Below are 72,089 nucleotides of genomic sequence, written 5' to 3'. Positions count from 1 at the left end.
TTGACTAGCAGGGAAATATATGTAAGAGGGAGAAACCGCTGGACCACCGGAGAAATCTAAATAAAAATGGGGGGACCACGAGACTACTTGCTAATCTATATAAGGGAGGAAGGACCACAAGACCACCAGGGTAATGTATACAAGGAAAAAGGGACCACTAGGGTGATTTATACAAGAAAGAGGGGACTACCAGGGAAATCTGTAACAGATGGTGGACCAAGATCACCAGGGAAATCTATATAAGAAAGAGGGACCACTATATTGCCAGGAAAATCTGTACAAGGGAGGGGGGCACTAGAGAAATGTATAGGAAGATGGGGGGGACCACCAGGGAAAACTGTAATGGAGGGGCAGTAGACTTACCAGGGAATACAGGCAGAAGTGCCACAATAAGGGTTACAGACAGTGCCTGCTATGGGGGGCACAGAAATCACAGCGCAGGGTCCACTATAATGGATCACAGCACAGTGGACACACCACTTTAAGATGCAAAAAAAAAAAAATCGGAAAATATAAATGTCTTTTTTGGTGTCGACAGATATGTCGGGACCAATAAAGGCATTTATATTTTTTGATACAGTATACTATACCACTATAAGGTGGAAGTATTTATAAAGGCACACTAAGGGGGACGCTATAGGGGATCTTTTAAAGAGGCAGCCACTTTCATGGGGTCTACTACAAGAAAGATATGTGCAATGGAGACATGTAATAGTGAATTGCAATGGAACTATTACAATACAAAATACTGCATTACTGTAACTTCTAATTTACCAGTGTTTCAGTAAGAGTCAGATAAGTGGCAATATTTTACCACGTAGTAGCAGACACTTTTAAATGAATGTGGTCCAGCTTTGCTCGATCAGTTATGATATCCCCAATGATGGTGGTTGCAGATCTCTGGAGATATCTTAGTAAAGATGTGTACAATTACTACCAATTGCAGGGATCGGTACTTGATTCATCAGGCAAAAGTTTTACCATTATTATTATTATTATGTACGTTATGTATTATTACAAGTATATGTTCCCTAGCAGTGTGCATAATACAAAACAAATATTGGGGAACCTAGATACATATAAAGGTCAAGACACAGCGCTGCGTAATATGTTGGCGCTTTATAAATACAATAAAAAATAATAATAATAATTAAAAAGACACTGTATGATCATGTCATCCAGCAATCAAAATACAAATACATTCATAGTTGATGTGTGGTTTGAAATATCACTAAAATTGGTACACATTCATATCGTAATTTACAGCAAAATAAGAAACAATAGGAGGCGGTCCCTGGCCATGCAAGCTTACAATCTAGAGAGTAGCAGGGTGGAAACAATAGGTAGGGAGACACCGGAGTTAGTGGATTAAGCAGTGAGCCTCCATTGAGACCTACAGCAAATTATAGACTTGTCTGAAAAGTTGTGTTTTGAGAGTATGCTTGAAGGTTTTCCTGGCTCTGATCATGATGATAAGGCTTTGGGAGAGAGTTCCAAAGGAGAGGGGATGCCCGTGAGAAGTCCAGGATGTGGGAGTGCCTCAGGAGCGGGAGGTGAATGAGACTGATAGCAGAGTTTAGTGGGCACTGGAGAGGTGCCAGTCTGCTTTTGGTAAACCACAGAGTAGGGAATAGTCAAGACAGGATATGATGAGAGCATGTATAAGTATTTTGGTTGCCTCCTGTGATAGGAAGGGACAAATTCTGGAAATGTTTTTGAGATGGAAGTAACAGGAGGTGTTAATGTGTGATGTGAGAGCTCACAGCCCAGAATTACTCCCAGACAGCGAGATTTAGTAGTTGAGGCGATTGGAGTGCTTTCTACATTAAAGCCGACTATAGGAGGGGAAACAGAGCAAGAAGATGGAAATATCACAATCTCTATTTTGTTCATGTTAAAGTCAACCTTCAGACTAAAAATCTACTCAGCAGCACTGAAAAGACTTCTTTAACAGTTTCACAGCATCAGAACTTTGTTTTTCTTACCAAAGCTGCATTTTTAGCTGCACAGTAGAAAACTGCCCGGGCATTTTTCCTCTGATGCTGTGCAAAGCATGATGAGATTTCAGATGTTGTTGTTCTTGTTCTGCTGTTTTGGTGCATTTTTTTTTTTTATTTGAATTTAAGATTTGAAGCCTAGTGCCCGCAGCTGAAAGGGGTGATCAGCACACAGGACAGTTGGAACTGTGTCTCATGCTCTCTGTCACCTCCTTTCAACCAAAAAGATGGCAGCCCCCATGAAAAAGATGGCTACCCCCATGAAATCACAAACATTTGCCTGTTCTTTCAAAACAGGGTTGGTAGGAGATTATACTACCTATCTATTTTAATTAACATAACTAATGTAACTTAATGACAGTGTGTTTGTTTAGGCTGAAGTTCCCCTTTAAAGAGAACCCGAGGTGGGATTTACTTATGCTAGTGGGGCACAGAGGCTGGTTGTGCATACTAAAACCAGCCTCTGTTGCCCCATGGTGTGCCTCCAAGACCCCCCTGTGCGCCGCTATACCCCCCGCAGTGCACAATGTTTACCTCTCGCCTGTCTGTTAGCACCGCTCCCCCGTATCGGCGCTATCCTCCCGCGTCACTTCCCTCCAATCAGCGGGAGGGAAGGGACGCGGGCGGGTAGCGCCAATACAGAGGTGGCGGGGGAGCGGCGCTAACAGACAGGCGAGAGGTAAACATTGTGCTGGCGACACGCTGCGTGTCGCCAGCACTGCGGGGGGTATAGCGGCGCGCAGGGGGTCTTGGAGGCACACCATGGGGCAACAGAGGCTGGTGTTAGTGTGCACAACCAGCCTCTGTGCCCCACTAGCATAAGTAAATCCCACCTCGGGTTCTCTTTAAGTTTAAGGAAACAGGATGACATGAATGTTGATACAGCGGATAGTCAGTCAGTGACTTGAGATAATAGTGTGGAGAGGTCGGAAGCTGAAAAATAGATGTGGACATCATCAGCATAGAGGTGATATTGAAATCCAAAGGAGCTTGTTATTTTTTCCAGGCAAGAGGAGAGGTCCAAGGACGGATGTTAAATCATAATAATTTATTTGGCCCACGCCTTAGACTAAGTTTTAGATTTTGGAACCTTACGTGATTGAGTTTGTCACCCCTGATTTAGATGAAAGCAAACATCTGTCTGTTTTTGTGTCCTGTTTTTAGACACTTGTCTGTCACACAGCCTATTTAAAGGCATAAAAGGGCTAAACAAATCACCTGACTGAAGATGGAGGATGGAAATGGTGTGACTGAGAGGTTATTAAACCTCACCCTGGAGATTGTCTACCTGCTGACTGGTGAGGTAAGAAGGAATTCAAAATATAGTTCCAAACTACGCCAATGTAATTGTACATATTGTTTTCCTGTGATTACTAGAAGCAAAAGGTTACTGCAGCAGATAGTTCCCAGAAGGATAAATGTCTATTTGAAAGTTTTCCAGCTGCGCTCACCGTCATTCATTGTTCTTACAATAAAGCAAAAGACTATCCATAGCGTGACTCTGTTTCAATAATTACAAAACGTACAAGGGGAAAGGCCACCGTAAAGGGTATTCCAGATTCCCATACAAAACACCTTGCAAGTTCATTAGGACAGGGGGCCCCCCCATCAACAGTGAGGGGGCTCACCAAACTGGCGCATATGTCAACAGCACAATATAAACTTTGACATTTATAATATTAGTGAGATTAATGAGATGCTGATATAGTAAACATTTGGGTATAGTAAACTAATTGTCCAGATCCAGGCCAAGCAACATTATAAGAATATAGGAGTAACCAGGGCTGTGGAGTTGGAGTCAAAGCAATTTTGGGTACCTGGTGTCAGATTCGGTGGTTTCAATAAACTGAGGAGTTGGATGATTTTTGAACCAGATCCATAGCCTTTGTAAAAATTAGACCGAGGAGTCAGAGTCAGTGCAATTTTGGGTACCTGGAGTACGGTGTCCGATGATTTTTGTATCGACTCCACAGCCCTGGGAGTAACACCTGGTATAGAACACCCGGATACTGTATAAAGAATTCCTAGTAAATCTGTTATTTGGCCCCTGCAGTATTCTGTATCTGGCTATAGTGGAAAGTTGGCGGGCTCTTGCATCATATGTCAGTCAGAGACCTATGAGCTGTGGTCAGTGGTTGGACACCATCATGAAAGCGAATTCCTTTTCACCAGAGAGATCGACCATATCCAGTCCAGGCTGGACACCCCAAGTGGAGTTGGGTTAATTATTTCCACCTGCTTGTAGTGGTTGGTTTGCCCCAGTTGCAACCCACCTTTGTAAGTAGCCATTTTGTAACTTACAAATTTCCTTCTCTAACCCAAACATACTACCCTATCCGGGCTCCCGTTGTCTGTGTGTCTTTTATCCTAGGATGTTCAGGCACCCCATCTCCTTTTGCAATTCCAACCATTGTTTTGTTCCTTGCAGCTTCTTGCAGGTCTCTGTGAAGACTGATCAGTCAGCTGCACGTGCTGATGATGCAATGTGTCAGGGACCAATCAATATTCACCAGCAAGTCCAATCTCACAACATCTAGTAAAATGATTGTTTACTGGTCAGTTCATCACATTGATCAGATTGTTCACTGGGAGTGGGTTTTGGTTCATGAGCTCCAGCTTTGGTCTTTGTAGTGTGTATAATCCAGGCATGGGCAAACTTGGCCCTCCAGCTGTTAAAGAACTACAAGTCCCACAATGCATTGCAGGAGTCTGACTGCCACAGTCATGACTCATAAAGGCAAATGGATTGTGGGACTTGTAGTTCTGTAACAGCTGGAGGGCCGAGTTTGCCCATGCCTGGTATAATCCCTTCTGTGTCTGGAGCAGCTGTCAGGTGTTTTACGACGGGGAATCTGCTCTGCAAGCACAGTTGCAGTAATTCCAAAAGGCAAGATGACAGCCGCTCTGAAACATAGCACATTCTGCTGCTCCGCGACCACCATGGTTAGATGACATAATGATGTATACAAGATGGACTCAAGTGGGGGAAAGTTTATTGCGTGTTTGTTTTAATTCTGTTCCTGATACTGGGCTAGTGAGGTGAAATACATAGAAATTGCTTATACAAATTTACTGTTTTTGCCTTTATACAGAATTACATAGTTTTCAAGTTATCTGAGTGCTTGGTAGCATCCAACTTGAGGAAGGTCCTAAACCCCATGATAGAGCCTCCATCTCTCTCCCTGGGGAAAAACAAGACGATGGAAGAAGTCACCAGTCAGATTATTGAGCTGCTGACAAGAAAGGTGAGCAGTGAGCAGTGCTGGCAATTATCCAGTAACAGCAGTAAAGGGATGTGTCTGGATGGTGACTTTGTCATTGTGTGTTTAAGGTTCCTATAAGTTGTCAGGATGTCTCTGTCTGCGTTCCTGTTGAGGAGTGTTCAGAGCCATACAGGACTAGGTACAATAATGCGATGATGGAGAATCAGCCATCCTTTCCATCACCAGGTGAGAAGAGACTTAAATAGCTTGTAAAGAAGGTAACTGTCTTTACACAATACATTGAAAGTAGCCACTGATCGATAATACAGATATATTGCATTACTAATTCAGTCCTAGAATTAGATCTAACAAGATGCAGCATATTGTTTACATAGAGCTGGTGCAGAGATTCCAGTGCACTGCATGCCTGTAGGCCCAACCAGGGGTGTAACTAGGGGGGGGCAGCCCCTGTAACTGCAGGGGGCCCCAAGGTGTGGGGTCCCTAATTACTCACCTTCCCTTTCTCTAGAACTCCAGATCAGGTGTTTTTGTGGCTACACATGCTATGGATGGGAAGATCCTGATGGCCATGCTTGTTTTATGAGCCGTGTAAGATGAGCCCCAGGCTGTGAGGGTCACCAAGAAGAGGCAAAGAAAGAGAAGTGAACATTAAAGGGCCTCATGACTTGTGGTTATGCCCCAACCCCCGCCCTGCTCTACTACTCATTCTGTTAGGCCCAGGGCCCACTGGGGATCGCTACTGCACTTGCAATCATGCCAGTGCTTTGTGCAGCGTTAGGCCCGGTTCACATTAGCGTTCGCTATCCGGATTTTCCGGATCTGATCCGGATCGCATACTGTACAAACGGAACGTACGTTCCGCATAGCAATGCAAAGGCTATGCGGACGTTCACATACGTACGTTCCGTACAGTACGGAGCCGGACCGGATCTGGACAGTTTTCCAACATGCGCTATTTTTTGGGTCCGGATCTCCGGCCCACTCACCCGGACCGGAGCCGGACCTGAGCCTGACAGCACCATCCGGAACACAGAAACCAATGGGGAACGGAAGGCACAGAACACACTGCCTACAAAAACCTGACGTTCTACCCCACTTCCTATGCATATCCAAGCGGCCATTTCGGATGGGGACACATGGGCCAAGCATGTCTGGAGTGGAGCAGCAGTGACAGACGTGCTGGAGCTGTTTGGCAGAATGTCGGAGGTGGAGGTGAGGCCTACAGCGGAGGAACCTGATTCTACAGGTGCACCTTCTGCTGACCCCAACATTGTTTTCTTAAAATTTCGCTATTTTTTGCCCACGGATCCGGATGGCAGCCTGATGCATGCCTGATGCAAACGGGCCGGATCGGATCCGGATCGGAACCGTACGGTTCCGATCCGGATCAGGTCCTGATCCGATCAGGATCCGGTCCATTTGCATGGCAAAACGCAAGTGTGAACGGGGCCTAAGGAGTCGGAGCCGAGAAGTCAGAGTCTGAGCTATTCTGGGTACCTGGAGTCGAGTTGGAGGTTTCATAAACTGAGTCGGATGATTTTTGTACTGACTCCACAGCCCTGAAGAGGCAGACATCATTTTGAATCTCTTTTCAAAAGTGATTTTGCAGTGACTTTGTGAATGATTTTTATTTTAAATAAAGTTCAGACTACTTGCCGGATCTCCCGAGGTCTGGCTTCTGGTGTGTGGCCCCGCCCCCTAGCACAAGTTGTCATCTGCGCCTCTCTAATTGGAGCTATAGAAGCACTTATGACCGCTTGTGCTAGGGGGCTAGGCTATGCGCCGGAAAGCATTGGAAATGAACCTTGGGTCATTAAGTATTTTAAACTATACTTTTTACAGGTTAAAAAACAAAAAGCGCAATTTGGAAGTGCTGTACAAACGTCTGCAGTAGATTGTACTTCCCTTCCACACACTGCACAAATTACGCCGGAGATCGCGCCGGGGGCCCCGTTCACACTTGCGTTTTGCCGTGCAAACGGACCGGATCCTGATCGGATCCTGATCGGATCAGGACCTGATCCGGATCAGAACCGTACGGTTCCGATCCGGATCCGATCCGGATCCGGTCCGTTTGCATCAGGCATGCATCAGGCTGCCATCCGGATCCGTGGGCAAAAAATAGCGAAATTTTAAGAAAAAAATTTTGGGGTCAGCAGAAGGTGCACCTGGTGCACCTGTAGAATCAGGTTCCTCCGCTGTAGGCCTCACCTCCACCTCCGACATTCTGCCAAACAGCTCCAGCACGTCTGTCACTGCTGCTCCACTCCAGACATGCTTGGCCCATGTGTCCCCATCCGAAATGGCCGCTTGGATACGCATAGGAAGTGGGGTAGGACGTCAGGTTTTTGTAGGCAGTGTGTTCTGTGCCTTCCGTTCCCCATTGGTTTCTGTGTTCCGGATGGTGCTGTCAGGCTCAGGTCCGGCTCCGGTCCGGGTGAGTGGGCCGGAGATCCGGACCCAAAAAATAGCGCATGTTGGAAAACTGTCAGGAGTCCGGATCCGGTCCAGCTCCGTACTGTACGGAACGTACGTATGTGAACGTCCGCATAGCCTTTGCATTGCTATGCAGAACGTACGTTCTGTTTGAACAGTATGCAGTCCGGATCAGATCCGGAAAATCCGGATAGCGAACGCTAATGTGAACCGGGCCTAATACTTACCAGGGTTGTGAATTTGGTACAAAAATCATCCGACTCCCAACTCGGACTCCTCAGTTAATGAAACCACCGACTCCGACTCCAGGTGCCTAAAATTGCTCCAACTCCGACTCCACAGTCCTGTGCCTCTTTCTCCATTACTAAGCTGCTCCCATTAGTCGGTGGGTTCTATTCATTCTGTCACCCTTGTCACATGACTCGATATGTTTGTAGATGGCTAGCTGCAGCAGCTTTGTGAGGGAGGAAGGGTCATGCACAATTTATGACTCACATTTGAATCTCAAATTAGAACCCTTTTTCACTATCAGTGTTTTGCAATCCAATTCCGATCGCATGCTGATCGCAAAATGCTAGGTATAGTTAAACTAATGGAATCCACAATTAATGATTGCACTAGTGTGACGTGTTTTGCGTGTGCAATTTTTTTCCTGATCGCAACCCCCTCCTGCTGCATTTTTGCTGTGCAATTCAGATTATTTACTTGTCATTCTTTTCCCCCTCCCATTGGAAATCATGAAAGCCCCGCTTTGGCGCTGTACACCCAACAGATCGCAGCACTGAAAAATAGAAAGAAACGTGATAACGTTTCTTAGTGGGAAAGGGCCCTTAGAAACAGACGGACATGGGTTCACATTAAAGCTCAACTCCATAACAAAAACACTTTTTGTGGAGCTTGTCAAGGGAGTTAAAACTGCTTCTTGATTTCTACAGTTGTCTCTGTGCCCATTGGGAATTTTTTTCCATTTTCCATGTAACCTACATAGAACATCTATGGCTTTAAATCGTATCTCCCCAGCCTCGGAAAAAAGATAAATGGGCATTCATGAAATATGTAGTGTGTAATTTATTCTAGCATGCCTTAATACTCATAAATGTAAGAAAACAAAAATCCTGAGAAAAGTATATTCAGCCAATGCATGTTTTCTTTCAGATCCCTTCCATGCCAGAAATTCACCAGAAAGATATGCAAGTACTCTTCATTCCCAGAATGCCACAGAGGAAGATCCCGGGATTACAGCAGATTATCAGGCAGGTCGAGTAAAACATCTTATAAGATAATACAACCAGGGAAGGTTTCTCTCTGCTTCTGTCTTTACAAATACTGGCTGCAGGTTCATTAGAGAAATCTTTTTGTTTTAATTTATACAGCTTTAAATGGGTATGTAACCCTTCCACTGAGGTTTAGCCTAGGTTATTTATTTATGCAGCCTCCTGCCCCAGTGCACTCTAGGAGACCAGGTGTTGTTTCTGCTCACTTTGGAATACACAACAAACAAACATTTTGCAGTGATGCTCCTCGCCAGCAATAAACATGTCGCCACCTGTGATAAATTTAAAAAATAGCGCCCATTCACACTGGGGATCGCAAAACGCTCGCGATTAGCGCTAGCTTTTTGCTGCAGTGATATTTTTTTTGCATTAAACACATATTTTTCACGGTGTATTTTCACAATTTTTGAGCGATCGTGATTATCGCTTTTTTTTACATTGCAATCGTGATCGCTAAAAAAAAAATCGCAAAAAAGTGCTGCATACACTGCGTTTGCATTTACCGCGAATCGCCAGGGATCGTGGCATTGAGATTACTGCATATACAGTAGTTTACATTACACCAGCACTTTAAAAAGCACTAACGATCGCCGGCGATTCGGTGATTAGCGGTTGTCACAGGAGCCCTAGTGGTCAGACCGCAAATTGCCTTCCAATCGGTTTCAGCACACAGACCATGCAAGCTTTGGTCGCGATCTTTGCGCAGAAACCGACAGAAATTTGGGCAGCAGCCCGACCAGAAGGGAGCCTGTGAGGTACGGTAATTACAACTTACACACGATTTCAGGGTATAACTGCCACCACCACTGGTATGGGCCAGTGGACCCGACTGACTGACTGGTCCTGCGAATAAAAACGGTTAAAACACGCTGTATCCTGTCTAGATATCAACAATAGTAGCGTCTCTTCGGAGACCTGAATTCAGTTTCTGTGTATGCTGAATATTAGGGTAGCTGGAACAACAAATGACGATAGCGTCGGTTTATTGAAAGCAATATAAATAATTACTATATACAGACAATTATTAAAATCAACAATTATTGAAACATTAATAGCCAGTATGGAAAATAAAAGAAAGGGAGTAAAAATACTTAGTTTCATGGAAAATGTCCTTTTGTGGGAAAATCATCAAGTCCTTGGTTTCAAGTTCCGCAAAGTTCTTTGTTTCAGCTCAATTTAAAATCCAAGCAAAATGGAAAATGTCCTTTGTTTCAGTTCAGACAAGATGGTTCAGATTCAGACAACCACATGGTCCCCTGGCTGGCAGCGTGCTCTCGTGAAGGTGGAATTTGGAGAACTGAGGGAGTGGTCCCTTGCAAACACTTTTGAACAATGCACACCTTTGGGTGGAGCCTCAAGTACAGCCCAGGGGTTGGATAGGGGCGGTGAGCTCCCTGGAGGGGTGCTCTATGCCCACCAAATATGACATTTGCCATATCTCGGCTTACGCTTTCCGCACACACATGACGATCACATATTCATATTTCTCAGACTAGGCCAGTTCATATGATACCAAACTTGGGCATGTTTGCATGCCCGGTTAAAAAACGGTGCATACCCCTGAGTTCTGGTTATGCCAGTGGCCCCAATTTAATATCAAAATACTCACAAGATCCGGACCAGCAGAATGATATAACTTTCACATTTCTCACCTGAACGGTATTGCTTAAACATGCTCAAAATCCTAAACTCCATGCTTTCTTATTCTGTCTATATGGCTCCGGCCAGTCTGGGGGGAAAGCAGGTTTTGACTAGCCAGCTGCTGGGTTTAGTTTTCTGAACACAAGGGTTTGTTCCTGCTCATTAGCATATCAAAAGAGCCATCCTGCAGTTAAGTTAGGCAGGGGAGAAAAAAAGCTTGTAGTTTAAAAAAAAAAAACAGGACTGTCAGTTCTGCTTGCTGCAATGACTGGCAAACCCGACCAAGACATCGGAAAGTCGACGGCGAATCGGCCAGATTCGCCGATGTTCCTTCCGGCTGTTCCGTGACAGCTGGGAGGAAGAGAAACTCCAGGTTGCTAAAGGTAGCCCCTACACAACCAATCCAGACTCAATTGATCTTAACCGCAATCGATGCCGAGAATCGAGTGCGATCGCATTTTCTTCACGGGTGGTTCCAGGACGCATCTGCGGCCCTGCAATCGTCCGTGACAGCGGTAAACTGCCTAAATATTTTTTTGTTGTTTTGTGATATTCTTCACTTAACACATTTTGCAGTTTTGATCCCACTTCATCATGCAGTAACAATGAAGCAATAGCATTTGTGGTCAGTAGAAGAGCCAAGCACCTCTTCTACGTCTACTTCACTCATCTACTGACCACATATGCTATTGCTTCGTTGTTATTGCGAGATCAAACCTGCAAAATGCGTTGCATTGTCCCCCAGAGTATGTAAATAAACTTGTTGTATGTGACAAACACATTGGCAGTTTTTGTGTCTGCTTGGAGGAGGTAAGTCCACCACTACCTCGTCATGTTTTAAACTTTTTAGATACTTTTATCCTTTTGGCACCTCTGTTTGCTTTATACAATACTTGTGTCCACCCCGGGTGGATGGGTGTTACCACCTATTTTCCTCATCTATGGAGAGCGACTTCTTAATCCCGAGTGGAGTCAGGTCTTATCTCCTCACCTGCCTATACAGTGGTTGCCATTGAGGTAACCCTGCTTTGTGAGTATAGCTTATTACGCTATCATACTTCATTTCAACTAACAGTACATACTACACTATATTTGGCTCTTGGTGTCCCTACTCTGTGCTATGGTGTAACTATTTGACTTGCTTGCCCTGGAGCTATTTGTGTCCTTGAGTAGTTCTGAGGACAAGCACATCCCTACTGGGGATGCATGGACAACACTGGAACAACCGGCCGGATGGAGGAACAGGAACGCTCTATGCTATCCAGAGCCTCCGCTCTACTTTGCTTTAAAGGGAACCTTAACTGAGAGGGAAATGGATGTTTCCTTTTAAACAATACTAGTTGCTTGGCAGTCCTGCTGATCTCTGTGGCTACAGTAGTGGCTGAATCACACACCTGAAACAAGCTTCAGTCAGAGCACCTGATCTGCATGCTTGTTGAGGGGCTGTGGCTAAAAGTATTAGAGACACAGGATCAGCAGAAGAGTCAGGCAACTGGTATTCTTCCTCCTCCAGTGATTCCTGGAGTTTTTCTTTTTTCCCACAATCCAGTTACTATTGTAATGGTGCCCATACATGGTACAATTTTTTCATTTTTTTTCATCTAGATAATTTAGTTCGGTTATTCCGTTAGATCAAATGTAAAGATTTTTCCAACATGTCTGATTGAGTTTTATAGAAAAAAAAATCAAGATAATTGTTCGTTTTTCTTGATTGAAAAAAAAAAGATTCTTTTTGACATTCATTCAATACTATCGTTTTGTTTGAATAAACGGGAAATATCTAATGTTTTTATTGTACCGTGTATGGGCACCATTAGACAGATCTGTTCCCACTTTTCTCCAAACAGTCTGCTATCTTTATTTGTTATGTTATTTAAATGCCTGTGACCTTAAATCCTTGTACACACGCTAGATGGTTCTGTCATTGCCGGAAGGCTAGCGTGTTTGCAGCGGTCACCGAAGTGTCGTTGAGAGATCTGGAGTCCGGGTCATCTCATCCAAGTCCGAAATCGATCGTACCCGTCGATTGCCGACGATCCGTCCGTGCGGAAGATTTTTCTCGATTGCCGGCGGGTCGGGAGTGCGGCGATAGTGGCGTTCGAATGCCCGACGACCGACGCAATACAGCGGCAATACATTACCTGATCCGGCTGGCGCGTGTCCCTGCTGTCACCGCTGTCTTCTTTCCGCGCTGGGTTCTGGACCGCTGCAGCTATACAGAACTTCCTGTCCCGGCAGGAAGTTTAAACAGTAGAGCGCCCTCTACTGTTTAAACTTCCCCTGGACAGGAAGTTTATTAGCTGTAGGAACGGTCCGGAGCCCAGATCGGAGAAGAAGACAGCGGGGACCAGGGGAGTCGCGCCGGCGGAACAGGTAATGTATGCGGGGGGGGGGGGGGGGTTTGGACGGCAGCTCCACAGATTGTGATCGGTTTCAGGCTGAAATCGATTCACAATCTGTTTGCAGTAAAGGTGGCCATACGATCCCTCATGTGTGTGTGTGTGTGTGTACGTTGAGAGCAACGTAAGAGAATCTTGTACACACGCCTCCTGAGAAGATTTAGTTTGCTACAGATTTTCTGGTGTTTTTCCCCTTGTCCACCTCTAGATGGTGGTAGCTATTGCTGTGCAATCGCCACATTTTTTTAGTGTATGCGATTGGCGTAGAATCCATATAACTATTCTTCATGAGCTCTCATTACTTCATCAAGCAACATTCAGATATGCGACCACAGCTGTTATACAGCCAGCTGGGCAATGCTTGCTTCGAGTTTAGCCGTCTCCTAGTGTGTGTCCAGGTATTGGGGCTTTAAACTGTCATTGCTTTTCTAATTAACTTTTATTAAATCTTATGTGTTATTTATAGCATCTTGCTTTAATTCAGGATGAAAATTTGGCTAAAGTTGAAGTTAAAGAGGAAGAAGAAGTGATATATATGTGGGCTGATAAGCCGTGTAAGAAGCACGCCATCCGCCCACAGATCAGCACAGGTGAAGCATAAGCACTGATCATCGAAAGCCCATACATTTTCCTTTTTATTCACAGTATGAGTCCAAAGGGGGAGTCAGGAGACATCAGCCCCTATTAGAAGTAATGAGGAGACAGTATGTGCCCAGTGGGGAGCAAGGAGACATCAGCCCCTATTGGAAGTAATGGGGAGACAGTGTTTGGCCAGTGGGGAGTGGGGTAGTCAGGAGATATCAGCCGCTATTAGAAGTAATGGGGAGACAGTATGTGCCCAGTGGGGGAGTCAGGAGACATCAGCCCCTATTAGAAGTAATTGGGAGACAGTATGTGCCCAGTGGCGAGTCAGGAGACATCAGTCCCTATTAGAAGTAATGTGGAGACAGTATGTGCCCAGTGGGGGAGTCAGGAGACATCAGCCCCTATTAGAAGTAATGGGGAGACAGTATGTGCACAGTGGGAGAATCAGGAGATATCAGTCCCTATTAGAAGTAATGGGGAGACAGTATGTGCACAGTGAGGAGTCAGGAGACATCAGCCCCTATTAGAAGTAATGGGGAGACAGAATGTGGCCAGTGGGGGAGTCAGGACACATCAGCCACTATTAGAAGTAATGGGGAGACAGTATGTGGCCAGTGGAGGAGTCAGAAGATATCAGCCCCTATTAGAAGTAATGGGCAGACAGTATAGGGCCCATTGGGGGAGTCAGGAGACATCACCCACTATTAGAAGTAATGGGGAGACAGTATGTGGCCAGTGGGGGAGTCAGGAGCCATCAGCCCCTATTAGAAGTAATGGGGAGACAGTATGTGCACAGTGAGGAGTCAGGAGACATCGGCCCCTATTAGAAGTAATGGGGAGACAGTATGTGCCCAGTAGGGGAGTCAGGACACATCAGCCCCTATTAGAAGTAATGGGGAGACAGTATGTGCCCAGTGGGGGAGCCAGTAGACATCAGCCCCTATTAGAAGTAATGGGGAGACAGTATGTGGCCAGTGGGGGAGTCAGGAGACATCGGCCACTATTAGAAGTAATGGGGAGACAGTATGTGGCCAGTGGGGGAGTTAGGAGACATCAGCCCCTATTAAAAGTAATGGGGAGACAGTATGTGGCCAGTGGGGGAGTCAGGAGACATCAGCCCCTATTAGAAGTAATGGGGGACAGTATGTGGCCAGTGGGGGAGTCAGGAGACATCTGCCACTATTAGAAGTGATGGGGAGACAGTATGTGGCCAGTGGGGGAGTCGGGAGACATCAGCCCCTATTAGAAGTAATGGGGAGACAGTATGTGGCCAGTGGAGGAGTCAGGAGACATCAGCCCCTATTAGAAGTAATGAGGAGATAGTAAGTGCCCTGTGGGGAGTCAGGAGATGTCAGTCCCTATTAGAAGTAATGTGGAGACAGTATGTGCCCTGTGGGGGAGTCAGGAGACATCAGCCCCTATTAGAAGTAATGTGGAGACAGTATGTGCCCAGTGGGGAGTCAGGAGATATCAGTCCCTATTAGAAGTAATGGGAGACAGTATGTGCCCAGTGGGGAAGACAGGAGACATCAGCCCCTATTAGAAGTAATGGGGAGACAGTATGTGGCCTGTGGGGGAGTCAGGAGACATCAGCCCCTATTAGAAGTAATGGGGAGACAGTATGTGGCCAGTGGGGGAGTCAGGAGACATCAGCCCCTATTAGAAGTAATGGGGAGACAGTATGTGGCCAGTGGGGGAGTCAGGATACATCAGCCTTTATTTTGAAGTAATTGGGAGATAGTGTGTGCTCAGTGTGGAAGTCATCCCCTAGTGGAGGAGTCAAAGCCATAAAGACAATGTTAAACTTTGGCTATCCTCCTTACACCATTTTATATGTATTACCATTATTATATGTTTTGTATTTGTATGTATCTTAGTACAAGGTGCATCATTCTCATCTTTATTCACAGAGACCAGAGTAACTTGGGCAGAGTTCACAGTTGAGGAGGAGGGAGTTGGACATGTTAAAGAAGAGGTAATTTCAGCAGATATTAGTGCTGGTGAGTAACAAACAGTACATTTGACTCAGTTCGATTGACATAATTCCAGGTTGCACTGTAAAATGAATTTTCATATTTTGTTTCATCCAGATGGACACAAGAGGAATGAGTCACATGGACATCTTATTACCTCTCCAGATGAAGAAGCAGAAGATGATGACATCACATCTGAACCTTTAGAAGAAAACCCCATTGGTCCAAATCTCTGTACAGCTCATCCCAGTGAGAACCTGTCATGTGATATCTCTACCTATGGGAACCATTTTCCTGATCACTCCCATTCTGTCACAACTACAGCTCACAGGGGAGGTGACATGTTCCCTTGTTCTGAGTGTGGGGAATATTTTCTACAAAAGGTAGACTTAATTTCCCATCAGAAGACTCATAAAGGCAACAATACATATTCATGCGAAGAATGTGGGAAATGCTTTCCTGTAAGATCAAAACTTACAAGACATTACAGAACTCATACGGGGGAGAAGCCTTTCCCATGTCCAGTATGTGGGAAATGTTTTTCTCAGAGGGGCAGTCTTATCTCACATATGAAGATTCATACAGGGGAGAAGCCGTATTCATGTTCTGAATGTGGAAAATCTTTCACGCAGAGAATCCACCTTACCTCACATCAGATGACTCATACAGGGGAAAAGCCCTTTTCGTGTTTAGAATGTGGCAGATGTTTTACTCATAGGAGGTCTCTTATACTACATCAAGCGATCCATGCAAAGAATAAGCATTATTTATGTTTAGAGTGTGGGAAATATTTTAGTGATCAAAGCAGTCTTGCCAGACATCAGGTGGCTCATACAGGTATAAAGCTGCATTCGTGAAAGGGGGAAAAGTTTTACCCATAAATGTCTTATCTCACTTCAGGTGATCCATACAAGGATAAAGCCTTAAAGGATACACAAGGGTGACATTATGAGATAGACATGTGTATGTACAGTTCCAGGCAAACAAATAACTATGCTCTATTTTTTCTTACTTTGCCTGAAAGTGTTAAAATTCAGGTATGCAAGTGACAGTTTCTGTCCGGGTCAGGACTGGGTCGGACTATCGCGTAAGCCTCACTGATAAGGTATTACAACCACAAACAACTTTCCTTGCAGTAAATGGCTTCTGAAAGCAGACAAGAGATAGAAAGGGTCAATAGTTCATAGATTTTAGCTCTGGCAAACCTCAATGAATGTATACTTGAGCAAAGGCAATGAAACAGTAAAAACTTAAAAAGTAGATTTAAATATAAAATAAAACTGGGATATCTAAAAAAGTCATTTTTAGGAAAAGCAGGATAGATACAATTGATAATCTCATAAATGTATTTTCACCTCGTGTTTCCTTTAACCACTTCAGCCTACAGGTGTTTTCACCTTCAGGACGGAAGCACTTTTCCCCTGTCAGTGCTCCTGCCATTCACTCACCAATAACTTTATCACTACTCATCACATGTAAATGATCTATATCTTGTTTTTTTCACCACAACTTAAGCTTTTTGTGAGCGATACTTGTTTTCAGTAAATACTTTATGTTCTATGCATTTTCTAGGGAAATACACAAAAAAAGTAAAAAATACACTATTTCTCCAATTCCATCCCCTACAGTTTTAAAATAAGCAATGCTACTATAAATAAAACCTGCTGTAATGATTGTGGAATTATCTCCGTGGTCAGCGCACAAGGCGTGCGCTGACTGCGAAAAATCCTCCACAAACGCCGGAATAACAGAACCCAGCTGTGGTGCAGTGCACCTGTAGAGGGGGAATTCCCACCGGCAGATGGAGCTGTGGAGTGCAGAGGAACAAAGCCTCTGTACTGCCACAGATGCCAGACAGGAATTGTACGAGGGGAAGCAATACAGGGCAAGATAGCCCCTAGTGAAAGAGAGTGAGCACAGAGACAGAATGTATGTATGTCCACCAATCTAGTCGCCACCTGGCGACGGTGAACACACAACAGTGAAGACCAGTGGGAAAGCAATTGCAAGAAATGGCGATTGCTAACAGCGACACAAGACTGAATGAGCACAGAGATAGAATGTATGTATGTCCACCAATCTAGTCGCCACCCGGCGACGGTGAACACACAACAGCGAAAACCAAGTGGGAAAGCAATCGCAAGAATGGCGATTGCTAGCAGCGACACAAGACTGAGTAAAGACAGAGCATAGACATAGTAAGAAAGACACAGCAAACAATAATGATCAGAACACCAAGGAAAACAACAAACGCACTACCTGAATGCGGTCGCCGCATGAGAAGCGCAACAGCGACAAAACACGTTAATGGCGCGGTCTCCGCACGAGAAGCGCAACAGAGACAAAACACGCCAACCCTAACTAACAATTGAACACAGAAAACATAAACAAACATATGACAGAAACGCTTGCTAATCGGTTGCCTTACCTCAGGCAACAGCAAGCGTTTGCTCCGGACAAACAGACAACAGGAACAAGTAAGATAGGATCCACTGCTCTTCCGCAAGAGCGAGTGCGATCCGTACACAGGAACAGGACTGAGGGAATCCACTGCTCTTCCGCAAGAGCTAGTGCTATCCGCACAACAAGACAGACAGAAGGAGTAACCAGCAGCAACCGCAGCCGAGGTTAAACTCCAAGACAGAATACAGAGAGATCCACCACCTCTAACGCTAGGGTGAATGCGATCCAAACAAACAGAGCGATTTTCTGTCAGCCGCCGCTGGCGACAGAACAATCGCAACAGAAAGACAGAATACAGCAAAACAGATAATAACAACCTCACTAAGCTAGCAGGAATGCAAGTGCACTCCAAAGGATAACTACTCTAAGATAGCAATAATACCAACAATGAGCAGAGGGCTGAGACTCCAGGCAAGTTAACAGGAACAAACCATCATGACCAGCAGGGAATTCTGGGAGGAAATGGTATTTATACTGCAAGCCATCAAAGGAAGAAGCTAAGCAATTTGCATGACAAGTGGATGCAAATTCCTCACCAGAACAGTACCTCTGAAACTTGCAGAATGAAGACAGGTCTCTTTTCCAGAGACCTGCAACACTCAAACCTAAAGAATGGTCAAAAAGCTGTCTGCCTGTGCAGACAGCTGAGCAGATCATTACACCTACCAATTTTATTTGCTCATTAGTCCCGGCTAACACAACTAGAGATGTGGCGAACTGTTCGCCCGGCGAACATCTCTGGAGCTCTTACTACTTCCGGGTCGCACTGACCCGGAGTAGTACGCCTGCGCTGCCCGGCTGAGCGCGTCCTAGATCGCGCTCCTGTTGCCGGGCACTCTCTGCGCATGACCGTGACGTCATTCATGACGTCACGCACACGCGCAGAAAGTGCCCGGCAACAGGAGCGCGATCTAGAACGCGCTCCGCCGGGCAGCGCAGGAGTGCTACTCCGGGTCAGTGCGACCCGGAAGTAGTAAGAGCCCCAGGGATTTGGAGATGTTCGCCGGCGAATGGTTCGGGAACCGTTCGCCGCATCTCTAAACACAACATTTAAATTTTGTCCCTAGCACATTGTATGGTGTTAATATATCATGTGGAGCTAAAGGTGTATTCTTTCTGTTTTTTTTTTTTTTTTTTGTGTCCCATCAGTTGTAAGCCCTTATGCACCCTCATACATACCTAAGGAAACTATTTATGGATTTTTTTTTGTTTACTTTTTTTTTTTTCCAATTTATTTACTTGGTAACTGGGGTAGACGGGAAGGGGGCTTTGGAAATGAAATTATTAAAAAATATGTATATTTTTAATTAACAAAAAAAATGTGTAGTGTGTAATTTAATTTTTAGCCACTAGATGACGGTAGAAACACTCCTGGTTTATCATTTAGTCTTATTTTTTTTATTATTTTTTTTTTATACTTCATTCTTGTTCTTTGTTATGAATGGACATGGTCCCTGATCGGGGTCATGTCCATTCATCACAGGCACTGCAGTTGGATCAGAGAAGCTTTCCTTTTCTTCCTCAACCACCAGAACGGAAAACCGTTGGGGTGCGCGGGGCCGCACACCACTGCTTTAACACCGGATGGAAATATCCTTCCAGATAGAGTTAAGCAGCACCTATCTGGATGGAAATATCCGTCCAGATAGGATTAAGTTGATAATGTACCCATCAGTGATGCAATCTTGATGATACAAACTTACCAAATCTACAGATATGTAGTTTAATAATCAGGAGTCCCCAACTACCAGGCCGTGGCCCACTGCCGGTCCGTGGGCCGTTTTCCGCCGGGCTGCGGGTCTGGCCTTTTGCCCCTCTCCCCCCGTGACCGCCACTCCTGTCACCTTATGAGCTGACAGCCGCTTCCTCTTTTATATTCCCTGGTGGCCCCTCTCCTCTTTGCAGCCCACAGCTGCTGTAAGGAAGCGGGACAGAGGTTCCCATGGTAATGGCGATGTATATTGCCGCTACAGGAAGCCGCTGTTCCACTTCCTTTTCTTCTTTACAGCAGCCGTGGGGCGCGCTGAGAGGCCACCAAGGAATATAAAAGAGGAAGCGGCCGCCAGCTCATAAGGTAATAGGAGCGGGCCACGGGGGGAGGGGGCACCCAGGTCACCTATCCTAACTACACTGGGGTAACTATACTAGCTTTACTGGGGTAACTCTACTAGCTTTACTGGGGTAACTATACTAGCTTTACTGGGGTAACTATTCTAGCTTTACTGGGGTAACTATACTAGCTGTACTGGGGTAACTATACTAACTTTACTGGGGTAACTATACTACCTATACTGGAGTAGTCACCCCAGTATAGGTAGTATAGTTACCCCAGTAAAGCTAGTATAGTAGTATATACTAGTTATACAGGGGTAACTATACTACCTATACTTGGGTAACTATACTACCTAACTAACTATACTGGGGCAACTATACTCCTTATACAAAGGCAACTGTATTAGCTACCTATACTGGGGGCAACTATACCTAGATATACTACACTCCAAATCGGGGAAGGGGGAGGCTACCACCACTAACCAGGTGCAGATTGTGGGAAATGAGTCGAAAACATTCTCATGTGCAGATTGTGGGAAATGGGTCGAAAACATTCTCATACACAGATTGTGGGAAATGGGTCGAAAACATTCTCATGTGCAGATTGTGGGGAATGGGTCGAAAACATTCTCATGTGCAGATTGTGGGGAATGGGGAGAAAACATTCTCATGTGCAGATTGTGGGGAATGGGGAGAAAACATTCTCATGTGCAGATTGTGGGGGATGGGGAGAAAACATTCTCATGTGCCGATTGTGGGAAATGGGTCGAAAACATTCTCATGTGCAGATTGTGGGGAATGGGGAGAAAACATTCTCATGTGCAGATTGTGGGGAATGGGGAGAAAACATTCTCATGTGCAGATTGTGGGGGATGGGGAGAAAACATTCTCATGTGCCGATTGTGGGAAATGGGGAGAAAACATTCTCATGTGCAGATTATATGAAGTGGGGAAAAAACATTCTCATGTGCAGATTGTGGAAAAAACATTCTTGTGTGCAGATTGTAGGGAAATGTTTTACTGCCAGGGAGTTCTTAGCAAACAAAGAACTTACATAGGGATGAAGCCTTATTCATGTTCAAGGTGTGGGAAATGTTGAATTGTGCTGGAGTCAGAGAAACCACTCAGTTAAGTAGTTTCTCTTGCTTAGAAAGTGCAAACCACTACTCCAAAAGATTTTCTCTGTGCAACCGTGAAAAAATGAATGTGATGGTGGAATTATTTACTTGCAGCGTGGGAAATTATTTTTAACCACTTGCCGACCGCGCACTCATAACGCGCGTCGGCAAAGTGGTAGCTGCAGGACCAGTGACGCAGATCTGCGTCGCCGGCTGCAGGCTAATTAATCAGGAAACAGCCGCTCGTGCGAGCGGCTGCTTCCTGTCAATTCACACCGGGGGCTCCGTGAATAGCTTGCGGGCCGCCGTTCGCGGCTCGCAGGCTAAATGTAAACACAAGTGGAAATAATCCGCTTTGTTTACATTTGTACAATGCTGCTAACAGTAGCAGCGTTGTACCAGATCCGTGATCCCCGGCCAATCAGCGGCCGGGGATCGCTGTCACATGACAGGCAGGAGCCTGTTAGAGGCTGCACAAGACATCCGTTCCTCTACAACCTCCGATCTCCGGGGAAGGGAGGGAGGAGAGGGGTGCCCCCCCCGCCAGCCACACGCAGGCAGGAGCGATCAGACCACCCCAGCACATCATCCCCCTAGTGGGGAAAAAAGGGGGGCGATCTGGTCGCTCTGCCTGGTATATGATCTGTGCTGGGGGCTGTAGAGCCCACCCAGCACAGATCTCTGTAATAAGCGCTGGTCCTTAAGGGGGGGTAAAGGCTGGGTCCTCAAGTGGTTAAACTATGTACCCACGGCCAGATGGATTGGGGAACTCTGTCGACAAACGACCATTTCCCAATCCATTTTGCCTAATCCTGTAGAGTCGCTTGTGGCCGAAAAACGAACATTCGTACCACAATCGCACTAATTACCACTGAAGTCTATGGGGATCTGAATGGGAAAATGATCATTCCTCGTGGAAAACAGTTGCTGCAAATATTGCCTCGTTGGTACAGACCTTTAGTGGAATAGTATAACGATTGTACTCAAACTGCACTGTGGGTGAATTGCCCATCTATTCTCTTGATATTTCTCTCTGGTGACCTTTAGAATTGGTGTTTGCGTGTGTGACACCTGAATTTATTTCATAAAGCGTACAGAGACACTCTATTCAATTCTATAATAACAAGCTGACACATCATTTCATTCCAGCGGATCTGGAGGTGTGTTTAGCTTCTAAGGGCAACAATGGTTAATTTGCATATATTCAGCAGTGGTGCTCTGGGAGACATCGGAGCTCACTCCAACCTGAATTATCGCAAATTCTTTTTTTTTTAAGAAAGCAAACTTTTGTACTCTATTCAATGTCAATGACAAATTATGAACAATATAAACAGAATCAGTATTGCTCAAAAATTCTACCCTACAATGCATAGGTAGAAATTTTGAACAATTGCTGATTCTGTTTATATAGTTCATAGTTTGTCATTGAAATTGAATAGAGTGTCTCCATATGCTTTTTGAAATAAATTCAGGTGTCACACACGCAAACACCAATTCTAAAGGTCACCAGAGAGAAATATCAAGACAGTAGGTGGGCAATTGACCCAGAGCGCAGTTTAAATACAATCATTACACTGCACTTTTTAAGGGGCTACCTCCGTTATCTTGAACTATTGCTGATGTATGATTTATTCATGGGTGCAGAAACCCCAATTTCAATACTTATGCTCCCTTATGTCAGATCTCTGTTCATAGTAGGAACTCTATCTACTGTATGTCAGGAAGAGGTTTGAATTGGGCTAGCTGCACATAAGTGTCTCAAACAGAAATACTATTGAACTTTCTTTTTTCACTTTAACTGCCTTTCCCATCTCTATGAAATAAGCTTGTTTCTCTGGTCTCTGAGTGAAAAAATGCAGCAAGCTACCTTCATGTCGGCTTTTGTTTATTCGCTGCATTCACCCTTATTATGCACATTCTGCATGCCATGGTTGCGTTTTTCCACACATCCAATTCTTGTCCTTTGATTTTCTCCCCTCTGTGATTTTGCATTTTTGCGCACGTTTTGTTTGCAGTTTTTTGGATTGTGATTTTCCAGTGCATGCCTATGAAGTTAACTTACATCAGAATGTGTCCAATTAAAGAGGACCTAACACAGAGAAACCCACCCTGTGTGTATTAAGAGATAACAGCCTGTCTAAAGCCTCGTACACACGCCTGACTTTAAAAACAGGGAACGCCAAGAGCCCTAATAGTGTAATATGTACTGGTAAATGGTTACTAGATAGAGTAAATATTAATACTCACAAACCAGGCTTACCATTAGGCAACCGCTGTAAAGGCAGGTGGGGAGATTTTCCTGACCCCACTCAGGAATAAGAAGTCGCTCTCTGTAGATAAGAAAAAGGGGGTTCAACCCTCCACCCAGGGTGGACTCAATATTATGCAGGAGAACAGAGGCGCCAAAAGGATAAAATGAAGCTAAATGAGTTTGACTTTAGTCAGCTGAGGTGGCCATTAACGACCGCCTCAGCCAACAATCAGGTGTCTACAGCACCCGCCAACCCACAACGTTCTACCCGCGAGCAATCCGCTAGACAGATTTACCCAACCTCAGTGACAGATCTACCCCCCACAATCCTCCCGCAGATCCCATTGTTCGTGCCACTCTCCTGACCGCCGCTTGATGTCACGCCCCCCGCATAGCAACATAGCGCATTATCAGCTACACAGCTGACGCGTCTGTCCAGTGCTGTCTCCAAAGGACTTGGGCATGCATACAGGCTGTTATTCTCCCTTGATTTAAGTAATGAGTCACTGTAATTTGAGTTGTCAGCTCTGTCTGATCTGTGTCGTGGTGTGCTGTTCAGACAGGCTAGATGTAAAATACCCAAGAGCAAGGAGGGCAATTCATGCTGGTGGCCTTGGCTCCGCTCACTTGCGCTGGTAAGAACGTTTGCACTTTGCAGTGGACCACACTGTCTGATCTCCCTGCACTCTCGGTGGTACTCTTTCCCTTGCTTAACCATTTGGTCTTCTTCTGTTCGGTAGTACAATATTCTCATGTGCTATGGGCAGTCCTTTCTCTGGGTTCTCCCCCTGTTTGGCACTAGTCCTATTTCACTCATCAACTTTTCACATTCCTACATTATATGCACTCTTTGCTCACCTACTTAGCGTGTTTCTGACAGGTTTTACAGACCAGTCCATCACTGTTGGATTGTCACTTTTTTGACATTTTTAATAGTGTGGGGGCCCAGTATTACTGTATTTATTTAACAGTGGTCACTCAGCATGTTTTTTAATGTGTTTTTATTTTTGTATGTGTTTTTATTTTTGTTTTAATATTATATTACTAAAGGCTAATATTTGATTATACATATATTGTTGTGGCGCGGTGTTTAAAGGGCCAGCTGTCCTCTTGTTTTAGACTATATGTAAACACAGGAGTTTAACCCTGTATGTGCTTTCAAGAAACCAGGAAATAACAGCTCTGCAGCATCTCTGTAGGAGTTCTTTGGGCTGCAACAAATAAAGGTTTTTATGTAAAGGTTATTATGCTGTTACTTATCTTTAAGAGCAGAGAGGAAATCCTGGGTTTAGGTCTGCTTTCATTTCAAAATCGGGCATGATTTTTTTTGTAACAAATGTGACATTGGAGTTTCCTCTTTCAGCTCTAACGTCGGACATACCCAGACAAGGATAAGAATGGCTGCTGCTGCTCAGGGTGCTGCAGGTGGATATAATCTGAGAGGGCATCAGCCTTTTTGGTTGAAAAAAAGCCCCATGCTCCGCCATGTATTATAAGTATTACATAGGAACATTTGGGCTGCCTATGCCACAGCTAGTCCAGCATGGCACCACGCTACTCAGATCCCTTTGATCTCCTTCAGCACCACACCACGTCCTGTAATTGATGGAGCAGAGTGGTAGACACACGCAGATCCAGTATAACAAGTTAGAACTCTTTACTAAAGAAAAACAGGCAGAAAATAAATCATACACCACCATCAGGAAATGCAGCTTACTTAGAACAGAAAGGAACATAGAAAATACAGGAAATGACAATCCCATAAAGATAATCACATTTTACACACAGTTACATCTCGAGGTTGTTTTACTATATTGCAGTTTAAGGTAATAATTACGCTGGTGCGCACACAATGAGTGGTGCAGCTAAAGCACTCAAGCCCCTGGTGTTTGATAGGCCGCCTCCTAGTGTGAGGAGGTAGAGACCCTACCAGATCCTCCTGCAAAAGCAATCAGTGATCACCCATTTTCCCTTGAACAGCAAGAGAAAAGTAAGTGCGGGGGGGGGGGGGGGGGGAGGTGTGAGTGATAAATAGATTAGAAAGGGTAATGCTTATTCATTAATTTTTCTGCCCACAGATGTGAGATGATGGCTGTCTAACTCAGCGGTCTCCTCCTGTGTCTTCCCCTAAAGATACCACTAGTAGAGTTATGAGTGAGAGATGATGGGGGAAAATCTATTATGCCTTGTACACACCATGCAGTTTTTCCGTCAGACAGATGGGTTGATAGATCCGACAGATCCGTTCTGATTTTGGTTGTTTTTCTAATCACTTCTATACAAATCGATCAGAAAGATGATCGGAAATCAGATCAGACCTGTCAGAAATTATCTGTTGACCCATCAATCTGAGGGAACATTGCATGGTGTGTACCAGGCATTAGGCAGGTTGTGGTATCTTGACTGTATGCTGATGACTTCTCACTTCTACCCTTGATAAGGGTCCATGGAATTATGTGCTTCCTGCTCTATACCTACCATAGGGCAAGTAGAAACTACTTGGCCAAGATGGCAGCTTTTTAAAGGACCAGTCAATGAACAAAGCTACACCTCCAACCTCCCTCATGATATATATGCCCTTCTGTAGCTATGTAGTGGCTCTCTCCATCTCCAGCTTGTCCTCTGCATTGTGTAGGTAATGTCATTGTGTGTATCATGTCAGGAGTAATGGCTGGGAATGCCAGGCCATCAGGGCACTTCTGTGTCTTCCTCACTCCATTTCCCAGGTAAGGGCAGTAGTCACGTGCCAGGGAGGGTTTGGACATAGATGCCATAGATCTAACACCCACAATGTAGAATATGGGTTGTGGGTATAACCCCTTCGGTGCGATCTGGCCAAGTCCCCCTGTGTTTAGGCAGCTCCCGGAATACACCACTGTCAATGCAAATACAGAAAAAAAGGGAGGTGCACTCTAAAACACTGTTGCTGGTAAAATAGACAAAAGTCGAAATTTTCTCGCCCATTCACGGTGTGACTGAACGAGGTGTGCATCCAGGGAGCACCTGCGTCCCTCTTGGGTAGCCGGGGACCGAGCTATCCGAACTCCCGCTGTGGATCACGTAATGGACAATGTCACACACAAAGTGTCATCACTATGAGCTAGCCGCCATGGAAACCAGAACGCCAACCTGTAATGATCCACTCAGCTGGCTGCACAGGCAGACAGCTGTTTGACCATTCCTTAAGTCTGTGGGATGCAGGTCTCTGGATAAGAGACCTGTCTTTGCTTTGCAAGCTTCAGACCTGCTCTGCTGCTGAGGAATTTGCATATACTGATTATGCAAATTGCCCAGTTGCCTCCTCTGAAGGCTTGCAGTATAAATACCATGTGCTCCCAGAATCTTTTGCTGGTCATCATGGTTTGTTACTGCTAAAACACTCCTGGAGTGTCAGCCTTGCTATTGTTTGCTAAAGATTATCTTAGGCATCCCTCTAGTACAGTCAGGTTGTATTATTCGTATTGCCTGTACTGTCTTCTGTTTGTCCTTGCGATTGCACTGTCGCCAGCGGTTGGCGATGGTGAATCGTTTGGTCCAGAACTTGGATCACACTTGCTCTGGCGGAAAGAGCAGTGGATCCTGCTAACTCTGTTTCCCTACTTGGTTCACACTCGCTCTGGCGGAAAGAGCAGTGGATCCTCCCTGTCCCTGAACCCGGATCGCACTCGCTCTGGCGGAAGAGCGGTGGATCTTATCTGACCTATTCCTGTTTCTATTCATTTGTCTGTCTGGATCGCACTCGCTCTAGCGGTAGCAGCGGTGGTTCCTTTTGTACTCTTTCTGGGAGTGTAGGCCAGAGCTGTGGTTGCTGCTGGCTGCTCCTTCTCTCTGTCTTGTCTGATACGAACGCTTGCTGTGGGCTCGGTGGGGTAACCGTTAACCGTGTCCAGGCCATTCTGATTAGCTCCTTTGTGGAGCAACCACTATTTAAGGCTGACTGAGATTGTACTGATTCAGAGGGCTTGTTGGCTTGATAAAGAGAGAAGACTTCTCTCGAAACGTTGCATTGACTTGCCCTTTTTTTTGCTGTTTTAATGCCTTTAAAATAAAAAGAGCTTGAATACATTTGAAGATGGTGTTGGGTATCTTCTCTTTGGAATTGCAAGATCCCTTGTAATTAAAGGGGAACTTCAGCCTAAACAAACATACTGCCATTAAGTTACATTAGTTCTGTTAATTAAAATAGGTAATATAGTCTCTTACCCACCCTGTTTTAAAAGAATAGGCAAATGTTTGTGATTTCATTGAGGCAGCCATCGTTTCATGGGGCAGTCATCTTTTTGGTTGAAAGGAGGTGACAGGGAGCATGAGACACAATTCAAACTGTCCTGTGTCCTGATCACCCCTCCCAGCTGCGCTCGCTAGACTTCAAATCTCAAATTATAAAAAAAAAAAAAATTGCGTCAAAACAGCAGAAGGAGAACAGAAACATCAGAAATCACATCTTGCTTTGCACAGCATCAGGGGAAAAATGCACGGGCAGTTTTCTTCTGTGCAGCTAAAAATGAGTATGTTCCAACACTGTAGGTCAACAAGAATATAGTCTGAAGAATGCTTACTAGCTGAAAGCTTACTGTTATACTTTCAGGGCCCGTTTCCACTTGTGCATTGCGATTCCGTCGCGGAAAACGCGTCAACGAATCTGCATGCGGGTGTGGATTCGTTCGCATTTCCATGCGTTTTTCACGCGATTTCGCTCGCGGTTTTCTCTATGCGATTTTAACCATATCAATGCCGATAAGCATTGACATGGGTTTTTAAGCAACAACGCACGCGAAAACGCATGGAAAACCGCTTGCGGTTTTCCTATTAAATTACATTACCGGCGATTCGCGTGCTGGTGTGCGGCATGCGAATTCTGACAGGTCTGCTGTGCAGATTTTTTCTGCACAGCAAACCGCACAGAATTCCTGACAAGTGGAAACAGCCCCATCCACTTGTATTGGTTATGCGATACCCTCCTGTCCTCAGTATGTCCCCTTCTGTCCTCAGTGTGTCCCTCATGTGTCCCCTTCTGTAACCAGTGTGCCCCCATGTGTCCCTTTCTGTCCCCAGTATGTACCCTCCTGTCCTCAGTATGTCCCCTTCTGTCCCCAGTATGTACCCTCCTGTCCTCAGTGTGTTCTCTTCTGTCCCCCATGTGCCCCCCATGTGTCCCCTTCTGTAACCAGTGTGACCCCCTCTGTCCCCCATGTGTCCCTTTCTGTCCCCAGTATGTACCCTCCTGTCCTCAGTATGTCCCCTTCTGTCCCCAGTATGTACCCTCCTGTCCTCAGTGTGTCCCCTTCTGTCCCTCATGTGTCCCCTTCTGTTACCAGTGTGTCCCCTTCTGTCCACCATTTGTACACTGCCCCGTGTGTACTCCTCTGCCCACCTCCTCTTATGTATGTCCTCATTTACCCCCCCCCCTCCTGTATGCCCTTCTCTGCCCCCTGTTTGTACTCTGCTCGCTTGGCTCACCTTATCGGATCATCAGCAGAAACCGGCACTAGAGGTGCGGTGAAGAAGAGGAGAGGTCTGTGATGGCCACTGGAGCTGTTGTTTAGGTGAGCCAAGTTGTTTCTTCCCATAGTTATACACGAGGGCAGAGGAGGATACATGGGGATGGGGGGAGCGGGAGACACATGGGAATACCGCTTTCAACACGTTTTTCTTGCCCAACATAGTGTCGGCTTCCCACCCAGGAGGTTAATGATACTGTATTTATTTGTGTTGCTATGATTTAAAGGACACCTTAAGTGAGAGGGATATAGTGGCTGCTATATTTATTTTCTTGTAAACAATACCGGTTGCCTGGCAGTCCTGCTGAAGAACTCTCTGGCTGTAGTAGTGCCTGAATCACACACCTGAAACAAGCATGTGTCTAATCCAGTCCGTCTTCAGTCAGAAACATCTGATCTGCATGCTTGTTTAGGATCTATAACTAAGAGTATTAGAGACACAGGATCAGCAGGACATCCAGGCAATCTGCATTGTTTAAATGCACTGCCGTGGTGTTTTTTCTCTACAGTCTTCTGAAGCTGTTGTCACCCTCGCCTGTGCCACAGCCTAACAGGTGACTACAGAGCAGGAGGGAGAGTGGCAAAGCAGGTGGAGTACATGAGCAGGTCTGGCTTGCTGTGCAGGCACGGCCATACTTGCGCAGACATGGTACACTCGAGTTTGTGCTTGCAGAGGAGCATAGCCCTGATCAGCCTTTGGTAATCTTTGGGTCTGCCAGCGGCAATGGGGCCTGAAGGATGCCTTGGGAAGCCTCATTAGGATCCAGAGGTTTCCCTATTCTTATGTAAGTATATGATTTTGTACCCAAGCTTCGGCTCAGGTACATTTAAAAGTGTATCATACAGGGAAACAGTGTCCCTGCGGGCTACTCACCTCGGGAGGGGAACCCTTTGGATCCTAAAGAGGCTTTCCCAGTCCTCCTCCACAGGCCCTTTCAGTGCTGAGACCAGGGCTGTGGTGTCAGTTCACAAATCATCCGACTCCAACTCCTCAGTTTAAAGGACCACAATTGCAAAAAAAGTAGGCAGTTAAAATCTGACAGAACTGACAGGTTTTGGGCCAGTCCATCTCCTTATGGGGGATTCTCAGGGGTTTCTTTATTTTCAATAGCATTTCCTGAACAGCAGTTGCAAAGTCTAAGGGCCCGTTTCCATTAGATGCGGTGCTTATGTGTGAGTAGGGAGGCCACTCTTCTGGGGTCCCAGTGGCTTGACATAGAAGGACGGGGGAAGCATCTTCTGTGCTGTGTTTTAATAGTTGGAAGTCAGGTTTCCTTTAACTACTTTAGCATTTTGGGCATAGCTGCTACGTCCAAAATGCTGCCGCTCGTCGCCGCGGCCGATCGTGCGCACTCCCACCAACGCCCGTTAGCCTAGAGATCAATAAATGGCAACACAGTTCCCTTTCATTGATCTAAGTCTCCGTTTGAAAGACCGACATCATCTACGAGACTGACGCCATCTTTCACGTCCACGCATAGTAATACAACGCATATGGAAGATGTGTGAGGACATCTTTTGGCCAAAAAGTAAAATTACATGTACAAACATTTTTTTTTCATTTTTTTTACATTTAAAATGAACCCCTTACCTCCCCCACTCCCCATTAGTTACCCCATTTTTTTTGTAAATTAAAAAAAATACATAAATAGTTACCTTAGGGACTGAACTTTTTTAATATGTATGTCAAGAAGGTATATTACTGTTACTTTTTAAATTATGGGCTTGTAAATAGTGACGGACTCAAAACTGAAAAAATGCACCTTTATTTCCAAATAAAATATTGGCGCCATATATTTTGATAGGGATATCATTTAACCTGCTGAGCGGTCTGGACGAGCTCAGCTCGTCCAACACCGCCAGAGGCTGCCGCTCAGGCCCTGCTGGGCCGATTTCAATGAAATAAAAAGCAGCACACGCAGCCGGCACTTTGCCAGCCGCGTGTGCTGCCTGATCGCCGCTGCAGCGCGGCGATCCGCCGCGTGCACCGGCGAAAGAGGGTCCCCCCAGCCGCCCGAGCCCAGCGTAGCCGGAACAAACAGTTCCAGCCAGCGCTAAGGGCTGGATCGGAGGCGGCTGACGTCAGGACGTCGGCTGACGTCCATGACGTCACTCCGTCCGTCGCCACGGCGACGAGGTAAGCGAAACACGGAAGGCCGCTTATTGCGGCCTTCCGTGTTACTTCTGGCCGCCGGAGGCGATCGGAAGAACGCCTCCGGAGCGCCCTCTAGTGGGCTTTCATGCAGCCAACTTTCAGTTGGCTGCATGGAATAGTTTTTTTTTAATTTAAGAAAAACCCTCCCGCAGCCACCCTGGCGATTTAATCAGAACGCCAGGGTGGTTAAATGGTGTAATAACCAGGACAATGGGCAAATAAAATAAGTGGAATAATGAATTTTTTCTCATTTTTTTCTTAATTTTCCCATTAAAATGCATTTAGAATAAAATAATTCTTAGTATAATGTGCTACCCAAAGAAAGCCTAATTGATGATGGAAAAAACATAGATATAGATCATTTTGTTGTGATTAGCAGTGATAAAGTTATTGGCGAATAAATGGGAGGTGAAAGTTGCTCGGATGCATATGGTGAAACAACACTGAAGGCTGAAGTGGTTAATTTGGCTGCTGCCTGAGCACCTGGAAATGGAAGGATACCTAACATAATTCTCACAATATAAAAGTAGAGGAGATTGGTATTACATAATTAATATATAACAGAACAACAACATAGTAACAGAATTAACATTAGCAAAATACTGTATAACGTTATTTAATGTCATCTTTATTCCTTTATTTTATAATCTTCTGATCTGTACAATGCTCATCTCTCTTGTAAATTCTGAGTTCAGCTTCCTTCTCGACTACTACTGGACGCCTATGGACCAGTCCAGAACTTCTCCTTCAGAAGAATGTGTCCTCTGTGCAGTGGAGCGGCGGCCATTTTGTTGTAGCCGGGAAGAAGACTCGTCGCAGTGGCTGGTGGTAATAATTTTCTCTTTCACATGTTATAGGGAGGGTGTTATCAGTGAGCTCTTCACTAGGCAGTGTTGCAGGAATTAGCTGTTTGTCCCGGATTTGGGAAGCAGTTGAAGAATAGAACATTGAGGAGCTACATATAGAAGGAAACGATCCCCATTACCAAGTCACGTTAGGGATCCAAAATGAATGGTGTAACACTATTGTGGAGTGTGCTTATATTTACGTTATTTTTGGTAAATGCTTATGATACTGTTGTTGCTAATGTTTTCCCCAGAAACAGCTGGCTATTTTATTTTTGGCTGATATGATCGCATGCATGATACTTTGCACTGTGCTGACATCTGCACGATGCTTTAAGGACTACTGAAGTGAGAGGGATTTATTTATTTAAAGAGAACCTGTGTATATATATATATATATATATATATATATATATATATATATATATATATATATATATATATATATATATATACCCTCTGGGGGATAATTACCTCGGCAGGGGGGAGCTTCAGGGTCCCAATAAGGCTTCCCCATCCCCTGTAGCTGTGGGGAATCCAGCGCTGTCTCCACCAAAACCTCCCCCGACAAGCCTGACATATTTACCTCTCCGCGATCCTGTGCAGGTGCACTAGTGGCTCTTCGTTTGGGTAAGGCAGAAAAATAGCCGAACCCGATCGTATCAGCTTTACGCCGTAGCCGGATCTGATTGGTTTTGGCTAGGGTGACCATATTTTGATTCCCAAAAAAGAGGACGATCGGCAAGGCCTCCAGACGTGTGTCCGCTCCGCTCTCTGCTCTGATCCCTGGCCTGTCTGCAGTCTGCACTGCTCCCTGTCTGTGTCGCTCTCTGCTCTGATCCCTGGCCTGTCTGCAGTCTGCACTGCTCCCTGTCTGTGTCGCTCTCTGCTCTGATCCCTGGCCTGTCTGCAGTCTGCACTGCTCCCTGTCTGTGTCGCTCTCTGCTCTGATCCCTGGCCTGTCTGCAGTCTGCACTGCTCCCTGTCTGTGTCTGTTCCGCTCTCTGCGCTGATCCCTGGTTTGTCTGCAGTCTGCACTGCTCCCTGTCTGTGTCTGTTCCGCTCTCTGCGCTGATCCCTGGCCTGTCTGCACTGCTCCCTGTCTGTGTCTGTGTCGCACTCTGCTTTGATCCCTGGCCTGTCTGCAGTCTGCACTGCTCCCTGTCTGTGTCTGTTCCGCTCTCTGCGCTGATCCCTGGCTTGTCTGCACTGCTCCCTGTCTGTGTCGCTCTCTGCTCTGATCCCTGGCCTGTCTGCAGTCTGCACTGCTCCCTGTCTGTGTCTGTTCCGCTCTCTGCGCTGATCCCTGGCTTGTCTGCAGTCTACACTGCTCCCTGTCTGTGTCGCTCTCTGCTCTGATCCCTGGCCTGTCTGCAGTCTGCACTCTGCACTGCGTTTGTATTGCAGATTGTGCAGCTCTGCCTCTGTTGGTACTGCGCATGCTCCTGTACAATGTGCATGGCTGCGTGCTACGTCATCCTCCACCGTAGCGCAGCAGCGTATAAATCTTACATAGGTATCCCCCAGAGAGTTTTTTTTCTTGTTACAGATCCTCTTAAGTGTTTATATAGCGCTGACATATTATGCAGCAGTGTAGAGAGTATATTGTCTTGTCACTAACTGTCCCTCAGATGGGCTCACAATCTAATCCCTACTGTAGTTATATGTCTATGTATGTATCATAGTCTAGGGCCAATTTTTTAGGGGAAGACAATTAACCTATCTGTATGTTTTTGGGATGTGGGAGGAAACCGGAGTGCCCATAGGAAACCCACTCAGATGCTGGGAGAACGTACAAACTGCTTGCAAATGCTGACCTGGCTGGGATTCAAACCAGGGACCCAGCGCTGCAAGACGAGAGCACTAACCACTACGCCACTGTGCTGCCCGTTAGTGAAGAGGGATATGGAAGCTGACATTTATCGTCCTTTAAGCAATGCCAATTGACTGGCTGTCCCGCTGATCATCAGCCTCCAATGCTTTTAGCCATAGGCCCTGAACAAGCATGTAGCAAATCAGGTGTTTCTGACATTTTTGTCAGATTTGCTTGTTTCTGGTGTTAGTCAGACACTACTGCAGCCAACTGGTATTGTTTAAAAGAAAATAAATATGGCAGTCTTCATATTTTTTTCACTTCAGTTGTCTTTTAAAACAGAAACAAACACACATCCACTGGTTTCAGAATCCCATAAACTTTGTGAATTTGGCACTGGTAGGTCGTGTATAAAAGTTCACAGAGATGTTGCGCTCCACCCACTCCTAATACTCTTCCACCTCCAATTACTACTGGTTTGCCACACCAAAAAGTCACAGATCTATAAGTCCAAAGGTGCAAGCGCTTCTACGGTGTCCCGGGGTGATGTTTCACACAACTCTCTATCCTCAGTTATATTCCACAGGGTTCCGGAGTGTGCGAGCAGCCCTCAGGTTAAATTGCATCCAAAAGGAACATAAACAGGGGAGGGAAAAACCACACTATATAGGGTAATAACGTTAGGTAGATATTGTAACCTTCACCAGCCCCACATCACACTGGTGCAGCACACTAAAAATTGATTCCAAATTGCGCTCACCAGATAGTGTGGCTGTTCAGTCACAAATAGCAATAAAAGCCTGCCACATAAAGCCAATCGATCAAATCACTTCTTGTTCCAGCTGTAATCGTCTCCGATCCTGCTGACACCTCCACTTTCACATATGTTAAGAAAAGAGACACAACATAGTGCAGTATCTTATCATGCAATTTAACCTCAGGGCTGCTCGCACACTCCGGAACCCTGTGTGATATAACTGAGGATAGAGAGTTGTGTGAAACATCACCCCGGGACACCGTAGAAGCGCTTGCACCTTTGGACTGGTAGGTCGTGGCTAACTCCAAAATAAAAAATTGACAGGACGGGCATACCGTTAGTGGAGAGACTACACACTTTACTAGTTTGGCAAAGAGGTAATAAAATAACAGACCTGAAATATGACCAGGATACGGTTTGTATGATATTTGCATGTTACCTCCATATCTATTACTGTTTTGTCCGGCTACTGTGTGGTGATACATTTACAATTGCTACGGTGTCATTTGATGCTGGGTAAGCAAATCGGTAAAGTACAACCACCAATTCTCGATCAGCAGCTTTGTGTTAGTCCACTCTTTGGCAGCACTGGACTATCACTACAAACACATTTAAAAGTGCCACTAGTTAAAGTGTACCCGAGGCGGTATTAAAAAAAAAAAAAATAGATCCTTACCTAAAAAGAGGGAAACTTCTGGATCCTGCAGCTTGTTAAATATGTTACGTGGTCGCGATCCTCTTCATGCATGAGCGCGGCCATACTGCCTTTGCGTGAGTACGGCTGCGCAGTAAGCTGAAGCCGCGTATCCAGGGCCATCCTTTTACGCGAAGAGGTGCGCGGATGTGGTCTTCAGCGGCGGTGGTCTAAACTAGAGCAGGAGTACCCAAACTTTTTCAGTCAAGTGCCAGGTCAACATACTTCAGACTGCTGGGGGGCCAGAACATACATAAAATGATGTTGAAAAAACATACATTGAATCCCCCCAATCATACCTGGAGGAGAACTCCCAGCAGCAGCCATTCAGTCATGCCGCACCCGAATAACGTCTTTGTGCACCAGACAGTGAAGCATACCCAGGTGACAACATGCCGTCCAGTTGGACAGCAGTGTCACCTGATGCAGAATTGGATTGGCAGCCAGCGAATTACTGCTCACTGGCTTCTACAGTATGTGGATGGTTGGTGCCAGCACTGCTATTCTATATGTGGGCCATCGATATTTAACCCCTAGCCGACCGCGTCATGCCGATGGGGGTGGCTGCAGCGGCAGGCCCAGGACCTCCTAACACCAATCGGTGTAAAGTCCAGGGGTTCTGGGGCTGAAGTCTATGACAGATGATCACGGGGATTGGCTGGCGGGGGGAGGGAGAGAGGAGGGTTTACAACGGAGTAAAAAAAACACTTTTTTTATTAAAAACACACAAATAAACATAAACAAACATCTGGGGGGCGATCAGACCCCACCAACAGAGAAAAGGGGGGGGGGGGAATCACTTGTGTGCTGTGTCGTGTGGCCCTGCAGCTTGGCCTTAAAGCTGCAGTGGCCAATTTAATGAAAAATGTCCTGGTCTTTAGGGGGGTTTAACACTGCGGTCCTCAAGTGGTTAAAGGTGCAGTGGGCCACATATATAAGTTATACATTGTGTCAGGAGGCCAGTGAAAAAGCCTTAGGGGGCCCCATTTGGCCCGTGGGCCGTAGTTTGAGGACCACTGGTCTAGAGCATCCAGAGGCTTCCCTTTTCTTAGGTAAGTATCTTTTTGGTAAGTATCCTCTGGTTTACTTAAATTTGTAAACCCTATGTCTGCTTCCATGAAAGCAGGAAGTAAACACACTGCAAATTTATTGTAGGATTTGTATCAGCTGTAGCAAAGAATTGTTTTTTTTTAAAGGTTATTATCTTGCTTACGTTTTAGAGCAGAGAGGAAGTTGTGAGTTCAGGTCTGCTTTAAACGCATGCTTTTCTGCACAGACAAGTGTGCTCCCAGCCTTACTGCAGAGTAAGGCCCAGTGCACACCAAAAACCGCTAGCAGATCCGCAAAATGCTAGAGGTTTTTGAAGCAGATTTTCAGAGCGATTCTAGGCATGTTTAGAGAGGTTCTCTAAACATGCCTAGAATTTTTTGGAGCGTTTTTGTGTAGCAGATTTCATATATTGTTATAGTAAAGCTGTTACTGAACAGCTTCTGTAACAAAAACGTCTGGAAAGCTGCTCTGATCTAGCGTTTTTCAGAGCAGTTTGAGCTTTTCCTATACTTTACATTGAGGCAGAAACGCTTCTGCAAACCGTAAAAATGCTGCAGGAGCCACGTTTGCGGTTTGCTAAAAACCTCAAACCGCCGGTGTGCACCACCCCATTGAGATACCAAGTGTTTTCACAGGCGGCAGCGGTTTCGAAAACGCTACCAAAAAGGCTTGGTGTGCACCAGGCCTTACACACAGATTCCTGAGGTGCCTACTAATCAGGGGCGTAACAATAGTAAATATAGAAATACTCTGCATAGCAAGTATTTTTACTAAAACCAGTTATCTAAAGTAACTAAGGGCTCAGAATTTCAAGCATATCATACGTAAATTCCAACAGTCATCATTGGGGAAAAGCAGCTTGTTGTGCTGTGTGAGGCGTGAGACAGTGAGTGATGATGGAGGAGGCAGGAGAGCAGCAGTGTTTCATTTGACTTGCACAGCAGATGGGAGGAGTTAGGCACTGCTGTCCTGTCTGAGGAGGAATAAAGTGGCTGAGGGTGAGCAGTTTGTTTGTCACAGACTCACAGCCAGCCAGTGTGCTATTGTGTTGAGTTGCAGCATGTCATGTGAGAACATTAAATGAAGCAGAGTAAATTGTCGGGTGCTGTGCGATCGGGGGGGGGGGGGGGCATCCTCGAAAGTTTGCCTCAGGCAGCAAAAAGTCTAGAAACTGCCCTTCTTTCTACCCATATACTTTTGCTAGACTCGTTGCAGCGACACACTCAATCCGCAGGGGGTAGGGATCCTATTCACCTGCAGGATTGTGGGCTCTGTATCTGTACAGTTGGTAAGCAATCACTCACCAACAGAGAGTTTTTTAAAGGACACCTGTAGTGAGAGGTATATGGAGGCTGCCATATTTATTTCCTTTTAAGCAGTACCAGTTACCTGGCTATCCTGCTAATCCTCTGCCTCTAATACTTTTAGCCATAGACCCTGAACAAGCATGCAGCAGATCAGCTGTTTCTGACATTACTGTCAGATCTGACAAGATTAGCTGCATGCTTGTTTCAGGTGTGATTCAGACACTACTGCCAGGCAACTGGTATTGCTTAAAGTGATCCTAAAGTCAAACAAAAAAAATGAGTTTTACTCACCTGGGGCTTCCAATAGCCCCCTGCAGATGTCCGGTGCCCTCGCTGTGTCCCTCCGATCCTCCTGTCCCCGCCGGCAGCCACTTCCGGTTTCGCCATCAGGAGCGTTCCCAGCTACAATAGAAGCCCTTATACTGCTATTGCGGCCTTCCTTGCCGCAATAGCAGTATAGGGGGTGCTATTGTAGCTGGGAACGCAAAGAATCACTCGCGTTCCCAGCCTGACGGCCGGTGACGGCGAAACCGGAAGTAGCCGCTGGCGGGTCCAGGAGCATCAGATCGACTCTACGTGGGCACCGATCAGCTGCAGGGGGCTATTGGAAGCCCCAGGTGAGTAAAACTCATTTTTTTTCTTTGACTTAAGGTTCACTATAAAAGGAAATAAAACTGGCAGCCTTCATATACCTTTCACTACAGTTGTCCTTTAAGGCAGCTTTCTCAATAATTCTTGTAGAGTTTCAAAGCTGTGACTGGAAAAAACATGTTGCTTTATATTACAGTTTGTTTAATACTTCAAATAGTCAGCAATGGTTTGATGAAGATTGTTTATTCTTTTGCACAATGGAGATTCATAACAATCTCAAAATGGATTTATTCTTTGTGGGAGCTGTGAATGTGGAATTCTCTTCCATAAGTGCTAATTCTATTAGATACTGTTAAGTTAAAGTAGCATGACTGGGCGGCATTGGCCGACTGGTAATTTGCACGCTGACATAGATGGCAGAGTTCATTGTGGCTATAGTAGGGCCCAGTCTATCATTTTTGATAGCCCAACTTAGCCCAACAGTAGCGATGGAAAGAAAGGAGACTAAAGGTGCAGATAGCCACAAAGAGACAGAAAGCGGCGGAGCTAAGTAATAGGGCGCTCGATTGCTCCCCCTGCATAGCTGACTTTGCGTCTGTGCAGTATTAGCCCAACAATGTCGCCCAAGGGATGGGCAACGTCAGTCATAGGTGTATATGGCACTTAATTAATTTTTTACCATATCTTTTTTTTTTTTTAATCAGTTTTTAGCCAGTCACATAAAATCATTGTATTATAATTTATCTGTGTGTGGCCACCCTTGGTAAATTTGGCCCAGTGTGTTAATTGTGGCTTCGTACAGATGTAACCAGTAACAGAAGTACAAAGACTTGTATACAGCTAGGAGGGGCGCCCCAGAAGACCCTAGTGGAAGTACAGTGACGGTCCCTACAGTTGGAAGCCATTGGCAAAGCTTATCCCCCGTAACGATTCTATCCATCCTGCGGTGGAACGCAGGGAAGTACCACCGCTCCAGTCACTGGAGCGCAGGAGGCTAGAAGGAGGAAGTGACGTCATTTGGAAATCCGGGTACTGTCGGGCTGTGGAACTCTTAGCTGAGGCAACTAGCGCGGAGGCGCTGTTTGTGTGGAGAGGAGAGGAATACCGTGACTGGCGACATCTTGGGACTATGTCCATTGAGGTAATCCACATATAGTTTGTGACACGGAACAAATCTCTCGGCGCCGGCAGGAGCCGATGCGGCTGTGTGGAGGGATAATTATTCTGGTGGGCAGCGTGGTTACTGGATTGACTATTAGGTCCCGTACGGATCATCAACCCGATTTTTACAAGGGAATCCTCACAGAGTGACAGTTTTTTTGATTTTTTATCAGTTTTTATGCACTATACATTTTATTGGCATCAGGTGGTCCCTGTATAAGTACGAAAGGCGTGAGTGAGTGAGTGGGTTGTTTATTACTCTTGTATTTTAGTGCTATTGGTGCTTTGAGAATAAAATTGATATCAGCAATAGAAGTTGAAATTATTTATGTCCAGCGCTCCTTTTTGTAAACTTGACTTGTATACATGGCTATAGATATATAAGCTGTATTTTAATGACCGTAATTGTTTCCTGAAACAGCAAAACATTCTTGTGTGAAACTGGAAAAAACAATCTCACAACGGAACACCCCTACATAGGTTGCATTACTGACTATGGAGGACGGGAGTCACGTGACTGAGAGGATATTAAACCTTACGCTGGAGATCGTCTACCTGCTGACAGGAGAGGTGAGGGGGATTCTGGGAGTGTCACATCACCTCTGATATTTCTAGTATTCAAATACAGAAGGGATTTACAGGAATGGGGATCTTGGTAAAGTTAATCACATCACTCTTGTCTGTTTAGAGTATACACAGTAGACTTTCATTGCAAGAAATTATGATTTGTGTATGAGTGTCCCGCAACCCCTTTTTCTTCAGCACTTGGCCATATATAGTATTACTGTCATACAGTACAGTCACAGTCACTTTAGTCCAGAGAGGCTTCCTGTATCTCCTTAGACCCTACTGCTCCAGTGCAGGGTCCATCTGCATCTTCTAGCCGCACTCCCAGCTGTAGACGAGTGTCTCCTGACTGGGCATGTGCAAGTAAGGTCCACACGTGCCCAGGACAATGAAGCTGCTCATGCTGGGCTTTTTTCCTTCATTCACAAGTGCTCTGTTTTACTGGGCATGCACGGAACTTACTTGCACATGCCCAGTCGGGATGTATGTATTCACGGCAGTAGCACAGTCAAATGGAACTGCAGCCATGTACATTTTAACCACTTCACCACTGAGGGGGTTTACCCCCTGACCACCAGAGCAATTTTCACCTTTCAGCGCTCCTTCCATTCATTCGTCTATAACTTTATCATTACTTATCACAATTAAACGATCTATATCTTGTTTTTTTCCTCCACTAATTAGGCTTTCTTTAGGTGGGACATTATGCCAAGAATTATTTTATTCTAAATGTGTTTTAATGGGAAAATAGGAAAAATGTGGGAAAAAAATTAATTATTTTTCAGTTTTCGGCCATTATAGTTTTTAATTAATGCATGCTACTGTAATTAAAACCCATGAAATGTATTTGCCCTTTTGTCCCGGTTATAAAACCGTTTAAATTATGCCCCTATCACAATGTTTGGCGCCAATATTTTATTTGGAAATAAAGGTGCATTTTTTTCAGTTTTGCGTCCATCCCTAATTACAAGCCCATAGTTTATAAAGTAACAGTGTTGTACCCTCCTGACATAAATATTTAAAAAGTTCATTCCCTAAGGTAACTATTTATGTATTTTTTTATTGTACATTTTTAAATTTTTTTTTAATTACAAAAAAAAAAAAAATTGGGAGTGTGGGAGGTAATGAGTTAATTTTTTGTGTAAAAGTAATTTATTTGTATGTGAAAAATGTGTAGGGTGTAGTTTTACTATTTGGCCACAAGATGGCCACAGTAACTTTTTGTTTTAATGCGAGCTCCAAGCGTCCTTCCGGAAGCTTGGAGGAAGTACTTGGAGGCTGGGTAAGGGTTTACTTTTCACAATGATCGCGCTGCTCATCGGAGAGCAACGGATCATTGCGGGGCTTAGATCAACGAATGGGAATGGATTTTCCCGTTCATTGATCTCCGGGCGAGCGGGCAGCAGCGTGCTTATTAGCGTCGGGCGGCGTGTTTACGAGCGGGAGCGCGGACAGCGGCGGGAACGCGGAAAGTACGGATTTCTCCGTCCCTGGGGGTTAAAGGATGGAAAAAGGGACGGAGAAATTTGTACGGGCGGGGGGAAAGTGGTTAAAGGACCCTGTGCTGGAACAGTGTAGTGTAAAGGAAACAGTAAGCCTCTTGATTATCCAGAGACTTCCCACTTCTGAGGTAAATATCTAACTTATTATTTATGAAATGCTTCCGTAGCACTTTAACTTTGTGGTCTTAGTAATATTTCTTTCCCTCTAGAATTATGTCGCTTTCAAGTTATCTGACGGCTTGGTTGCCCCAAATTCCTTGAAGACTCAAAGCCCTTTTGTAGAGGCTTCATCGAACTCTTTCAGATGGAACAACAAGAAGGTTCAGGAAGTTACCAGTCAGATGATTGAGCTGCTGACAGGAGAGGTGAGCAGTGCTGGGAATTATGGGACATCCTCTATTAAGCGCAAGGGGTGTGTCTGGATGGTGACAGTATCATTGTGTGTGTCAGGTTCCTATAACGCATCAGGACGTCACTCTATGTTTCTCTGTGGAAGAAAAGAAAAAGTTAGGACACAAGTACCTGTACAAAGACAGCATGTTTGAGAATCAGTTGCTGCTTCCTTCACTGGGTAAGAGGAAACTTTTTATTTTTCTTGTAATGTAGAGATCAGTATGGAGAGCTCAATTCTGACACTTTGCATATACCCAATAACAGGTTCTTAGCAGATTCTAAGAGGATTTACATTTTGCAACAGGTGTAAAATGACACATAACATTTTCCACCGTTTATTGAATAAAAATAGAGCCAAAATGGAGTGCACTGACCTCATGATTCAGTAGCTTGTAGTATTACCTTTAGCTGTTTACATTAGTATTGACTCCCGATATCTCAGCGGGCGGGACTTCGAAATCCCGTCTACACCAATCATTATGCAATGCAGAGCCGACAGTCGATCCAGTAGTGGCTGTTGCTGGGAAAGTGTAGGGGCAGTGAGAGGGCACTAACAGGAGACTGGACCTGTGTGTGCCGATACAGTGTCTGATTGTACAACACTGCCCCGGCTGCTTATCGGAAGACAATTCTGGGGCATCACCTTCCGCCACTCTGTGGCAGGGGTATGCTCCAAACATCGCTGGGCACTCTCTTTATGATTTAGGGGCAGTTTCGCTGATCCCAGCACAGGCCGGCCAGAAGAACTGCGCATTCTCCATTTGCAACAGCCTGACAGGGAGGAGCAGATGGAGGACCTGGAGAGGTGATAAAGGTCTGAACTTGTAGTTGTTTAGTGTATGCAGGGAGTATTGTATGTAGTGTTTAGTGTTGCAGGGATTAGTGTAGCTGGAATAAGTGTAGATGATGGGGCAGTAGGCGTTAATGTAGCTGGGCAGTGTAGTTTAGATAATGACAGTATGAGGAAAAGGTCCAAAGGACGCCCCAGCGCAATGGACTCACCAGATTTAGTATATATTTTTACCTGATTTTTGTCCTCTATATGGCCCCGAGCATCTTGTAATCTGAAAAATATGGTATACAGTATATCCTCTATAATAAAACCCCTGTGTCCCTGCATGTGCTGTCTCTGTGTAGCTGGTCCGTGCCTTTTTGCTACTGCGCATGTGCGCAGCACGGATCCAGCCTCGCAGAGACAGGAGGACGGGGGCCAGGGAGCCGGGCGGGCGTGTGAGCGGGCGGCAGGGTGTGCGGCGGGTGCAGGTGCACGCACGTGCGCAGTAACATGGCGGCAGCGAGAAACAGACCCTAGAGTCCGTTTTTAAACGGGCTTGGGTCTACTAGTATATATATACATTTTTATTTTTGCTTGTGTCCCAGGCCTTTTCCCAGCTTTTGTTGCTAGTGTGAACCTTGTCTAAATCAGGCACAATGTACCATATTTAGACAGTGTGTGTGTGTTTCCCACAGATGGATCCAGTGAAAGAATCCCGCCAGAGAGGTGTTCCAGCACTCCTTATACCCGGGATTCTGCACAAGAACTTCATAAAAACTCACAGGATTATCAGGTACCTGTTTATATTGTGAAACAATGGGGTGGGATGTTGTAAAATCAAGAGCAGGTGGAATAGTTATATTACTCAATAAACACAGACAGCATGATATACAGTGGTGTGAAAAACTATTTGCCCCCTTCCTGATTTCTTATTCTTTTGCATGTTTGTCACACTTAAATGTTTCTGCTCATCAAAAACGTTAACTATTAGTCAAAGATAACATAATTGAACACAAAATGCAGTTTTAAATGATGGTTTTTATTATTTAGTGAGAAAAAAACCTCAAAACCTACATGGCCCTGTGTGAAAAAGAAATTGCCCCCTGAACCTAATAACTGGTTGGGCCACCCTTAGCAGCAATAACTGCAATCAAGCGTTTGCGATAACTTGCAACAAGTCTTTTACAGCGTTCTGGAGGAATTTTGGCACACTCATCTTTGCAGAATTGTTGTAATTCAGCTTTATTTGAAGGTTTTCTAGCATGAACCGCCTTTTTAAGGTCATGCCACAACATCTCAATAGGATTCAGGTCCGGACTTTGACTAGGCCACTCCAAAGTCTTCATTTTGTTTTTCTTCAGCCAATCAGAGGTGGATTTGCTGGTGTGTTTTGGGTCATTGTCCTGCTGCAGCACCCAAGATCGCTTCAGCTTGAGTTGACGAACAGATGGCTGGACATTCTCCTTCAGGAATTTTTGGTAGACAGTAGAATTCATGGTTCCATCTATCACAGCAAGCCTTCCAGGTCCTGAAGCAACAAAACAACCCCAGACCATCACACTACCACCACCATATTTTACTGTTGGTATGATGTTCTTTTGCTGAAATGCTGTGTTACTTCTACGCCAGATGTAACGGGACACGCACCTTCCAAAAAGTTCAACTTTTGTCTCGTCGGTCCACAAGGTATTTTCCCAAAAGTCTTGGCAATCATTGAGATGTTTTTTAGCAAAATTTAGACGAGTCTTAATGTTCTTTTTGCTTAAAAGTGGTTTGCGCCTTGGATATCTGCCATGCAGGCCGTTTTTGCCCAGTCTCTTTCTTATGGTGGAGTCGTGAACACTGACCTTAATTGAGGCAAGTGAGGCCTGAAGCTCTTTAGATGTTGTCCTGGGGTCTTTTGCGTCCTCTCGGATGAGTTTTCTCTGCGCTCTTGGGGTAATTTTGGTCGGCTGGCCACTCCTGGGAAGGTTCTTCACTGTTCCATGTTTTTGCCATTTGTGGATAATGGCTTTCACTGTGGTTCGCTGGAGTCCCAAAGCTTTAGAAATGGCTTTATAACCTTTACCAGACTGATAGATCTCAATAACAGTACTTTTGTTCTCATTTGTTCCTCAATTTCTTTGGATCTTGGCATGATGTCTAGCTTTTGAGGTGCTTTTGGTCTACTTCTCTGTGTCAGATAGCTCCTATTTAAGTGATTTCTTGATTGAAACAGGTGTGGCAGTAATCAGGCCTGGGGCTGACTACAGAAATTGAACTCAGGTGTGATAAACCACAGTTAAGTTATTTTTTAACAAGGGGGGCAATCACTTTTTCACCCAGGGCCATGTAGGTTTTGAGGTTTTTTTTTCTCACTAAAAACCATCATTTAAAACTGCATTTTGTGTTCAATTATGTCATCTTTGACTAATAGTTAACGGTTTTTGATGAGCAGAAACATTTAAGTGTGACAAACATGCAAAAGAATAAGAAATCAGGAAGGGGGCAAATAGTTTTTCACGCCACTGTACAAATGCAGTTTTAGCTAAAGCGAGACAGAATGGAGTGTGAATGTTAAGTCCCATCAATCCCTCAATAGCAGACTGTTTTTAAAGTTTATGCGTAACTAGAACTCATTGAGTCCCCCTGCGAAACTTTGGATCGGGGCTCCCCTTGAACCTGATGAACACTGAATAGGGACTGTCTACAAATCTGTTTCTGCAAAAATTTGTATGATTCCCTATCGGTGGCTAAGCAGATGCAGTCATTAGAAAAATTGTGTAGAGAGCAGAATTATTTTTTTCTCCATACCCTTAGTTGTCAGTCTCTAAGGCCAGGGAAAAGAAACTCCTCCCCTCACGGGACCCCTGCAGCTTCTGGGCCCCCCTGTGGATGCATCCCTTGCAGGGTCTATTGTTATGCCCTGCTTCCAATTCTGTTCTCCTTCTCTGCTGCATCAGATAAATTACTGTACACTCCATGGATCTCTGGAGATCAGCAAAGTGTTATGGCAATGTATTTCAATGAAGCTCTTCACATTGCAGCATTGTGATTTGGATAAAATTGCAAACTTGCTCCATGTTGCATTTTCAGAGTAATCATGATGCGATTCTCGTTCCCCCGAGGAAAACACAAAGCAGAATCACAGTACAGTTGCTAAAAATCATATTGCAACCACTGGATTGGGTTTTTTTGCAAACGTAAACCGGCCCTACAGCCCACTGCTACTAAGGGCTGGTGCACACCAAAACCCGCTAGCAGATCCGCAAAATGCTAGCAGATTTTGAAACGCTTTTTCTTCTTTTTCTGTAGCGTTTCAGCTAGCATTTTGCGGTTTTGTGAAGAGTTTTTGGTGTAGTAGATTTCATGTATTGTTACAGTAAAGCTGTTACTGAACAGCTACTGTAACAAAAAACGCCTGGCAAACCGCTCTGAAGTGCCGTTTTTCAGAGCGGTTTGCGTTTTTCCTATACTTAACATTGAGGCAGAAACGCATCCACAATCCAAAAAATGCCTCACCCAGGCATTTTTCGTTTCTGCAAAACGCCTCCCGCTCTGGTGTGCACCACCCCATTGAGATACATTGACCAAGCAGATCCGCAGCCGCAAGCGGATCTGAAAACTCCCAAAAAGCCGCTCGGTGTGCACCAGCCCTGAGATAGGACAGTGTTGCTTTCCACATGGTCAGGCTAATTGTAATTTTGCCTTCTTAAAGCAGCAGAAACAGCCATACTATCCCAGGAAAAAATACACATAAGTAGCTAAATACTTGTTCTACTTACATAACATATATATTGTACTGTCCACATTTTGATTTCAGTGAATTGTATATAGTAAATAAGGAGCAAACTGTTCCAGGCATTTTCAATCTTTACTGCCTCTGACTGAAGCCAATCCTGATGTCATCTTCTCCCTTACTCCTTTTTTCTCTCCTGCCTGAAATGGTGTATGCATTGCCTCCTCCCCACTGAGCTATGTGCTTAATAACTGCATTGTCATATCTAGCTTGCTTTGTAAACACACAAGCACGTCAGATCGTAGGGGGATTTCCCTTCTCAGCCTCGTGTCACACTGAACTGCCCTCAGCCAATCATTGAGGAGCAGGACTGTGGGATGGTAGATAACAAGCTTCCCTCTCCCCGCCAATGTACCAGAAAGGAGTCAGGCTGACTGAGATAAGAGTCATTACAGCATACACATTTATGATTATATTGGACTGCTTGCAATGCAGACTGCATGTAGACTAAATAATAAACACAGAGCAGTGGGTGAATGGAATTTGATTTTATGAATGACAATCCCACTTAAAAACAGAAGGTATTTGTGATAAATCAACTGAACCACATTTTAAGCACTTTTTGATTCATCAGCAATGCGTTTGCAAATTGCCCTAATCCATATTAAAAAAAAAAAAAATCACAATTGCTGCGCCTGTGCCACAATTTTGATGCAAGTCAATGGGAACATGTTTTTAAAAACGCAAATGCAGCGCTGACAGATCGAAAAACGCTCACAGCGTGGCTCAGCCTAATTATCGCAAATAACTTCTGTTTTAAGAAGGCAAAATTACATTCAACTTGGCCATGTAGAAAACAATATTGTCCTATCTCTGAAATGCTGTTTATTAAGTCCAGGCCAAATTATCAGTACTTCTTATGCTCTCACAGTGACATGTTGTGGTCCAATGTTGGGGTACAGACACACATCCAATTTTGATTGGTCAATGTTAACACCTCTATGTAGTTTGAGGGCCAACAGATTTTGAATACTATGAACAAATTGTGTAAGTAAGCTCTCACACTCCATAGAAGTGGTAAAATTGGCCTGTGCCAAGCATGGAATGGAACTAGTAATATACTTTTTGAGAAAGTAACAAACATTGCTGCTAGTAACACTTTAGTGTATCCTGTTGCTTCTAGCTTGTGCGACCCTCACCTCCCTCCAGCAAAGTTTAGCACACAGGGCAAAGGTTACAACCTGTTCACTCACACCCTGCTCTGCAGTCTCCAGTCCGGGCACAAGAGGTCTTAGGTGACAGCTCTCACTAAGTGCTGGACCAATGAGAATTATCCTTGGTGCTCAGGAAGGATTCCCATTGGTCTTTTACAATCCAATAGGAGCCTGATGCTTCTGCCTGGGCTCCGATCTATATACCGGCACATGTCCCCTGCGCATGGATGAGATGACTGGATCTCTCGTCAATGAATTGGGGATTCCGTACATACCCTAGATTCTTGGCAGAGGCGTCCCCGAGCTGCTGACTCGGATGAGAACCATCTAGCGTAGGTACATAACATAGCCTTAGGAAACTTTATACACTTGTTTATAAACAAAAACTCCTTTCTAATGTCAACCCTTTCGGGACCGGCTGCCTAACCCCCCTTCAGGACCAGGCATTTTTGCAGAATGAGGGGGCGCGTTTGGGGGGTTAGGGCAGCCAGATCCCTGCAGGGTCTTGCTGGGCTGTGTCCCCCTGTGTGGCCAGGTGTCCCCCGTTCAGCAGCTGCTTTCACTCACCTTCCAGGCTCCAGCGACGAGCCGCAGTGAACACCTCTGCTCTTGCTGGCATCTCTGCTCCTACTGCCGCTCAGTTCCGGGTCACGGCTTGATGACGTCATCAAGCCAGGACCCGGTGCTGACGTCAGAAGGAGCAGAGATGCCGGCAAGAGTGGTGGGGAGCGCCAATCATCACAGGAACGGCAGGGAGGTGAGTGGATCCTGACATCTCCCCTCAGTGATCAGGGGGAGCGCCAATCATCGCGGGAACGGCAGGGAGGTGAGTGGATCCTGACATCTCCCCTCAGTGATCAGCAGCCATCGCGTATGGCTGCTGATCACGTGATCACTACGATCGCCGGATTGTAGTGATCAATTTGACAGCTGCGGCGGTAGGGGGTACCGCTGCAGCTGTCAAATTGATCACTACAATCCGGCGATCGTAGTGATCACGTGATCAGCAGCCATACGCGATGGCTGCTGATCACTGAGGGGAGATGTCAGCTGTCATAGGACAGCTTAATCTCCCCTCTCCGGTGCGCACGATCGCGTCGGGACGGTTTGTTAGCGCGGACATTGAATCAACGTCCCGTCAGGAGGGCAGCACCACATGCTGGACGTAGATTCAACGTACGTCAGTCCCCAAAAGGTTAATGATCCAATAAAATTGAATGAATGAAAGTTGGCAACAAACTTCTGTCAGCAGGTGGTTATTAAAGACAAATTTTACTTCCGCTAAACATATTTCTGATGTATATGTGCTACATAAACACTTAGAGCCTCTGAACACAAGCAGTGCTGAGAGCTGTTCTCTCTACATGTATTGATCGGTCTTCGATCGTATCTCAGAGCATGCAGTGTGTGGTAGTTTGTTTTTTTTACAGATTCTCTTTAAATGCCGACTTGTGTTCAGCAATGGCACTGACCCTGTAAGTACTTCTGGGTCAGTGCCAATTCTGGAAACTAGACTGCGCTTTCCTGTATACTGAAGCAGTGTACGAGCAAAGGACAGTAAAGCACTGATGTGAGGGAGCGTTCCTATGAACTGAGTGTGCTGACGAACATTAGGGGACAGTGACTATGCCACTCAGGGCCAGGACGAGCTGGTGAGGGGGCTAATTTACCTTGGACAGAGTAGGCTGATAGAAGGAAGTAAACGGCTACTTCCTCCATGTCCATAATCGACGTTCTATCCAGTTGGGCAATGTGGAGCAGCAGAGCGGGGACCCCTGTGGGGCACAGAATGGTGAGATGTGTGCTGTGACACGTCACAGCACTGCAGATATGAGTAAAACATTCACACTAAAACCTCACTCTCAGTTCAGGGGTACTTTAAGAATTGCAGAGATTCCGTAGTGCCTGCTTTACCTGCTCCCATGAGAGACGGTCCAAATACTGGCTGCACAACTGGCAAAACTAGCAGGTGTAACAGGTCTGTCCACCAGAGCACAAGCAGACTTCAAATATTGTATTGCATTAACCAGCACACTATAGACAGTAGATCCGAGGTAACTTGTGGTTTTATTCAGAAAATATTTCAAAAAATTGCAGTGATAACAATATAGATAGCTAAGCATATGACTATCATTCCATATCAATCCATAGCATGCAAGTGAACGTTAGCATGTGAATGTTTTGTGATGGTTTGTTATGCAGGATGAAAATGTAATCGCTATTAAAGAAGAAGCAGAAGAGTGTTACATAAGGAATGATGACATTCTTCCACAGATCAGCCCAGGTAAGAAATGGCAAAATGCCTGAATACAGAAAACAGTCACACATGATCCTTGTTCAGTCACTTAAACAATCACTTCTTCTTCCCACCTCCTCTGTCAATAGAAGCTAATGGGGAGAGAGTCATGAGCCATCACCCACTATTAGAAGTAATGGGGAGACAGTATGTGGGCAGTGGGGGAGTCAGGAGCCATCAGCCCCTATTAGAAGTAATAGGGAGGACAGTATGTGCCCAGTGGGGGAGTCAGGATACATCAGCCCCTATTAGAAGTAATGGGGAGACATTATGTGGCCAGTGGGGGAGTCAGGAGACATCAGCCCCTATTAGATGTAATGGGGAGACAGTATGTGCCCAGTGGTGGAGTCAGGAAACATCAGCTCCTATTAGAAGTAATGGGGAGGACAGTGTGTGCCCAGTGGGGAGTCAGGAGACATCAGCCCCTATTAGAGGTAATGGGGAGACAGTATGTGCCCAGTGGGGGAGTCAGGGGACATCAGCCCCTATTAGAGGTAATGGGGAGACAGTATGTGGCCAGTGGGGAGTCAGGAGACATCAGCCCCTATTAGAGGTAATGGGGAGACAGTATGTGGCCAGTGAGGGAGTCAGGAGACATCAGCCCCTATTAGAAGTTATGGGGAGACAGTATGTGCCCAGTGGGGGAGTCATGAGCCATCAGCCCCTATTAGAAGTAATGGGGAGACAGTATGTGGCCAGTGGGGGAGTCAGGAGCCATCAGCCCCTATTAGAAGTAATGGGGAGACAGTATGTGCCCAGTGGGGGAGTCAGGAGACATCAGCCCCTATTAGAAGTAATGGGGAGACAGTATGTGCCCAGTGGGGGAGTCATGAGCCATCAGCCCCTATTAGAAGTAATGGGGAGACAGTATGTGGCCAGTGGGGGAGTCAGGAGCCATCAGCCCCTATTAGAAGTAATGGGGAGACAGTATGTGGCCAGTGGGGGGAGTCAGGAGACATCAGTCCCTATTAGAAGTAATAGGAGACAGTATGTGCCCAGTGGGGGAGTCAGGAGACATCAGCCCCTATTAGAAGTAATGGGGAGACAGTATGTGCCCAATGGGGGAGTCAGGAGACATCAGCCCCTATAAGAAGTAATGAGGAGACAGTATGTGCCCAATGGGGGAGTCAGGAGACATCAGCCCCTATTAGAAGTAATGGGGAGACAGTATGTGCCCAATGGGGGAGTCAGGAGCCATCAGCCCCTATTAGAAGTAAAGGGGAGACAGTATGTGGCCAGTGGGGGAGTCAGGAGACATAAGCCCCTATTAGAAGTAATGGAGAGACAGTATGTGCCCAGTGGGGGAGTCAGGAGACCTCAGCCTCTATTAGAAGTAATGGGGAGACAGTATGTGGCCAGTGGGGGAGTCAGGAGCCATCAGCCCCTATTAGAAGTAATGAGGAGACAGTATGTGTCCAGTGGGGGATTCAGGAAACATCAGCTCCTATTAAAATTAATGGGGAGACAGTATGTGGCCAGTGGGGGAGTCAGGAGGCATCAGCCCCTATTAGAAGTAATGGAGAGACAGTATGTGGCCAGTGGGGGAGTCAGGAGACATCATCTCCTATTAGAAGTAATGGGGAGACAGTATGTGGCCAGTGTGGGAGTCAGGAGACATCAGCCCCTATTAGAAGTAATGGGGAGACAGTATGTGCCCAATGGGGGAGTCAGGAGCCATCAGCCCCTATTAGAAGTAATGGGGAAACAGTATGTGCCCAGTGGGGGAGTCAGGAGACATCAGCTCCTATTAGAAGTAATGGGGAGACAGTATGTGCCCAGTGGGGGAGTCAGGAGGCATCAGCCCCTATTAGAAGTAATGGGGAGACAGTATGTGGCCAGTGGGGGGAGTCTGGAGACATCAGCCCCAATTAGAAGTAATGGGGAGATAGTATGTGCCTAGTGGGGGAGTCAGGAGACATCAGCCCCTATTAAAAGTTATGGGGAGACAGTATGTGCCCAGTGGGGGAGTCATGAGCCATCAGCCCCTATTAGAAGTAATGGGGAGACAGTATGTGCCCAATGGGGGAGTCAGGAGACATCAGCCCCTATAAGAAGTAATAGGAGACAGTATGTGCCCATTGGGGGAGTCAGGAGATATCAGCCCCTATTAGAAGTAATGGGGAGACAGTATGTGCCCAATGGGGGAGTCAGGAGCCATCAGCCCCTATTAGAAGTAATGGGGAGACAGTATGTGGCCAGTGGGGGATTTAGGAGACATAAGCCCCTGTTAGAAGCAATGAGGAGACAGTATGTGCCCAGTGGGGGAGTCAGGAGATATCAGCCTCTATTAGAAGTAATGGGGAGACAGTATGTGCCCAGTGGGGGAGTCAGGAGACATCAGCCCCTATTAGAAGTAATGGGGAGACAGTATGTGGCCAGTGGGGGAGTCCGGAGCCATCAGCCTCTATTAGAAGTAATGGGGAGACAGTATGTGGCCAGTGGGGGAGTCAGGAGCCATCAGCCCCTATTAGAAGTAATGGGGAAACAGTATGTGCCCAGTGGGGGAGTCATGAGCCATCAGCCCCTATTAGAAGTAATGGGGAGACAGTATGTGGCCAGTGGGGGAGTCAGGAGCCATCAGCCCCTATTAGAAGTAATGGGGAGAGAGTATGTGGCCAGTGGGGGAGTCAGGAGACATCAGCCCCTATTAGAAGTAATGGGGAGAGAGTATGTGGCCAGTGGGGGAGTCAGGAGCCATCAGCCCCTATTAGAAGTAATGGGGAGACAGTATGTGCCCAGTGGGGGAGTCAGGAGACATCAGCCCCTATTAGAAGTAATGGGGAGACAGTATGTGCCCAGTGGGGGAGTCATGAGCCATCAGCCCCTATTAGAAGTAATGGGGAGACAGTATGTGGCCAGTGGGGGAGTCAGGAGCCATCAGCCCCTATTAGAAGTAATGGGGAGACAGTATGTGGCCAGTGGGGGGAGTCAGGAGACATCAGCTCCTATTAGAAGTAATAGGAGACAGTATGTGCCCAGTGGGGGAGTCAGGAGACATCAGCCCCTATTAGAAGTAATAGGAGACAGTATGTGCCCAGTGGGGGAGTCAGGAGACATCAGCCCCTATTAGAAGTAATGGAGAGACAGTATGTGGCCAATGGGGGAGTCAGGAAACATCAGCTCCTATTAAAATTAATGGGGAGACAGTATGTGGCCAGTGGGGGAGTCAGGAGGCATCAGCCCCTATTAGAAGTAATGGAGAGACAGTATGTGGCCAGTGGGGGAGTCAGGAGACATCATCTCCTATTAGAAGTAATGGGGAGACAGTATGTGGCCAGTGTGGGAGTCAGGAGACATCAGCCCCTATTAGAAGTAATGGGGAGACAGTATGTGCCCAATGGGGGAGTCAGGAGCCATCAGCTCCTATTAGAAGTAATGGGGAAACAGTATGTGCCCAGTGGGGGAGTCAGGAGACATCAGCTCCTATTAGAAGTAATGGGGAGACAGTATGTGCCCAGTGGGGGAGTCAGGAGGCATCAGCCCCTATTAGAAGTAATGGGGAGACAGTATGTGGCCAGTGGGGGGAGTCTGGAGACATCAGCCCCAATTAGAAGTAATGGGGAGATAGTATGTGCCTAGTGGGGGAGTCAGGAGACATCAGCCCCTATTAAAAGTTATGGGGAGACAGTATGTGCCCAGTGGGGGAGTCATGAGCCATCAGCCCCTATTAGAAGTAATGGGGAGACAGTATGTGCCCAATGGGGGAGTCAGGAGACATCAGCCCCTATAAGAAGTAATAGGAGACAGTATGTGCCCATTGGGGGAGTCAGGAGATATCAGCCCCTATTAGAAGTAATGGGGAGACAGTATGTGCCCAATGGGGGAGTCAGGAGCCATCAGCCCCTATTAGAAGTAATGGGGAGACAGTATGTGGCCAGTGGGGGATTTAGGAGACATAAGCCCCTGTTAGAAGCAATGAGGAGACAGTATGTGCCCAGTGGGGGAGTCAGGAGATATCAGCCTCTATTAGAAGTAATGGGGAGACAGTATGTGCCCAGTGGGGGAGTCAGGAGACATCAGCCCCTATTAGAAGTAATGGGGAGACAGTATGTGGCCAGTGGGGGAGTCCGGAGCCATCAGCCTCTATTAGAAGTAATGGGGAGACAGTATGTGGCCAGTGGGGGAGTCAGGAGCCATCAGCCCCTATTAGAAGTAATGGGGAAACAGTATGTGCCCAGTGGGGGAGTCATGAGCCATCAGCCCCTATTAGAAGTAATGGGGAGACAGTATGTGGCCAGTGGGGGAGTCAGGAGCCATCAGCCCCTATTAGAAGTAATGGGGAGAGAGTATGTGGCCAGTGGGGGAGTCAGGAGACATCAGCCCCTATTAGAAGTAATGGGGAGAGAGTATGTGGCCAGTGGGGGAGTCAGGAGCCATCAGCCCCTATTAGAAGTAATGGGGAGACAGTATGTGCCCAGTGGGGGAGTCAGGAGACATCAGCCCCTATTAGAAGTAATGGGGAGACAGTATGTGCCCAGTGGGGGAGTCATGAGCCATCAGCCCCTATTAGAAGTAATGGGGAGACAGTATGTGGCCAGTGGGGGAGGCAGGAGCCATCAGCCCCTATTAGAAGTAATGGGGAGACAGTATGTGGCCAGTGGGGGGAGTCAGGAGACATCAGCTCCTATTAGAAGTAATAGGAGACAGTATGTGCCCAGTGGGGGAGTCAGGAGACATCAGCCCCTATTAGAAGTAATAGGAGACAGTATGTGCCCAGTGGGGGAGTCAGGAGACATCAGCCCCTATTAGAAGTAATGGAGAGACAGTATGTGGCCAATGGGGGAGTCAGGAGCCATCAGCCCCTATTAGAAGTAATGGGGAGACAGTATGTGGCCAGTGGGGGAGTCAGGAGACATAAGCCCCTATTAGAAGTAATGGAGAGACAGTATGTGCCCAGTGGGGGAGTCAGGAGACCTCAGCCTCTATTAGAAGTAATGGGGAGACAGTATGTGGCCAGTGGGGGAGTCAGGAGCCATCAGTCCCTATTAGAAGTAATGGGGAAACAGTATGTGCCCAGTGGGGGATTCAGGAAACATCAGCTCCTATTAGAATTAATGGGGAGACAGTATGTGGCCAGTGGGGGAGTCAGGAGGCATCAGCCCCTATTAGAAGTAATGGAGAGACAGTATGTGGCCAGTGGGGCAGTCAGGAGACATCATCTCCTATTAGAAGTAATGGGGAGACAGTATGTGGCCAGTGTGGGAGTCAGGAGCCATCAGCCCCTATTAGAAGTAATGGGGAGACAGTATGTGCCCAGTGGAGGAGTCAGGAGACATCAGCCCCTATTAGAAGTTATGGGGAGACAGTATGTGGCCAGTGGGGGAGTCAGGAGACATCAGCTCCTATTAGAAGTAATGGGGAGACAGTATGTGCCCAGTGGGGGAGTCAGGAGACATCAGCCCCTATTAGAAGTAATGGGGAGATAGTATGTGCCCAGTGGGGGAGTCAGGAGCCATCAGCCCCTATTAGAAGTAATGGGGAGACAGTATGTGGCCAGTGGGGGAGTCAGGAGCCATCAGCCCCTATTAGAAGTAATGGGGAGACAGTATGTGCCCAGTGGGGGAGTCAGGAGACATCAGCCCCTATTAGAAGTAATGGGGAGACAGTATGTGCCCAGTGGGGGAGTCATGAGCCATCAGCCCCTATTAGAAGTAATGGGGAGACAGTATGTGGCCAGTGGGGGAGTCAGGAGACATAAGCCCCTATTAGAAGCAATGAGGAGACAGTATGTGCCCAGTGGGGGATTCAGGAGCCATCAGCCTCTATTAGAAGTAATGGGGAAACCGTATGTGCCCAGTGGGGTATTCAGGAAACATCAGCTCCTATTAGAATTAATGGGGAGACAGTATGTGGCCAGTGGGGGAGTCAGGAGGCATCAGCCCCTATTAGAAGTAATGGAGAGACAGTATGTGGCCAGTGGGGGAGTCAGGAGACATCATCTCCTATTAGAAGTAATGGGGAGACAGTATGTGGCCAGTGTGGGAGTCAGGAGCCATCAGCCCCTATTAGAAGTAATGGGGAGACAGTATGTGCCCAGTGGAGGAGTCAGGAGACATCAGCCCCTATTAGAAGTTATGGGGAGACAGTATGTGGCCAGTGGGGGAGTCAGGAGACATCAGCTCCTATTAGAAGTAATGGGGAGACAGTATGTGCCCAGTGGGGGAGTCAGGAGACATCAGCCCCTATTAGAAGTAATGGGGAGATAGTATGTGCCCAGTGGGGGAGTCAGGAGACATCAGCCCCTATTAGAAGTTATGGGGAGACAGTATGTGCCCAGTGGGGGAGTCATGAGCCATCAGCCCCTATTAGAAGTAATGGGGAGACAGTATGTGCCCATTGGGGGAGTCAGGAGACATCAGCCCCTATTAGAAGTAATGGGGAGACAGTATGTGCCCAATGGGGGAGTCAGGAGCCATCAGCCCCTATTAGAAGTAATGGGGAGACAGTATGTGCCCAGTGGGGGAGTCATGAGCCATCAGCCCCTATTAGAAGTAATGGGGAGACAGTATGTGGCCAGTGGGGGAGTCAGGAGCCATCAGCCCCTATTAGAAGTAATGGGGAGAGAGTATGTGGCCAGTGGGGGAGTCAGGAGACATCAGCCCCTATTAGAAGTTATGGGGAGACAGTATGTGCCCAGTGGGGGAGTCATGAGCCATCAGCCCCTATTAGAAGTAATGGGGAGACAGTATGTGGCCAGTGGGGGAGTCAGGAGCCATCAGCCCCTATTAGAAGTAATGGGGAGACAGTATGTGCCCAGTGGGGGAGTCAGGAGACATCAGCCCCTATTAGAAGTAATGGGGAGACAGTATGTGCCCAGTGGGGGAGTCATGAGCCATCAGCCCCTATTAGAAGTAATGGGGAGACAGTATGTGGCCAGTGGGGGAGTCAGGAGCCATCAGCCCCTATTAGAAGTAATGGGGAGACAGTATGTGGCCAGTGGGGGGAGTCAGGAGACATCAGCTCCTATTAGAAGTAATAGGAGACAGTATGTGCCCAGTGGGGGAGTCAGGAGACATCAGCCCCTATTAGAAGTAATAGGAGACAGTATGTGCCCAGTGGGGGAGTCAGGAGACATCAGCCCCTATTAGAAGTAATGGGGAGACAGTATGTGCCCAATGGGGGAGTCAGGAGCCATCAGCCCCTATTAGAAGTAATGGGGAGACAGTATGTGGCCAGTGGGGGAGTCAGGAGACATAAGCCCCTATTAGAAGTAATGGGGAAACAGTATGTGCCCAGTGGGGGAGTCAGGAGACATAAGCCCCTATTAGAAGTAATGGGGAGACAGTATGTGGCCAGTGGGGGAGTCAGGAGACATAAGCCCCTATTAGAAGTAATGGAGAGACAGTATGTGCCCAGTGGGGGAGTCAGGAGACCTCAGCCTCTATTAGAAGTAATGGGGAGACAGTATGTGGCCAGTGGGGGAGTCAGGAGCCATCAGCCCCTATTAGAAGTAATGGGGAAACAGTATGTGCCCAGTGGGGGATTCAGGAAACATCAGCTCCTATTAGAATTAATGGGGAGACAGTATGTGGCCAGTGGGGGAGTCAGGAGGCATCAGCCCCTATTAGAAGTAATGGAGAGACAGTATGTGGCCAGTGGGGGAGTCAGGAGACATCATCTCCTATTAGAAGTAATGGGGAGACAGTATGTGGCCAGTGTGGGAGTCAGGAGCCATCAGCCCCTATTAGAAGTAATGGGGAGACAGTATGTGCCCAGTGGAGGAGTCAGGAGACATCAGCCCCTATTAGAAGTTATGGGGAGACAGTATGTGGCCAGTGGGGGAGTCAGGAGACATCAGCTCCTATTAGAAGTAATGGGGAGACAGTATGTGCCCAGTGGGGGAGTCAGGAGACATCAGCCCCTATTAGAAGTAATGGGGAGATAGTATGTGCCCAGTGGGGGAGTCAGGAGACATCAGCCCCTATTAGAAGTTATGGGGAGACAGTATGTGCCCAGTGGGGGAGTCATGAGCCATCAGCCCCTATTAGAAGTAATGGGGAGACAGTATGTGGCCAGTGGGGGAGTCAGGAGCCATCAGCCCCTATTAGAAGTAATGGGGAAACAGTATGTGCCCAGTGGGGGAGTCATGAGCCATCAGCCCCTATTAGAAGTAATGGGGAGACAGTATGTGGCCAGTGGAGGAGTCAGGAGCCATCAGCCCCTATTAGAAGTAATGGGGAGACAGTATGTGCCCAATGGGGGAGTCAGGAGACATCAGCCCCTATAAGAAGTAATAGGAGACAGTATGTGCCCATTGGGGGAGTCAGGAGACATCAGCCCCTATTAGAAGTAATGGGGAGACAGTATGTGGCCAGTGTGGGAGTCAGGAGCCATCAGCCCCTATTAGAAGTAATGGGGAGACAGTATGTGCCCAGTGGAGGAGTCAGGAGACATCAGCCCCTATTAGAAGTAATGGGGAGACAGTATGTGGCCAGTGGGGGAGTCCGGAGCCATCAGCCTCTATTAGAAGTAATGGGGAGACAGTATGTGCCCCCAGTGGGGGAGTCAGGAGACATCAGCCCCTATTAGAAGTAATGGGGAGACAGTATGTGCCCAGTGGGGAGTCAGGATACATCCGCCCCTACTAGAAGTAACGAGGAGACAGTATGTGGCCAGTGGGGGAGTCAGGAGCCATCAGCCCCTATTAAAAGTTATGGGGAGACAGTATGTGCCCAGTGGGGGAGTCAGGAGACATCAGCCCCTATTAGAAGTAATGGGGAGACAGTATGTGCCCAGTGGGGGAGTCAGGAGACATCAGTCCCTATTAGAAGTACTGGGGAGACAGTATGTGCCCAGTGGGGGAGTCAGGAGACATCAGCCCCTATTAGAAGTAATGGGGAGACAGTATGTGGCCAGTGGGGGAGTCAGGAGACATCAGCCACTATTAGAAGTAATGGAGAGACAGTATGTACCCAGTGGGGGAGTCAGGAGACATCAGCCCCTATTAGAAGTAATGGGGAGAGCATACCAAGACCATCTCTTAATAAAAATAATGGGAAGACGTTTGTGATGTTTGTGCGTGACAAAGAAGTCAGGAACTATGACAACCAATTACTGTAAAACTAATTGGAAAATAATATGTGTGCAGTGGAGGAATTTGGAGGCATCAACTGGAAAAGTCAGGGTCGTTTGAGTCCCATTTAGAAATAAGGGGGAGACAGTATATACTCAATGGGGTTGTTAAGAGCTGTTAGTTTCGATCTGAAGTACTGAGGAGACACCTTTTTCCCAGTGGGAGAGCCATTAGCCCCTGTTAAAATATTGAGGAGGCGGTATGTGATGAGGAGTGGGGGAGTCCGAGACTGACAGTCTGGATTAAAGCCTGGTACACATCCAATTTGATTGCACAATTACTGACCAGTTTTACCACCTCTGTGTAGTATGAGGGCCAACAGATTTTGAACAGAAAATTTGATGTATGTACCAGGCTTTAGAATCCGGCTATCCTCTTACATCATTGCATTGTGTGGTACCAGCCAAATGATGAGACCAGTGACCCTACACGCACTCTTTGTTGAATCTCATATATCACAGTATAGGGGATATAACTTGTTTTTATTCACAGAACCCAGAGGGACTCTTAGTGATGTTCTGTTACCAGGACAAGTAAAGATGAAACAGGAGGAGCTTATACCAGAGATAAACACAGGTGAGCAAGAAAGACCACAGGTTCCTATTCTGCCTTGTAGACACAGCATGATGCCAATTAGGAAAGGACCACTACCGCAAACAATTATACAATTTGAAATACAGGTTTAGATATACATATAGGATTTACATATGTTCCAGAGTAAAATACTCTGTAAATTACTTTCTGTCTTACATCACCGTCTCTCACAGCCACAATTATTAATCTGAAAGCCTTGACAGGTCTAGTACATTTTTAGTGTTTCCTTTCAGGGTTTTCTTTGCATTCCACTGCTATCCAGTGAGTGTTTCTGAAAATAAGGCAAATCCTGAGAATCCCCCATGAGGAGATGGACTAGTCCAAAACCTATCAGTGAGAGGCTCAGAGGTGTCAGATTTATAATACCCACCATAAGGGACAGCTACATACTGTAGGAGATACTATTTTACTTTTTACTCTGAGACATATGTGCCTGTATATGTACAAATGCATTGTCATTTTTTTCAGTTTTTATGATAGTGGTCTGGAATCACATAGTATACATATATATGTAGTCTGCTTAAAGAACATCAAGTGGATAATGGAAAATAAATAAATAAATACATAAAAAGCTATAAAGTATTGTGGTGTTAGCTTTTGGTTTTTTTCTTCAAACAAAACTTCAACTTTATTGAAAGCATAAACAGACAGGGCATTCATACAGTAATGTGATTGTGTACATTACAGTAGGTAGAGATTTTTGTCATGTACATTGGGCAGTTAGAAAATATAACCGCCAATCAGCGATAGCACCACATACAGGAATGTACCAAATAATAAAGGTAATCAAAGATGCAACCGGGTCGGAACCACCAAAGTAGTATATAGCTCTTTTATTGTTCCATGAAAGCAGTGACAGACGCTGTTTCGGGCTGTGTAGGGCTACACAGCCCGAAACAGCGTCTGTCACTGCTTTCATGGAACAATAAAAGAGCTATATACTACTTTGGTGGTGCCGACCCGGTTGCATCTTTGATTACAGTCTGGCCCAAGAGGTACTGGGGCAGGGGTCAAGGCACACCTCTCACTTCATTGGTGCTCCTACCGCTTGAAATTTTGGACCATATAATAAAGGTAGGCAGCTGTACAATTATGGGGGGGGGGGGGGGGGGGAATTAGTTACATCATTATCCCCTTTCACTTGGTTCTGCCAACACTCCCGTCAGACATCATTGCTACCATACATTGATTTTCTAATGATATTGGATTAAAAGCATTTGTATTTTTAGAACTCTAATAACACTTTTCTTTATAGCCTTTTATTTCTGTTTACATTATCCACTTTATTTTATTAATATTATTCATGACTGATGTCCTCTAAAGTGGGGCTCAGAATTTCCTTTCTGCTTTAAAGAAAACCTGTAACGAAAAAAACCTCCCCTGGGGGGTACTTACCTCGGGTGGGGGAAGCCTCCGGATCCTATTGCGGTTTCCCCTGTTCTCCTCGGTCCCACGGTGGAGGCGATAAAGCTTCTCGAACAGCGGGGATGTAAAAATGTACCTTCCCGGCTCCAGCACAGTATCGGCTCTTCGCTCGGAGATAGGCATAAATAGCCGATCGCTGTCGAGTCGCTCTACTGTGCAGGAGCAATTCTCCTGCGCCTGCGCAGTAAAGCGGACCCGACAGAGATCAGCTATTTTCACCTATCTCTGTGCCACAACAGTGCCACCTGCTGGAGCCAGGAAAGGTAAATAAATCAGCGCTTGTCAGGCTTGTCGAGCCAGGATTCCGGGACACTCCGGGGGAGCCAGCGTTGGACTGCCTGCAGCTACAGGGATGGGGGAAGCCTCATTGGGACCCTGAGGCTTCCCCCTCCTGAGGTGAGTACCCCCCAGGGGAATTTTTTTTTGTTACAGGTTCTCTTTAAAAGATTAAAGGACTTCCAAGGCCAACTAAAAAAAAATCTGTTTTACTCACCTGGTGCTTCTGCCAGCCTCGAGCTGCAGTCTCAGGGATGGCGGGTTGCCATCATTGCGGGCGGCTAGTGGGGACACCGTGGACCACCAGAGTTGCGGCGAGGGACTGACACTGCTGCTCGGGGCTGGAAGAAGCCCCGGGTGAGTAAAAAATAGATTTTTTTTAGTTTACTTCGGAAGTTCTTTGAGTCACAGCATAATAGCCTTTATTGGAAAACAATTCTTCATTTCAATTTATGGAAATCCTAAAAAATACTGTTTTAACTTGGATTCACTTTCCACTGAACACTGAAAGTGTTAAGGCGGACCTGTACCAGAAGTCCTCTCTGCTCTAAAAGATACACAACAGCATAATAACCTTTAAACAAAAACAAAACTTTTTTTTTTGTTACAGCTGATACAAACCCTGCAATAAATCTGCAGTGTTTCTACTTCCTGATTCATGGAGACATATTGTTAACAGCCAGTGCTTTCACATGAGCTTATCTGCAATCTCTGCTGTGGCAGTAATGTGGCACAGGGGAGAGATCAGATTACAACTTGTGATTAGACACATGAGGGGGAATTGAACAGGTTTAACTCTCTAAATACATACAGGGTGCATTTTTGTATGTTTTCCTTCTGTCCTGTTCAAGAGTTCAGGTTCTCTCTCTAAAGGTGGCCATACATTGATAGATTTGCAGCAGATTCCATAATCAGATAGATTTCTGTTAGATGACTTTCAGGTCGAATCTGACAGGAATCTATCTGATGTGTGCCACATACTTGGAACAGATTTCCAATAGATTTCAGGATGAAATCTATTGGAAATCTATTAAAAATTGATCTAAAGGCATTACTGCACCATTAGATCCAATGCAACTCTATGGGCCATCGGCCTAGATCTTCCATCCTGTCAGATAGATCAATCGATCGAAATCGTCCACAAATAGATCGATTGGCCAATCGATTGGCAATCGATTTCCATGCAATCGATTGATCTGATCGGTCGATCGAAGGCTGAAATCGACCAGTGTATGGGCCCCCTTGTATTTACTGCTTGAGAAGACAGCCTTGGCAGAGCTCCTGCAGTCTATTCACAGCTACTGATAAGAACTAATTAGGCACTTTCATCTGTCTAAATAAACACAGAGCATTGAATTTTTTCAGCAACTACCTGTGGAATAACGCCTTTGCATTGTTTGCTATGTAAGAGTTCAGGTCTGCTTCAAAGTGTGACTAATTAGATTTAAGGTGGCCACACACTGGTCGATTTGCCATCAGATTCAACCAACAGATAGATCCCTCTCTGATCGAATCTGATCAGAGAGGGATCGTATGGCTGCCTTTACTGCAAACAGATTGTGAATCGATTTCAGCATGAAACCGATCACAATCTGTGGTGGTGCTGCCGCTGCCTCCCCACCCCGCAAACATTACCTGCTCCGGCTGGCGCGAGTCCCCGCTGTCTTCTTCTCCGCTGGGTTCCGGGTTCTGGACCGGCTGGCTTCACTTCTATCTGTCCGGGGAAGTTTAAACAGTAGAGGGTGCTCTACTGTTTAAACTTCCTGACGGGACAGGAAGTGAAGCCAGCCAGAACCCAGCGGAGAAGGAGCAGCGGTGACAGCGGGGACTCACGCCGGCCGGAGCAGGTAATGTATTGCCGCTGTATTGCGTTGGTCGTCGGGCATTCGAAAGCCGCTATCGACGCACTCCTGACCCGCCGGCGATCAAGCAAAATCTTCCGCACCGACGGCTCGACGGGAATCAACGGGAACTATTGATTTTGCAAGGAAATCATTTGTTTGCGTTTGCGCAACGATTTCACATCAGATTCGATCAAATCTGCTGTATATCGGCGAGAAAATCGTTAGGTGTATGGGCCCCTTAAGACTTATGCAGTACTATGGCTAAGAAGTTACCATTCTCACCTAAAATCCCAGCTTTGAAACCCACCCATGCACACTATCTGTATGAAGTCTAGATGTTTTCCTGGCTTGTGTGGGTTTCCTTCGGCTCCTCCTAAGTCCCCAAAACATTGGTAGGTAACTGGTCTCCTCAGATATTAGCTTGGACTATGCTGGGAATGTTCTATAAACCTGTCTGACCAGCGATGTGAATTTTTCAGGTAACTTCTTTAAACAATATGCTATTTTGTAGTTTTTAATTCCAGTATCATTTGTATTCTCCAGATGGACAACACCACAGAATTAGCCCAGAGAGACATCCTATTATCTCTTCAGATGGTGAAATAGAAGATGATCACATCGCATCTCCATCGTCAAAAGGAAACTCCATTACACCAAGTCTCCAGCCAGCAGCCCTCAGTTTAGATCTATTATCTGACTTCTCTACACACGGAGGGAGTTTTCCTGACTACTTCCTTCCTGTCGCCCACCAAACAGCTCACAGATTTCTGTACTCTGAAACCGATGACTATTTTACTAACAAGGCAAAAATAATCTCAAACCCGACAGTTCTCGATGTGGAGAAGCCCTATTCATGTTCTGAGTGTGGGAAATGTTTTGCCCGCAAAGATTGTCTTATCTCACATCAAAGGACTCATACAGGCATGAAGCCATTTCCATGTTCTGAGTGTGGGAAATGCTTTACCCGGAAGTGGGTGCTCCTTTCGCATCAAAGGATTCATACAGGGGAGAAGCCGTATTCCTGTTCAGAGTGTGGGAAATGTTTTATTCGGAGAGGCCAACTCATTGTGCATCAGAGAACTCACACTGGGGTGAAGCCTTATTCATGCTCCATATGTGGGAAATGTTTTTCCCAGAAATCATCTCTTCTTAACCATCAAAAACTTCATACAGGAGAGAAGCCACATTCATGTTTACAGTGTGGGAAAAGTTTTACTCTGAAATCAGCACTTATCCACCATGAGAGAGTTCATAGAGGGGTAAAGCCATATTTCTGTCCTGAACTTGGCACATAGATCTCCTCAATTAAAGGACACCCAAGGCAACTTGATTTGCACAAATCCTGGGAGCAGGCAAGTATGGGCAGCAATCAGCATGCCCACCGTCCCACCAGTCCCCCTCTGATCCCTTGAAAAAGCTCTTGTAAGTCGCGGCAGGTTGGCCAAGTCACCCACTACAGAGCTAGCACTGGCCCGGCGGCATGCGTCCTTCATCATAGTCCCGTGGCCGGGAGCACTCTGGGCATGCACACTACATAACATAGAATGCAGTAGTGCGTGACTTGGCAGACCCGGCGTGACTTATGGGAGCTTTTGTGCAAATCAAGTCGCCTGTGATATCCTTTAAAGCGGAGCCACAGTATGTTGCATTCCACAATGTTTCCCTGTTGCATATTGAAGAAATCAGCCATTGCTGCATTAGGTAAAAGAAGGATGGAGAATAGTCATAGGAAGTGTCATTCTGGCTCTTTTTCATTTTGGAATTTACAGCAGAGCTCCACTTAAAGGATTTCCAAACTGAAAAAAAAAGTTAAATTTTACTTAACTTGGGACTTTTTCCAGCCCCTACAAGTCTATCTGATCCAGTTCCACTGTCCTCCAGGGCGCCACTGCCCTGGCTGTAAAAGTGTTAATCCCAGCTGAGTTGCATATTGTATACAGTTGTACATAGAGGGCATTAGCTTCCTAAATAGATTGCATGCAACAGCATTCTGTACTAGACCCTTTGACCAGCGCTGAGGTTTCCTCTTGTGGAAAGGGTCCATACTCTACCTATACCAGTCAGCAAGAGAGCAAAAATGTCATGCTCATGAACCTGAGATTTACGCTGAGGTCTGTGAGGTTTCTAGCATTATATGGAACACTTGCGTGCACATAAATCAGGCAAGATCTCCATGGAGCAACAAACTGCCCAACTTACACCAGGGCTGCCCAATTCCAGTTCCCAAGGCCATAGCCATGCCAGTGTATAAGATGGATTGAAAAAGGGAAAAATGTGTTCTGCTTCATGAACCTTTCCTGATTCAGTCCCTTTAATCAATTTGAGCTGTGCCAACAATTGTGAGGATCTCGATCCTTTAGGACTGTAGTGGGACAGCCCTGACTTAAACCAATAAATACAGTGGTTTGCAAAAGTATTCATTTTGTCATATTACTGCCACAAACCTGAATCAATTTTATTGGAATTCCACGTGAAAGACCAATACAAAGTGGTGTACACGTGAGAAGTGGAACGAAAATCATACATGATTCCAAACATTTAAAAAAAAACAACAACTGCAAAGTGGGGTGTGCGTAATTATTCAGCCCACTGAGTCAATATTTTGTAGAACCACCTTTTGCTGCAATTACAGTTGCCAGTCTTTTAGGGTATGTCTCTACCAACTTTGCACATCTAGAGACTGAAATCCTTGCCCATTCTTCTTTGCAAAACAGCTCCAGCTCAGTCAGATTAGATGGACATCGTTTGTGAACAGCAGTTTTCAGATCTTGCCACAGATTCTCGATTGGATTTAGATCTGGACTTTGGCTGGACCATTTTAACACATGGATATGTTTTGTTTTAAGCCATTCTATTTATGTTTAGGGTCGTTGTCCTGCTGGAAGGTGAACCTCCGCCCCAGTCTCAAGTCTTTTGCAGACTCCAAGAGGTTTTCTTCCAAGATTTCCCTGTATTTGGCTCCATTCATCTTCCCATCAACTCTGACCAGCTTCCCTGTCCCTGCTGAAGAGAAGCACCCCCCGAGCATGATGCTGCCACCACCATATTTGACAGTGGGGATGGTGTGTTCAGAGTGATGTGTAGTGTTAGTTTTCCACCACACATAGCGTTTTGCATTTTGGCCAGAAAGTTCCATTTTGGTCTCATCTGACCAGAGCACCTTCTTCCACGTTTGCTGTGTCCCCTACATGGCTTGTGGCAAACTGCAAACGGGACTTCTTATGCTTCTCTGTTAAAGAACAAACGACACCCATGCTAACCCAGAAATAAAAAACACATATATAAGTAGATAAATACTACTTACATAACAGATGTATTGTGTTATCCACATAATGATTCCTGTGAATTTTATAAAGGAAAAGCAGGAAATATTATTCTAGACAGTGGCCATCTTGCCAAGCTAATGCTGACATCATATCCTCCCTGAATCTTGTCCCCCCCCCCCCGCCCCCTCCCTTCTCTTGCTCATTGTGTATTAATTAGCTGCCCTCCTCCCAGAGTCTTCAGACACACTCACTGATGTGTATACTAGGAACTGCACTGTCTTTTTTTTTTTTTACACATCCAATCGCTGTCACCTCAGCCTTGCTTGTAAACACAAGTGATCAGAGGGTGTTTCTGATAAGCAGCTAAGCAGGGAAATAAATGGAAGAGGAGGAATATATTATAGATAAAAATAACTCCAAGCATTCAACTGTTTGGCACTAGGGCCAGTGCTCCTAAAGTATGTGATAACTCCAAACCATAACAGCAGAAAAAGTTTTGCAAGTTTTGAATGCAGGATTAGCATCTTTATCACTTAATACACTTAGACCAGTTGCTGTTGAAATTTGATTTTTATGGTGACAATACCGCTTTAACAATGGCTTTCTTCTTGCCACTCTTCCCCAAAGGCCAACTTTATGCAGTGCACAACTAATAGTTGTCCTATGGACAGATTCCTCCACCTGAGCTGTAGATCTCTGCAGCTCGTCCAGAGTCACCATGGGCCTCTTGACTGCATTTCTGATCAGCGCTCTCCTTGTTCGGCCTGTGAGTTTAGGTGGATGGCCTTGCCTTGGTAGGTTTACAGTTGTGCCATACTCCTTCCATTTCTGATTGATCGCTTGAACAGTGCTCCGTGGGATGTTCAAGGGTTTGGAAATCTTTTTGCAGCCTAAAGGTGCGTACACACTTGCGTCTATAGTCGTTTGAAACAATCGTTCCCCGATCGTTTCAAACGACGATCATTTAAAAAAAGGCAGCCAACGACTATTAAGTCTAACGACGGACAAGCTAGATCGTTAAAAACGAACGCTCTAGCTTGGCGGATTTTTTCCAACGACGATCGTTTGCAAAAGTAGTACATCATTGGTAACTGTCGTTTGTACTAGACTTGACATGCGCATTTCACTATTTCTCCATGGAACTTTTCATTTTTATGCGCAGGCGCAATAGTTGCTTTTACGTGATGTAACGTTCGTTCTAACGATCTGATCGTTACACACCTTTTAAAACTAACTTTACTTAGGTCGTTCTTTCATCAATTAAAAGTTCGTTCGTCGTTGACAACGAACGATCGTTGTCGCATGTGTGTACGTAGCTTAAACCTGCTTTAAATTTCTCAATAACTTTATTCCTGACCTGTCTGGTGTGTTCTTTGGACTTCACGGTGTTGTTGCTCCCAATATTCTCGAATCTTATGGTGGCCATACATGGTTCAATAAAAACGTTCCATTATCCCGTTTATTCGATCTAAATGATCGAATCGAATGAAAGTTGAAAATATTTTTTTTTTTTATCAAGAAATTCGAACGATTATCCTGTTTTTTCGAGAAGAATTAGATCAGACATGCTGGAAAAATCTTTAGATTCGATCTAACGGAATAATCAAACTAAATTATCTAATCGAAAAAAATGAAAAATTTTACCATGTATGGCCACCATTAGGTTAATGAGCATACAATCTTTGCTTAATTGCTGACTTGTATAGTTAGAATAGGGACCCTTTCCACAAGAGGTAACTTTAAACCTGGTGGAAGGGTCTAGTAGAGAATGGTTTTGCATGCAATCTATTTTTTAAGCTAATGTCCTCTTTCTGAAACTGAATAGAATTTTCAACCTAGCTGCGTTTATTGCTGCTGGTATTCCAGCTTGCTGTGATTGTCTTGAGTGCAGAGGGTTAATGATTGTATGTTCTGCAGGGAGAGACAGCAGCTGATGAATAAACTTCCCAGAAATGTTGCGTTCTTGCGCCATAATGCATGCCGGGAGATGCAGTCCATGGGTGTGAGAATATCTGTTTACTCGCATCCACAGACTACATCTCCCAGCATGCCTTTTGGCACCCGTACAACTTCTCTAGCAGTTTAAAAAGGTGGGAGCTGCGTTCTCTCCATGGAGAAGATGGCGGATCCCATGTGGCAGAGAGACCACAGGAGCAACCCTGTAGGTAAGTAATGATGCTTACCCCAACCCCCGTCCTTCCAATGGCACACTCCATTACGTATCTTCCATATGGGGAGGTTCATTTTGAATTTTTTTATTTCCAGGTGCACAACTAGCTCCCTTCAAAGGACACCTGAAGCGAGAGGCATATGAAAGCTGCCAAAATTATTTTCTTTTAAGAAATACCAGTTACATGGCCATCCTGCTGATCCTCTGCGTCTAACGGTGGGCATACATGAGGCGTCTTGGCGGCTGATAGACCATCCGATTTGATTATTATAATTTAGTTGGATGAAAATCGGTATCGGCAAGTGCATGCCCGATCATCGATGTGACCAATTTCGGGTCATTGGTCTCATTAGTCGGTCAAATGTGCTGCAAGATGTCAGGCCATCGTGGTTTGTCCGGTGCGCGGCAGGAACAGCGATCGATATCGGGACGAGCGTCTAAACGCTGTCCCCCCTAATGGTCAATATGCACCCCCCCTTCCCCCGTGCACTATACATTACCTGTCCGCATCCGCTGGTGGCTCCGGGATCCTTCCTCCATTCATACACGTGCCCCACACGGTTGCCGGCATTTACGTGTGTGCGTATGTGACATCACACACACATCCATGGGGGGGGGGGGGCAGCGTCGAGGCAGCAGATGCGGCTTCACAAGGTCCTTTCCAGATCGATTTCAGCATGAGATTGATCGGAAATTAACCTGTGGTGTATGGGCAGGCAACAGATCTCTCTCTGATCATATTCGATCAGAGAGAAATCTGTATCTTGGTCGATCTGCCCATACATCGTCTGATATATGAGCACCTTAATACTTTTGAACATAGACTCTGAACAGGCATGCAGCATGATTCAGACACCACTGCAGCCAAATAGATCAGCAGGGCTCCCAGGCAACTGGTATTGTTTAGAAGGAAATAAATATGGCAGCTTCCATATTCTTTTCATTGGTGATTGTTTGCAGTAGATGTCATTGTGTTATTGAGAGCTGGAATATATGGATCACATTAAATTAAATTATTTTAAAACATTCAAACTCCACTTTAGATTCTTTGTGATTATTTACACAAGTTACATAATGCTTTACGTATTTAGTGTAACTCTTGTTAGTTATGTCAAACAACTACGCTTCTTGCGGCATTCCTTGACTTTGCTGGGTGCTTGTCTGTTTCAGGTTAATAGTTCACTGATGAACTCTGTACAATGCAGTCCCTCACCTTAAAGGGGAACTTAAGAGAGCGGTATATGGAAGCTGCCATGTTTATTTCCTTTTAAGCAATACCAGTTGCCTGGCAGCCCTGCTGATCCTCTGCCTCTAATACTATTAGCCATAGCCCCTGAACAAGCATGCAGCAGATCAGGTGTTTCAGACTTTAAAGTCAGATGTGACAAGACTAGCTGCATGCTTGTTTCTGGTGTTATTCAGATACTACTGCAGAGAAATAGACCAGCAGGGCTTCCAGGCAACTGGTATTGATTAAAAGGAAATTAATATGGCAGCCTCCGTATACCTCTTACTTCAGTTCCCCTTTAAGTCTGGTACACGCATTCAATATTGATTGGCCAACTTCTTCCATTCATTAAGCCCAATTTCACGTTTGAATGTCAAGTTCGACTAAATATTATACAGTGTATGGCCAGGTTAAGAATGAGGGCACTTTATTATTAGATATGTATTTGCAATATATGAATAATGTAAGTTGTATGCAAATGTTTTGCTAGATTACACTGATTTTATGTTACATTTACTTATACTTTATATACTATAATATATATATATATATATATATATATATATATATATATATATATATATATATATATATATATATATATATATATATATATATATATATATATATATTCTGATAATAAAGTGCCCTCATTCTCATTCTTAAAGGGAATCTGAAGTGAAAATAAAGTTATGATATAATGATTTTTATGTATAGTACAGCTAAGAAATAGAACATTAGTAGCACAGATATGAGTCTCCTATTGTTTCCAGTACAGTATAGGAATAGTTAAGAAACTTCAGTTGTTATCTGTGCAAAAGGGCTCCTCTGAGCTCTCTGACCCAACTTGAGTCGGCTACTGTACTGTTTTCTGAAGCACTTATCTCAACCAGTCTCTCACTGTTTCTTGTTTGTTTACAGTTTTACTACCAGGAAGTTCAAATGGTCATTAGCTCTGCTCTGTTTCATCATTTAAAAGACAGAGCGTAATTTGTAAACTGCAAATATGATGCATTATATAAAAAAAAACTAACTAATTGAAAATAAAAATATGAGACTCTTTTCTTTTCCACTAATGTTCTATTTATTATTCATAAAAACTAACTAACTGAAAATAAAAATATGAGACTTCAGCCTATGACAGCGGATTGCTCCTGTCTCCCCCAGGGGGACAGCCGTGTCACATGTCTGTCCCCAGTACAGTACTGTACACTGCTATTAGACGGCAATTTAGCGATCGCCGCTGGGAGACTGATGGTAGAGTAGAGCTCTGTCATTCATGCGGAGATGTGTGCGCATAGGACTGCACGTCGATCGGCATTAGGTGGTCCAGTGGCTGCCGCCACGTCCATGCCGATTTGCATGGAGCAGTCATCTAGTAGTTAAGGCTTTGTACACACTTTCAAATATGAATGGCCAATCAGTGACCTGTTCTACCACCTCAATATAGTATGAGGGTTTACCTAAACAATCTGCTAATAGCATTCCATATCTGGTGACTTTATACTATGTGGAGGTGGTAAAACTGGCCAGTGATTGGCCAATCATAACTGAAAGTGTGTACCAGGCTTTGGTGTTCAATTTGTCACATCCTCTGATATGTGTAACTAACAATCTCATTACTCATGTATTTTCACAGTAAAGCTAAAGCCTGGTACACACTTTCATTGTGATTGGGCAGTCACTGATCACTTTTATCAATATCTGTTGACCCTTCTTCTACGTGCAGGTGCTAAAACTGGTCGGTGATTGGCCAGTCATCATAAAAAGTGTGTACCAGGTTTTAGTTGTGGATATATGTGTGCCCAATGGGCACTAATTTGCTAGTACTACATGAAAGTGGTAAAATTGGCCAATTAAGATTGAGTGTATGTATACCTTTACTGCTGCTGCAATTGCCTAAAGATGCATGCACATATCCAATTTTGATTGGCCAATTTTACCACTTCCATGTAGTGTGAGGGCCAAAAGATTTTGAATACTATGAGCAGATTTAGTTTGATCCTGTGGGCGACACTGCCTGGAACAAGCGTTGTACAGATGCATTGCTGGTGTACTGTATACCTGGGTGTCATCTAATGTCTTTATGGATATGATAGGGCAGCACGGTGGCGTAGTGGTTAGCTCTCTCGCCTTGCAGCGGTGGGTCCCTGGTTCGAATCCCAGCCGGGGCACTATCTGCAAAGAGTTTGTATGTTCTCTCCATGTCTGCGTGGGTTTCCTCCGGGCACTCCGGTTTCCTCCCACATTCCAAAAACATACGGATAAGTTGATTGGCTCCCCCTAAAATTGGCCCTAGACTACAGTACTTACACTACATAATATAGACATATGGTAATGGTAGGGATTAGATTGTGAGCTCCTTGAGGGACAGTTAGTGACAAGATATATATATATTTATACACACTGTACAGCGCTGCGTAATATGTCGGCGCTATATAAATACTAAATAATAATAATA

General features: G+C 45.6%; 2 protein-coding genes across 4 annotated transcripts in view; both read left to right on the top strand.

The window, feature by feature from the left end:
• LOC137534284 (gastrula zinc finger protein XlCGF53.1-like) overlaps positions 1 to 18,782 on the top strand; it is a 19,003-nt gene extending 221 nt beyond the window's left edge. For both annotated transcript variants that reach the window (XM_068255712.1, XM_068255713.1), the window contains exons 2-8: positions 3,162 to 3,300; positions 5,090 to 5,242; positions 5,329 to 5,446; positions 8,813 to 8,910; positions 13,456 to 13,561; positions 15,467 to 15,556; positions 15,647 to 18,782. In XM_068255712.1, coding sequence (XP_068111813.1) covers positions 3,226 to 3,300; positions 5,090 to 5,242; positions 5,329 to 5,446; positions 8,813 to 8,910; positions 13,456 to 13,561; positions 15,467 to 15,556; positions 15,647 to 16,386 — 1,380 coding nt within the window. In that variant the 5' untranslated portion in view covers positions 3,162 to 3,225 and the 3' untranslated portion in view covers positions 16,387 to 18,782. The remainder of the gene's footprint in view (positions 1 to 3,161; positions 3,301 to 5,089; positions 5,243 to 5,328; positions 5,447 to 8,812; positions 8,911 to 13,455; positions 13,562 to 15,466; positions 15,557 to 15,646) is intronic.
• A 13,066-nt stretch (positions 18,783 to 31,848) lies between these two features.
• On the top strand, positions 31,849 to 69,427 carry LOC137534268 (oocyte zinc finger protein XlCOF8.4-like). 2 transcript variants are annotated; one of them, XM_068255676.1, is made up of 8 exons: positions 31,849 to 31,897; positions 39,709 to 39,857; positions 41,566 to 41,721; positions 41,807 to 41,927; positions 43,220 to 43,317; positions 49,659 to 49,740; positions 59,318 to 59,401; positions 63,508 to 69,427. In XM_068255676.1, exons 2-8 carry the CDS (start codon positions 39,783 to 39,785, stop codon positions 64,257 to 64,259), a joined length of 1,368 nt encoding a protein of 455 aa, XP_068111777.1. In that variant the 5' UTR covers positions 31,849 to 31,897; positions 39,709 to 39,782; the 3' UTR covers positions 64,260 to 69,427. The 2 variants fall into 2 exon arrangements, with proteins under 2 accessions (XP_068111777.1, XP_068111778.1); XM_068255677.1 differs by lacking the exon at positions 31,849 to 31,897 and adding an exon at positions 32,066 to 32,127.
• Positions 69,428 to 72,089: the final 2,662 nt, after the last annotated feature.

Source organism: Hyperolius riggenbachi, chromosome 10 (genome assembly GCF_040937935.1).
Source record: "Hyperolius riggenbachi isolate aHypRig1 chromosome 10, aHypRig1.pri, whole genome shotgun sequence".
Lineage (NCBI taxonomy): Eukaryota > Metazoa > Chordata > Amphibia > Anura > Hyperoliidae > Hyperolius > Hyperolius riggenbachi.
Note: the sequence above shows the minus strand (reverse complement) of the source record. Positions and strands in the feature narration are given on the sequence as shown.

Bases quoted from the DNA above. Each gene is read 5' to 3' on its own strand.
- LOC137534268 (XM_068255676.1), top strand. From the start codon at position 39,783: ATGGAGGACGGGAGTCACGTGACTGAGAGGATATTAAACCTTACGCTG. The intron at 49,741-59,317 runs GTAAGAAATGGC...TTTTATTCACAG, and splicing joins TCTTCCACAGATCAGCCCAG to AACCCAGAGGGACTCTTAGT. The intron at 59,402-63,507 runs GTGAGCAAGAAA...TGTATTCTCCAG, and splicing joins TATACCAGAGATAAACACAG to ATGGACAACACCACAGAATT.